Source organism: Monodelphis domestica, chromosome 5, assembly GCF_027887165.1.
Source record: "Monodelphis domestica isolate mMonDom1 chromosome 5, mMonDom1.pri, whole genome shotgun sequence".
Classification (NCBI taxonomy): Eukaryota; Metazoa; Chordata; class Mammalia; order Didelphimorphia; family Didelphidae; genus Monodelphis; species Monodelphis domestica.
Window position 1 is genome coordinate 322,168,551 of NC_077231.1, and position 72,089 is coordinate 322,240,639.

Below are 72,089 nucleotides of genomic sequence, written 5' to 3' on the forward strand. Positions count from 1 at the left end.
AGACAATGCTGCTTCTCCCTTTTGTTCAAAAGAACATAGTAGAGTACAGAAGGGCCATAGGGCATGCATATCCCTTTGATGTGCCAAATGGCATGTCCTCCTGACTCCTGAGCCATTTTCTGCCACCAGATTTTTCCACTATTTTCCATATTTTAAGTTCCGCACGGTCCTTTAATATTTTGTTGGTGCATCCTTCCCCAACACATTCAGAAGTTGTGCTCACTTATCAGTCAGTTGGAGGAGATGGGCTATTTAAATAATGTGTCTGTGATTGTACTCTGAGGAGGTAATCAGGAGCTATTAACCTTACCCATCGCAGCACATTATCACTATTTGGTTTCATGTCAACTCATTTGCAAAACAATATTTAAGAGCCTCCCAAGCAAGTTGGAATTCATTCCCAAGTTACTGGCACTGAATAAATACAGTGACCCTCACTGGGAGTGTGGGGACCCAGGGAGAAGTTGTCGTACTCCTCCTAGGAAGGATAAGCAGAGACAAGAATGTGAGGCAGGTGCAGTTAAACACTAAGCATAGCAAAGTTTGAGAAATGCGAAGGGTCAGAGAAAAGGATGGGATGCAGAACCTCCAGGTAAACCTTCCCCCTTTAAGCCTGAGGCTTTGCTTTCCTCAGATTCACTCATTAGAACATGAGCTCCTTGAGGGCAGGGGCTTGTTTGCTTTCTTGACCTCCCCAGAATTTAGCATAGCACCAGGCAAATAGCAAACTTTTAAAAAATGCTTCTTGTTGTGATTTATAGGAATTAATCAATACTTATAGTCAGAAATTAGCTTTATTACTTAGATATTCCCCTTGACTCTTAACAGGGAAACTTGCCAGAAAAACAAGAGAAATACTTCAGAGATCAATTTATTCAAACAAATAGATGGCCAGATTCTTTTAAGAGCAAGAAGAGATTCTTGGAACATGACTTTACTAAAAGTAAAAATCAGGTATTTTAGCCCATTATTGACATAAGCAAATATAGTTATCAGAACTAAGTCTGCATCAAATGAGATGAAAATCTTTAGGGATAAATGTAAAGGATTAAACTTGGGCTCAAGAAATCAATTTCATGAGTCAGGGATGGAACAGTCGTGGTAGGCAGGGGTTCTATTGAAACAAAAATGAACTTTAATATCTACCAAGTCAGGCCAGAAAACTAACCTAATGGTAACAATGCCCAGGAATAAGAAGATGATCATATGAATGTATTTTCCTTGCTTAGATGACATCTATATTGATCTGGGCAGTCTGTGGGATCACAATGGTGAATAAACACTGGCAAAGTGGAAAGCTTCCATGAGATGCCAACTGGAATAGCAAAGGGCCTTGTGTTCACATTACAAGAGAACCAGTTGAAAGAATTATGTCAGTTTAGTTTCAAAAGCAGAGAATGCAGAGAGGATGGACATTGTCTCAAGTGCTTGGAAGACTGTCCTTTGCAATAGAGATTAGATTTATTTTACTTTATACAGTCAGAAATAAGAGAAATATTTGGGGGATACAAATAGGCCAATTAAGGCTTGAAGTGGAGACAAGCTACTGAAGCACTGGAGTTGTCTGAAAATGGGATCCATCCTTATCAGAAGTAGGAGCACATTCCAGACTTATCATGGTCAAGCAGAGGCTGAAGAAGAGCTTGTCAGATAGATTGTCGTAACTGTCCTTTTTTTTGGGGGGGGGGTGATATGAGCAGAGCTGAATTGCCTCTAAGATCCCCTCAAATTCTGAAATTCTGTGATTTATTCCCAGCACTCCTTCTACAGGTGTCTATTACCAGCTCCCACCTGAGTGCCTCCATCCTGGGTGGTTGATGCATGTGCCAAAATCCATGGCACACTTATTAAGTGCTGCTGTGTGTCAGGCCACTGAAGATGCAAAAACAGTCTTTACTTTATGGAGTTCTCAACTAATGAGGAGACAAGAATTACGTTTGAACAAAGCATCGACACTGGCAATGGACTGTGTCCCCAAGCCCTCCATTGGGGGCACGTAAAGGATCAGAGATCTCGGTGGCCTATCTGAGACTCACTGGGCAGGACTGTGGATGGAAGAACCTTCGTTCCTGGGTTCTCCTGGGTTCTCCTGGGCTTTTGGACCAATGAAGGCTTGGCATGGAGGGCCAGCAGAGACGGATTTCTGGTAAGGCGACAGGGGAGGGAAGATGGCAATGGAGAGCTAACAAAGCAGGGCCTTCCCTTTCAGAATCAGACCCAGGCAGGAATTATCTGCTCATGATTTGTGAACTCCCCGCAGGATGGACCCTGGTGGCAGCCCAACTGTGGGCTTCTGGGACACAGCTTAGAATGACTGTTCCTCTAACATGCCACTTAAATCGGGTTTGAATGATCGGTCTCCTTGCCAAGGTCCTCCTCTCCTCACTTACCTCATGGCCACTGACATGTCTGGACACGCGACGTCCGTACCGAGGCTCCTGAGCTTCTGGAGGGAAGAGCCATTGCGCCTCCACCTTTGGGTCCCTGGAGTTCAGATCAAGAGCCCTGGCCTGCGAGGCATCTCAGTGATTCACGGAAGGTTCTTTCCAGCTTCTTTCTATTCAAATGATCTCTCCTCATGGAAATCATGCCAGCATAGGCGTCCTACCTCCTACATAGGGCAGACCTACATGTGCCCTAGAACAGTGGGCATCTCGGCCTTGATTTCCTCATCTGGCAAAGGAGGGGATGGGAGGGGATGACCTCCTGGGTCCCTTCTCACCCTACATGTATGTCTAAAAGGCCTCCCAGTGCCTTTCCTAAGAGCAAACACTAAAATTAAAAATAAGAAGTCTGGAAAGAGTTTTGGTGTATTTGCAGTAAATTCAGAAGGAGAATTTATTGCTATAACCACCGTAAGATCCTCTGATGTCCTCTCTTGGTCCATAGACTGGTCAGTCCTTTGAGGTCCAAGTGAGACTGAAAGAGCCCATCCAAGGCAAATCTATTTTGAGGGCCCTTTTCTTCTTCCTGAGATCAAAGCATCGCCCAGAGGGCATCCTGTCTATGCAGAGCAGCCAGAAGGGATAAGAAGGCTCTCTCTTGAATGAGGGTTGAAGGAAGGATGGAAGAAGGCTTGTTGAGTCCTGAGGACGGGATGTTCTGGGAACAGCAGGTTATTCCAGGAGTAGCAGCTCCCCAAAAGGCAAGCAGAAGAGCTTTCTCTGTGGAGGTCAGCCACCACTTCTTTAAACCTTTAGATATTCAAGCTGTTGTGAGGACTGGCAATAGGAGCGTCCATTCATTTTGCAGTTGGGTTTTTATCCACTGGGTACTGGACTAATTCAATTCATGCAGAAGACAAGACAATCAGGAGATAGGATTTTCTGTTTGCAGCTTCAAGACTGAACAGTATCACAGATGACCAGGAGTCACGTGCCAGCAGGAACTGCTGAAGCTTTCTCATTTTCAAAGAGTATTAACCAAGGGCTCCGGCATTCTCCACCAGCCACCAGGATATGTGCACACTGGTTTGGGGGGTGTCAGAGTGATTGGGACATCTACCTGTACGTGTCTGCCTTGAATCTGTGATCTCTCTGTCTCTGTGTCTCTGTCTCTGTCTCTGTGTCTCTCTCTCTGTGTCTCTGTCTCTCTCTCCCTCTCTATGTCTCTCTGTCTCTCTCTGTCTCTGTGTGTGTGTGTCTCTCTCTGTCTCTCTCTTTCCCTTCTTCCTTCCGTTTCTCACTCCCTCTTTCCCTCCATCTCTCTGTCTCTGTCTTTTTCTTGGTCTCTTTCTCTCTCCTTCCCTCTGTTTCTCACTCCCTCTTTCCCTCCATCTCTCTGTCTCTGTCTTTTTCTTGGTCTCTTTCTCTCTCCTTCCCTCTGTTTCTCCCTTCTTCTTTCCCTCCATCTCTGTCTCTCTGTCTCTGTCTCTTTCTCTCTCCTTCCCTCCTTCTCTCCATCTCACTTTCCCTCAATCTCTCTGTCTCTGTCTCTTTCTCTGTCTCTTTCTCTCTCCTTCCCTCCCTCTCTCCCTCCCTCTTTCCCTCAATCTCTGTCTCTTTCTCTCTCCTTCCCTGCCTCTCTCCCTCCCTCTTTCCCTCAATCTCTCTGTCTCTGTCTCTTTCTCTCTCCTTCCCTGCCTCTCTCCCTCCCTCTTTCCCTCCATCTCTCTGTCTCTCTGTTTCTCTGTCTCTGATTTCCTATAGCTGACCCATTACCACAGCTTAATCAGGAAGCTAGGAAATGTCTTAAGGGGAATCCAATCTGAGCTCTTCCTGACTCCATGTCTATCGAGGTCCCACCCTGCTGTGCCTGTGGACCAAGAGTGAGGTGTGAAGTTCGAGGAGCTCCTGTGACTTTGTCCGGAGGGATGGACTTGTGAAGGCTCTGTGGGGCATTTGTACAGACATTTCAGCATCAACAGAGAAGACTTGGGCAATGAGGAGCCTGGAGCAGGTGAGCAGGCTCAGGACTTTGGAAGTCGGAGGTGCTCATTCTGCAGTTGAGTCTCCCACACAGCAATGAGGCAAAGGAGGGATTCTAAACCTGGTCCCTTGACGACAGTCACAGCTGTCCTGCCCCCAGAGCCTGATCTGGGTGTCTTTGCCCCAGGCTCCACTCTCTTTGACCAAAAGGCGGCATTGCCATGGGTCACCAGCACATAAAGGACTGGCCGTGGCTTTACCAAGGCTGGCATTACCCACCTTGCATCCCTTGCTCTGGAGTGAGGAGCTGGAGCCTCAGTTTACCCACTGAGAAGGTAAAGACTGAATCACTAGCCTGGCAATGCGTGGGGCCCACGCATTTTTGTGGTCTGCCCTCCGCCAGGAGAGCAGAGCCTGGGGTTCGACAGAGACCATCTCCTCTCTTCAGCCGTGCCTGAGAGCATGCCTTCTCCAGGCTGCCCATGATGGCCTTCCCTGCTTCAGCAGCTTTCAAGTTCAATAAGAACCCCAAGCCTCCTCCTGGAAATCCTGCAGGGTTTGTTCCAATAAACACATCTCCTGCTTGTCATGAAGGAGCCCAAGACAAAGGAGGAAGAGGGTGATGTGAAAGAGGGTCCTCCCAGAAGCCTTGTGCCCAGAGACCCTGAGCCCTCAGAACCCCCCGAGCCCCCAAATTCCCCCGGAGCCCCCAGATTCCCCCAGAGCCCCCAGATTCCCCCGGAGCCCCCAAATTCCCCCGGAGCCCCCATATTCCCCCGGAGCCCCCAGATTCCCCCGGAGCCCCCAGATTCCCCCGGAGCCCCCAGATTCCCCCGGAGCCCCCAAATTCCCCCGGAGCCCCCAGATTCCCCCGGAGCCCCCACAGCCCCCACAGCCCCCACAGCCGCCCAGGGCTGAGCAGCGCCAGAGGCCCTTTGCTGGGTCTCCTGGAAGCCGGCTGTTGGAATTCCTGGCGGAGCGGGCCGCTTCCGGGCCGAAGGGGTCGCCACTACAACAAGGTTAACCGTCCCGGAGCTCCCTAAAGGCCCGGAATTAGATGAGGAGTGCAAGTTTCTGTTGCAGAAAAGACAACTGGTGCGAGACAACAGAACGCAGATGCCGATCGCGTGCCAGCGGCTGCGGGGAAACAAAACACTTCATGACATTTACTTTGCCTTAGCAGAGCCGCCAGCGATGCCAGACAAATACAAACGGGCCAAATTGCCAGACGGCCGGCTTGGAGGCTCAGCATGTGAGGCCCGGAGGGAGCTGGAGGAGGCGGCGCGCCTGTCTGGCCCACGTGGCCACCCCTGACCGGCTCGTCCCCTGCGCGAGCTGCGTGCTGGCGTCTGAGCACCTGTGCGTGCGCGTGAGCGCTCCTCACCCCAAGTTCACTTCCGGTGAGGTCTCCGCCCCAGCCCTGCCCCCACACAGCGCCGAGGAAGCTGGAGCCGCGGGTGCGGCTCCTCTCAATCCCCGGGTCAGACACAGAACCGGACACGGAACAGGGCTGCAGAGAGGGGGCTGGGCTGCCAAGACCATCTTGAACGGCCCTGGGCGTGTTGGACCCGAAGGCGGGCCACAGGTTGGGAAGAGCTTGGAATACCAATGACAGGAGCTCGGACCCGAGCCCAGGGCCGGTTGGGAGCCTCCGCAGCTTGTGAGCCTGTCGCCCCTTAGGAAGGTCTCTCTGACAGCGGTTGGAGAGTGGATGGGAGGCGGGGAAGCCCGCCCAAGAGCCAGGCGAGGAATGGCCAGAGGAGGATGGAGGAGGCAGAGGAGAGGCGCGCCAGGCAGGGGTGTGCAGGGCTAAGGTGGTCCATGAGACCATCCTCAGGAGGCCAGACCTTCCCCTTCAAAGTGCCCTCTCGTGAAGGATTCCAAGACAGTCTTTTAAAAATGGCGAAGCCCAGAGCTCTTCATGGCCTTCTTATCAGAGCATGGCCCCTCTCCTTCTGGCAACGAAAGGCAGTCTCTGGATAGAGCTCTGCCTCAATTGTGATGCTGGAGTACCACGTCTGGAGTCAGGAAGACCTGAGTTCAAATCCTGCCTCAAACACTTACTAGCTAGGTGACCCTGGTCAAGTCACTTCACCCTATTACCTCTGTTTTCTCATCTATAAAATGATCCGGAGAAGGAAATGGCAAACCACTCCAGCGGCTTGGCCAATAAAACTCCATTGTGGTCATGACCAACAGTAATGGCACTTGAAGGCTCTACATTTTATCCAGAAGAACCAACGGTGGGATGGAGGGAGGGTGTCCAAGGTCTGAGAAGGCCAATGACTGGAGCAAGAAGCAGGGGATTGAAGACCTGAGAGGGTCCCACAGATCCCCTCTTCTCCCCGAAGTGGGAACTGGAAAATGGAGCCTCAGGGTGAAGCCCAGGTCACCCGGCTGGAAGCGAAGGCTTCTTTCAGACAAGCTCGAGCTCCCATGAGCTCCGGAAGTTCATCCCGCCGTCGGCGCCTGCGTTCCCCCTTTAAAGGGTACATTCTGGAAAAGCTGGAGAGACGCTATTATGATAATCTACTCTGGCAAGCGTTGGAGTTTTCAGAACGATCTTTTCCCACATCTGTGACTCTTGGAAGATGGAGTGCTAATAGGAGGACTTGTGAGGAAATCTGTGTGGGGGTAGAATTCATCTTTGCAGCATCCATATTGCATGAGGCTCTTTGGAACCTCCACATTCTTCTCTGGAGAGCTGGCGAAGTTCACCAGAGAGAGCCATCGTCATGGCAGACATCACGGCACCGTCCCCATGTGTCTCCGGAACCCCGAGCCCATGAGAAGCGGGGCAGATAAGCCCAGAGACCTTACATTACCGTTGGACACCCAGAGCCCTTGGTTCCTGGAGGCTGCGATAAGATTCCACATTGACAGCTTTGAGCCCATTTCTCTGCTTTGGCACTCTGCTGACCTTCTCTGGATGGGCTGAACTGACTTCGTGGAGGCTATAGTGGGAGATTTTAGTATTGGCGGGAAAGAGCAATTTCTCTTGGGGAAAAATATGCTTGTTTTTCTTTCTTCCTTGCCAGGGGTGATGAAGCCAAAGTCTCCAGCAGACAATGAACCCCTTGATGCATCAAGAATAATGTTCAAGCCCTTCCTGGTTGTGTGACCCTGGGCAAGTCACTTCACCCCCATTGCCTCGCCCTGACCACTCTCCTGCCTTAGAACCAATACACAGTATTGACTCCAAGATGGAAGGTGAGGGTTTAAAAAAAAAAAAGATAAAGCTTGGTTCAGTGGAGGTCAGGATTAGGGTTACAGCAGTCTTAGAAGGTTACTCAAGCATTAAGCTCTGAAACATTGAAAACTGGGTGTCTCAGATTTCCAAAAGGACGCAAAGCGGAGGCCAATAGAGGCCCAAAGTCCTCTTTCTCCATGCATACATTTTGCTAAAAACTCAGTGGAAAAAGGGTGACTCGGAAGCATCTCCCAGGGCAGTGGCAGTGGGCGCCTCATTTGTTCTGATCACACACTCCTTGCAAGAAAAACGAAGTGTTGAGCTCGCAGTCCCAGCACACGCATATTTGCTTATTTATACAGGGTATGTGTGTGCACTACAACAGTCTTTTAGCCCTTAAAAATTGCATTAGAGAATCTTGACTTTAAAGGATGAGATGATGGAATAGAGTGGATGGAAGGTCACCTTAGAGAGGATGTCGCCTGATGGAGGGAAAACCTTGAATGGCCTCCTGGAAGAGGTGGCTCTAGAGCAGAGTCTTAAAGCAAAGCAGAATTGGGGAAGGGCAGCTAGAGGCAGAGAAGAGCAAGCATGGGGAACAGCTAGTGCAAAGACCTGGAGAAGGACCATGGAATGTCCTGCGTTAGGAATGGTAAGCAGGGCAGCAGGCCATGATCACCCCCTGCCTAGAGCAAGGAGACTCTCATTGGGGTGGGAGGAAGAGGAGCTTGTGAAGAGCTATGAACAACTGCCGAGCTTGACAGGCAATCCTGGAAGTGATTCGCAGTTACTGACGTGCATTGATTGAGTAGAGTTTTGTTTTACACAAACCATGGTGGAAACCATGTAGAATATGGATTGAAGAGTTAGTCCATCAATAAACCTTTATTCAGTCCCTACTGTGCGCTAGGAACAGCACTCATTGCTCCAGGTGGAAAAAGAGACAAAAGACAGTCCAGGCCCTCAAAGAATTTATGATCCAGTGGGAAAGGCAAGAAGCCAACAAATCTGTACCAACATGCAGAAACATAGGAACAAATAACCGAGAGAAGGCCCGAGCATGAGGAAAGACTTCCTGGAGAAGGTGGGAGAGGGCAGTGGGGAGAAAGAGAAACCGGCCAGGAGGGCATTACAATAGGTCAGTAGAAAGGTGATGCGTGATGATTGGAGGATGCATGTGAGATTCGAGAAAGAAGGAAGATCCAAGAGATGTGGCAGAAGGAGGATAGACCCTTGTTGGATAAAAGGAGAGAGCTGAGTCTGGAGATGATGATGGCATCCAGTTTGGGAACCTCAGTGCATGGAAGGATGGTAAGAGCTAACAGAAAAGAGGAATCTGGAAGAGGGCTGAGTTTACGGAAATGAGGAGGTAAAGACGGCAGCTTTGGGAACATAAGCCAGGCAGGCCTTTCTCTCCTGTCTGACTTTCCTTTTCAAAATGCCATGGTCCCCCTCTCCCATTCTCTTAACTGAGATCCTCCCCTCACGGTTAACAGAAAAAGTAAAATCTGTCCTTGGGGCTCTCTTCTTCCTCTCCCATCATCCAAACCATTTCTGCCTGTCCTCGTGGAAGGATTCATCAGCAGATAGCTGCCTTCTTCCATTTAGCCTGAAAGCCATCTGCGCCTTTTCCACCCCTCGAGGAGCGGCTGCTCTTACTAGAAGTCATCATTACTCTGGAGGACACCAAGCCCAGGTCTGGAGTTGTGCCAGCTCATCTCTTGTTTTGTAAAGAAAGAATCTGGGCCACAAGGCTCTGCCTGGTTGACCGAGGGCGGGGGTGATGCACAAGTCCCAGAGCCAGAATCGCCCCTAAGTCCTCCCATGATGAATCCAGTGGCTTCTTAGAAAACCCAGAAGGTAGCTGAAGAGACAGAGATGGGTTGCATAGTGAGCCAAAATGTTTACCAGCCTAATGGGCAGGAGAAGAGCTCTGCTCTGCCAGCTCCAAGATTTCCCTGCAAACCATAAAGAGCAGAGAGAAGCCCCCTTAACGCAGGGGCGATCGTTCTCCACTAGGTTTTCAATTTGGAATTGCTCTTTCAATGTTATTTCTGAGATGAAGTTGTCCGGGGGGCCCGCTTGAAAACGGTGCCTTTTATTGAAGAAAAATCCAGGCCCGTTTGTGAAAATCCATAGAACAAAATCAATGTGCGATGAATTCAAGGCAAACAATCTTGCTTAAAGCTCCGCTAAATGGGGCAAAAACAGTAATTATGCTCATTTAGCTTTGAACGGTATCCTTTTTCTGCTGAAATAGTTCATTCTTTGCTCACTAGACATTTTCAGAAAGAATGGAGGAGCTTTAGATCCAGGAGGACCAGGAAGGGCCCAGGAAACAAGGATCTCCTTTGAGTTACCTGGATCAACCGCTTTTGTTTCCCTTGCCATAGGGTGGAGGATGGAAGAGTGGAGCATCCGTCCATCTCTCCTTTAGAAGGACATGCATAAATGGTGGTTGGCCTAGGAGAGACCTTGCAGATGAACCCACTAAAATTGTTTTCTTTCTTCCCTCTCTCTCTCCAATTCTAAGCAAGTACTTAAGCCCCAGAGTCTATTTATGAGCCTTCTAGAAGGCTCTTCAGAGGCCATCTACTCCAATCCCTTCAACTCACAGGTAAGGAAACTGAGGAACAGGAAGGTGAAGTGACCTCCCCAAGGTCACCTAGAGCATGAGTCAAAGTATGGTTGGAACCCAAGGGCCAGTACTCTCTCCCCTGTCCCAGGCAGCTTGCCTTACGGTTGTTCGATGGTCTACTAGCCTTCCACAGGAGCTTCTGTGGCCTGGACCTCCTCTGGAGCTGTCCACTATTCTTGGGAGGGCCTCCATCCATCCAGAGCAGGAGCATGGCCGTAGCCTTGACCAGGTGCCCAGGGCTCTCAGGGGGCACCCCTCAAGGGGAGAGCTCAGATGCAGGAGCATCCATGACATGTGGCTGGAGCCCAGTGAGATTTCTGTGCCCTGACACTCGTGAAGGAGAAGGTCTGAGAAGGGATGCTGACAAGCTCCCCAGTTAAGTCCAATAAGGGTCGCTCCTGTGCTAGACCATCAGTGTTTGCATCTCCTCCTCCCAGACTGATCGGAGGCCACCTCGGACACCTCCCTGTTTCCTCATCCCAGCTTAGCCCCCTGCAGATTAGGAAGAGATGCAGGAATATTTGTCAATACATTCATTGAGTCACCATCAGGCCTGGGTGGTGGCTGCAGCTCCCTTCCCAGAGGGCTGGGCTGGCAAGGTGGGGGCAGCTCTTCAGGCAGTTCAGAGAAGCAGGGCTGAGCTGTGTTTCCTCTGAGGGTTTGACTAACTAGGACAATCAGGCTGCCACTCGTCAGGACACTAAGAGCACTTTATTATGACATGGCTGACAGGAAGAGCTGAGGAAGATGTGAGCCGGCACTCGTCCTCTCCAGCTCCAAGGTCAGTCCCACCCTCAAGCCCCCGAAACGTGTCCTTCCCCGGCTCCATCGTCTGCCCCCTTCAGGTCCTCCCCCACAATGTGTCCTTCCCCAGCTCAATCATCTGCCCTCTAAGGTGCTCCCCCACAACGTACCCTTCCCTGGCTCCACCGTCTGCCCCCCCTCCAGGTGCTCCCCCACAATGTGTCCTTCCCCACCTCCATTGTCTGCCCCCCTCCAGATGCTCCTGTTCTCCGCGTCTCCATCCTCACAGCCCCGGGTGCCGAGATCCAGCTTGGCCCAGTGGCTCTCTCCAGTTCCCTGAAGTTGGCCAGACGCGTCTGCTCCAGGAGAGCTGCTGTGGATACCAAAACAAACAGGAAATGTTCCTGACTCTCTACAAAGGCTGGGACATGAGAACCCGGCCCACAAGGGAGGAGGCTTTCAAGAGACTGAAAGAAGTTGAGGAAATGTCATGAGGGAAAGAGAGAGCGGACAACGGGGGGACGAGAAGGGGTCGATGAGCCGTCATGCTTTTACTAGAGTCAGACTCGGCCGGGCCTAGAGATGCTCCCGAGGAGCCTAATGTTCTGTGGGAGCCCGTCATGATCCCATTCAGTAAACCCAAGGCAGAAAGGACCTACGAGGGGATTGGAGCTGGGCATCTTGAAGGGGAGGAAAGGTCGCATGCAGGAGGGGCACTTAGAGGCTCTGGGAAGGAAACTTGGCAAGTCACGAGTCAGAGACTTGAGGAGAGAGTCTTCCTGATGTGGTCAGCCACTTGAGCAAAGGCCCAGAGATGGGAGATCCATCTGGCACATGTAGAAGGGAATGGTAGGGAAAAATGTGGAAGCACATGGGAGACATTCTGCAGGGCTCAACATGGCAGCCATCACCTTCATGCCATGCCCCACTGGATTTTCTAAGCTCCAGAAGACTTGGGAATCTCCTAGACCAGCCCTTTGAATTTACAAAGAAGATAACCAAGGCCCAAAGGGGGCGAGGCTGTTGTCAAACACATCGGGAGCCCCAGTGGGTTCAGGGACTCCCTCAGACCCTCTTGTCCCTGGAGCTTTGAGCTTCCCCGTTCTTCTTGCTGCCGTTGCTGCTTTGGCTTTCTCCTGCAGTGGCTGGAGGCCTCGGTGTGCCAGGCACCGGAGCGGAGGCCAGTGGTCCTTTTGAGTGTCAGTGGGCAGGGCAGACACTTTGTTGTTTCCCTTTCGGGCTTTTTAAGCTCCCTACTGGCGGCTGGAAGTGCTTTGGAGTCGTTAAACAGTACATTTAGGCCACAAGTTAGTATATAACCCTTGTAAATAATGCACACACTTCAGCTATCTCTTAGCTGCGCCTGACTTTTCGTACAGAACCCAATTTATTAACGCTTTTTTTATTGGCAGTGGAAGTAAATCAATACCCGACATTCTCTGGAAAGCAGTCAGCTCCTCCTAGTGGCTGTTGGCTGAGCCTCGGTAAACAGAAATCAGGAAGAGGCTTCCATGTTGAAGCTCGTCCTTCCTGTTCACAAGGTCCTTAGAATGGACGAACAGTGAGCAGATCCTTGGAAGCCTGGCCTGAAGGGCTTTTCAAAAATGGTGAACGCGTGGCCAAAAGCGCCCAGAAGCAGCTTGTCGGGTAGCTGGTTGGTTCAGTCGGCTGGGCTGGGAGGCCGGCACCCCGCGATTTCAGCATGCTGCCAGGCCCCCAAGAGCGGACTCCAGACGCCCTCCAGAGCTTGTGGCCTTTTGCCTGCATTGGAGGCCTTTCCACCAAAGTTCAGAGGGGGGAACAACCACAGAGCAGGGCCACCGAACAAAAGCCTCCACGTTCTCCACTCAGAAGCCATCATAATAAGCCAAAGGTTACAGCAACATGGCGCCTCTTTCCTGAATGGGGCAGTGATGAGCTTGCAGGCCACGAAGGACAAACCACATGGGACCTGTGGGGATGCAGCGCTCTCTCCCTGGAGGAGGCATGCACCAGGCAAGGGGAGAGCTGGGTCTGCATGTGCGCCAATGGGCGAGGGGGGGCATCTGCTGTGCTCGGGGCATGCCAAGATCTGCAGGTGTCTGGATGCTAGTTGGGCACTTAGCATGATGAGGCCTGATCGAGACAAATTATCTTTGGAAAGTACAAATGCTCTCCAACCTCCTCCATCGGAGGTCCCTTCCAGCTCCGACATCCTCTGGAGCCGATGGCCCTTTCGCTCCCCCGCCCCTGGGCCTCTTGGCTCTGGTTCTTGGAGGGACTGAATGGATGAGAAGGAAAGAGAAACAAGACACGAAAACTGCCTTGGCTGAACCCACAGGCCACGGAAGTCCAGCCCAGCAGAGATGCCATCTTTGCTTGCCACAGGGGCTACCGACTCTGAAACTCCAGCGAGGAGTACCACCATGTTCATTCTCCTCCCTCGCAGACTGGGAAAAGAACTCAGCCTGCGTATGGGGAGATGGGCTTTCACTACGGAGATGGACCTCACTCAAAAGAGGCTTCTCCCAAAGGTGAGAGAGAACCAAAGCCGGACTGCCTCGTCTGGGCAGCACTCTGCAGCTTGTCAGCCCAGAGAAAGGCCTCGTGGAGACCCCATTTGGCCATCTCCAGCTACCCGGGGGTTCTAGGAGCCTGGCCATTCCCTTCCACTCTCCACCACAGCCACAATATTCTAAGAAAATGCTAAGACGAGGTGCGAGCAGAGAAATGGGAGTCGGCCCAAAGAATCTGGACTTTTGGCTCACCGGTGTGCCTGCTGTCTAAGATTCAGACCAGGTCTGTGAGGGTGACTTTCTACTCCCTCTTTAAACCTTCATACCTCAATGAGGTCAGTGCTGTGAAATCGTATCTCTCTTCCCACGATCCTTCTTTCTGCTGCCCACGGCTCCATAGTGGAGAAAACACAAGGAACCAGACAAGTACACACTTCGATGGAAATCCTTTTCAGGGCAGAGTAATTCGGGAGGGCCCCTCTTACCCCAGAAGCTGAAATCTAAATTGTCATTCCTTATCCTTTAGAACAGAAAAAAGGAATTCAACAGCCCACCAAGCTGTCCGGCAGCCAGCTAGCCCTTCTTCTCCACTGGCCTGACCACTGCCCTCTTTGAGATTTCTAGGACATCCCGCTTCTTGAATGCTGTCCTGACCTGCAGACTCCTTGTCCCCTCATTCAGCCTTTAAAGTCTTGTCAAGAGGATCTTGCCAGGGTACAAGGCTGATTATGTTCCCTTTTCAAAATAAGTCACTGGCTTCCTGTGGCCTTTAGGAGAAAATCCAATTTCCTTAGATTTCATTTTAAGTCCTGGAAACTCTTGCTCCTACCCAGCATTCACTTTTTATTCCAGCTACCAATTACTTTACCTGTTCTGGGTAGTAGATACATCGGATCCAGAGTGCTCTCTAAATTAAAACATTTCCCACCTCCCAACATTTGTCCAGCCATACTCTCATGTAAGAGGCTCCTCCTTCCTTATCTCCACCTTCAAGAATTGGGTCAGGTGCCACTTCCTTTCTTGTAGAGCACCTCTGTAATCTCTTCTCACTCTTGATATCTGAGGATGTTGCATTATTCCTCAAGTTTTCTCACTATCCTTTTTCTAGACTCTTGTCTTGCTCCACCTCAGTCTACCCTATATCAGATTGATTTGGGTAGATTTCCTACCCTAATCCTGTACCTATTGGATTTTGAGCAGCTAAACTGAGGAGATTGGGTCAGTTTTCATCTTTTTATCCCCTACACAGCAACCAACCGTATAATGCCAAATTATGGAATGGAGGTGGGCATGGGCTCTTAAAGATACTGTGTACAGAACCCAAGGGCTTATATGTTCCTCCATGATGGGAAGGTGTTTGCTACCATCCCAGAAAGAGATGGATGGTCTCTGCTTTCCGAGGACCAGCCTTGCTATATATGAGAGGTCCATCCTGAGACTCTGATCTGGTGACAAATTCTTCAGGCATAAAGCCAAGAAAAATGCCCAGCAGTACTAAATGCTGTGCAGACTACTCTGGTTTTTGCAATGTCTTAGAGTGCATAGGGGAAAGGGTGGCTTTAATCTTGTCAAAGCCTTTAGGTTCTGCAAGATGCACAAATAGGATAAAACACTAGGGGGTGGGCCCTGTGTTCTATTTTAGCACTGAAATCAAAAGGAGAGATACAGACAGACATACAGACAGAGAGAGAGGGAGAGATAGAGGGAGGGAGAGACAGACAGACAGAGACACAGAGACAGAGAGATTGAGTTACAGGCTGATAGAGTCATGGTAAGGGAGAAGGCAGAAGTCATTGTTGGACAGTTTCCAGTTGAAGAAGATGGTATGAGCCACCTTCTTAGTGATCACCTGTTACCTAGACATGGGACCTGAGGTGAGCAACCCCATGGGAGACCTCTTGCCTGCTTCACTGGGATCAACCAGTCCAGAAGGAAATTTCCTTCTGAAGCAGCTCATTCTACTCTGAAAGAATGGTCACTGTAGGAAGCCTTTCTTTCCATCCTTCCTCTGTCCCTCCCTCCCTTCACCTCTTTCCTTCTATCTCTCCCTCTTTCCACTTATCCCACTATCTATCCAGCCACTCAAGTGTTTATCTATCCATTCATTCCTTCATTCTTTTTGGACTGAACATGTGATTCTTTGACATAAAGAATTGAGGAATGGGGATGGGGGAGCAACCCCTCTAGCAATGCAAATCAACCTTTACTGTTCCATTTATAGTCCTAGAGAGTTTCCTGGGAGCCCTAAGATGGACATAAAGCATCTTGCCTAGTGTCATATGGCCAGTATGTGTCATAGATGAAGCTGAACACCAGGCTTCCTGGGTCTAAGGTCAGCTCTCCACCTACTCTGCCCACGTACCTTTCTTCTCTTTGAATAGAGCCTAAATCTGACTCTCAGAAACTTCCTTGGACTGCTCCTAGCATTGCCCTTTGTGACCAATCGGACCAGGGGAGATCCTTCTTCCATATGTTAGTTCTTCAAGTAATAATCATTGCAGCTCCTATTTCCAAATGGCCACCATGGTCACAGCCATCACTGACCTTCTCTCCCCATCCTTATCTTCTCAAGATGAGCCATCCCCAGCTCCTTGAGTTTTTCCTCCTATCTTTTGAACTTGAAGCCCTGCGCCAAACTGGTTGCTCTCCCTTGGGCAGTCTTCAGCTAATGAGTTTCCTCCCTCCAATGTGAATGTTCCCAAGAGATGAGAGAGCCCCCTGCTACGAGCCAGACTAGATCACACTTCCATACATCCTCTGGGATGTTCCTTTCCCCCAACAGTTTCTGTACAACTTGAACTTCATAAATCTTCAGGGATTTTTACAAGGAACGCACTTGCAGCCTCCACTCTGAATTTTTTTTATCTGATTATTCACAGCTTGCTAATTTGTAATTGGACTTTTACAACTTGAAACCCTCCAGATTTCAGGAAAAAAACTAATTTATTTTTTTCTTGGGTTAATTGTGGTATTCACACCCAAAACAGTGGAGGGAGATGGCTTCTAGTGGGCTTGGTTCAGTGCTCTGGAACTAATAAAAACATATTATTGATTGCCTAATGAAAAGCACCAGGACCCCATGTATCCACCAGGTCTGGGCAAGGAGACAAAGCCCCTTCACCTCCTGTGGGCAAGATCACCTGCCACTCGGCTTGGAGCTGGGCTGCTTCCTACCAAGTGGGCTTCTAAATTGGTTAAGGTTACCCACTGGGCTCAGGGCTAGGTGTCCTCATGCTTTTCCCTTCCTGCGGTGCTCTCCATTGCTTCTAATTTAGCTTAAGATCATCAGAAAATTAATTATGATTGAGTGGTATTAAAGTGGAAACAAAGTCCAAGGCGCACACTGCCTCCATCACTGCCACCACTTTGGACTCTGTTTGAAACCAGGGAAGACAGTACCTGGAGCTCCTCTCATCTCATGCAGAAGCTAAAGCATGCAGCCAAAGACTTCCTGGTCTCACGATTGGGAGATGAGGACCGAACTTTAGCTTGACAGAGCCGAGTTGTTCTGTTTGGGTTGTCATTTGTTTGTTTGTTTTGGGGTTTTTGTTGTTTTTCCATGAATGATCTACGAACCCCACACCACCACCACCACCAAAATCAGAGTTTCTGCATGTGGCCTGGCTGGCTTTTGGACTACACTACAGGCCAAGGCTTCTTCTGGCCAGTAGAAGATGTTTAAATAACTACTAGGTCTTTGTAGCCATAGGATTGACTCCACATTGGTGGGGTGAACTAGATGCTCTCTGAGGGGCCTTGCAACTCTGATTCTTGGAGTCTGAGCTAGCTGGCCCCTGGTCAGCAAACTATGGCTTGCTTATGGCACAAATCTAGCCCACTGTCCATTTTGGATGCTAAGAAGAGTTTTGTCATTTTGGTTTTTAATAACATTTTCCATTGTTCTAAGCTGTACGTAAAAATAATTTTTAACCTTAGGGTTGTTTTATTCTTTAGTTTGAGCCAAATCCTTCCTCTTTCTCTTCCTCCCTCCATGAGACAGCAAGCAATGGGATATACATTTAAATGCACAATAATGTAAAATGTTTTTCCATATAATGAATTTTGGCTTTTTAAAATGAAACTTTACTTCAAAAAATGTAAAAATCATCAGCTCAAGAGCTGTCCAAAAATACACCATGACCCTTGGACCAAAATCAAACCCAAGTCATTGACTATCACTGAGGAGGTAGATTAAGAAGAAGTAAAGTAATTAATATCCCCATTAATCAGGTAAGCTCTTTGTTTGATTTTTAAATTGAATATGTCTTAGAGCATCTCAGAGAGGTGCAGAGAAGGGGAAGTAGGGCTCATGGTGGCATCTTTGGGCAAATTCCAGTGTTTGTTTGTTATGGCAGTGCTTTCCCGAATATCCCCAGGCCAGCGTTGTTGTTTATTTTAACAAAATGGCAATCTTTCTGGTTGCTAGACACGAATATGTTTCACTTAATGAACATCAGTTGAAAAATACAGTTGTGAGGTGTGTGATTCCCATTGTTTGTCAATGTTTCAGCTCTTCACCAGAGGCTACAGGCTCACACACAAACACACACACCCCCAACACATGTGTGTCTTAAAGAGTGTGATGAGAACAGATGAAAGAAACCTTCATTACCTAGTCTGGATGGAGAAAGCCAATTCCAGTCAACTCTGCATTATTCATTCTCTCTTCAGGGATAACAGGCTCTGGCTTTTCTTCCATTTCCTCTCTTGTTTCTCTCCTAGAAGCTGAACAAGTCAAGAAACAGTAAAATGTTGGAATTCACCAATGATGAGAGTTATATGGAAATGAAAAAGCCTTCCAGTTCCATATGAAAGCACATGGAATCTCAGAGTTGGAAGAGGTATCAGTGGCCATCTGGTCAACTCATAGCCAAAAGGAGCCATCACTTAAGTGCATCTGAGAAAGATCATCCATAATTTGCTGAAAGGCCACCTATGGGTGGAGTTCATGATCTTTTGAGATATAATGAAGTAGCTCAAATTATGAAGACATTTTCCTTCATCTTCAAGTCCAAATTATTACTGTTTCTTCCTAGTTCTGTCTCACAGGCGTAAAGGGACTAAACTAATCCTTCTTCTTCCTCATCATCATACCCCTTCACAGGTTTAATGATGGTGACTACATCTTCCCGTAACAACTGGCGTCCCATGCCCCATGTGCCACAAACTTTGTGCCTCAGTCTTTGGACTTCAAAGCCACATGAGGGTGCATCAATAGATGATAATGCACAAAGACAATTGTCATTCTCGGTCACCGAGAGACTACCACTATACTATACATCTCCCTCACCCCCAATATTATCATCTCTGGTCAAAGCAGTTATAATGATTCTCCATGTGGTAGGAATGTGATTCTGCATATTCTCCCCACTTCTGTTTTGTAGATGAGACAAGAAGAAACCCAAAAGCTTCAAAGACTTTAACAAGGTCATACCAGAAGAAGCAGTTTGTATTTACTGTAGGGTTCTTGATTCACTCAACAAAAGGACTCAAGATCGGTGGTAAAAATTAGGGTGTTGGATTCCTACGTGTCTTGTAAAATCTAATCTCTCCCTCTTGGCACACCAATGGGGGTCCCTTTATTGGCCCAATCCTCCTAAAAGGTGCCTAGGGACTCTAAGAATCCATGCCATCACTCTTGATTGTTCTCTGGCCTCTTTCCCAGAAGAGACTTTTTGCTTCCTGATAGATATAGATAACATGGGCCAGAAGGGTTTCCAGCAGAGGAACATCACTAGGGATGGAGAATAACAGGGGCAGGCTTCTCTGACTCTGGATGGGAACTCTCTTTTTCAGCTGAGGAATGATAAATGGGATGTGAACAGGAGCACTTTGCAACAGCCTAAACTTAAGTGACATCATGGTGAGAAAGAGAAGAACTCAACTTCTGGCACAATTTGCTTTCCTCAACAGAGATGAGAAAAGGGGAATTTGGAAGATTTTGATGAAGGATGGAGCAAAATCGGAAGAGGGGGGATATATTGCCAGTGGGGTTCAAGGAGCATGTGGGTGGGCATCGATTATTCAAAAGGGGTGTTGTAATAATGGGCTGCACCCAGGGAACAGTGTCTTTGTGGAACAGACATTAAACTTGAACAACAAAGCTCTGTTTTCAAATCCTGGCTCTGAATCTTACAAAAGTTGTAGCTTCATTAAGGCTTTTCAACCTTCATTTGTGAAATGAAGACTTTTCAGACTGCAAAGGAAATGTTCCTTTTGATTCGACATTTGTTACTTAATTGTTTCAGTTGTGTCTGACTCTTCACAACCCTATTTGGAATTTTCTTAGCAAAGATACTGGAGTGATTTTCTATTTCATTCCCCAGTTCATTTTACAGATGAGGAAATTGAGGCAGACAAAATGAAGTGACTTACCCAGGGTTATCTAGATAGTAAATGCCTGTAACCAGATTTGAATTCAAGATGGATCTTCTTGACTCCAGGTCCTACACTCTAGACATTGCACCACCTAGCTGATATTATTATATTCTCCCTCTTTTCTAACTATCTTCTTCTTGCTTATTTGTATCAAGGTTGCATCTCCCAAAGAAGACTGAAATTTCTGTACTGTGTTAACTTCCTTTGGAGTTTATACATCCAGGAGGTGGAATATTACCTTCCTGTGCAGGCTCATTTTCAAAAAAAAAAAAGAACTTTGTAGACTTGCGCACCATAGACGAGTTGGTGACTCAACAGAAAGAAAGGAACAATTTCTAGAGGAAATGAGTCACTCATCAGTGGGGGGAGGGAATAAAAGTCAATGACAGTCTATCAGCCAGGTTGTGTTAAACCCTCACAAGGTGCCAGGCACTAAGCTAAGCTGTGAGAATGTGAAGAAAGGCAGACTGGAGGCCCCTGCCTTCCATGAGCTCATGTCAGAGCAGAGGAGATGACATGTGGAAAACCAGGTATATACATGATGGCTGTAGAGTACGTGGAAGGCCATCTTAGAGGGGAGAACACTAGAAGCCAGGGGGAATAGGAAAGGCTCCTATGGGAGGTGGGAGATTGAGCTGAGACTCCATGAAAGCCAGGCAAACAGTTAATTGAAGATTTTATTTTTCTTCTTCTGCATAACCGAAGAGATCAGATCAAGATGGCCTGTACACTCTGGGTCGTGATACTCAGGAATGTCGTTGTTTAATTTTTGCAGAGTGATTCTCTCTCTAGAATCTCTCTTCTTGCTCACAATCAGCTAATTACCAAGTGATTTTGTGATTATGTCCAGCCACCTTGAGAAGGAGGCACTATGATTGAACCCATTTTATAGATTGGCAAACTAGAAAACTGAGGAAGTGAAAGCTCTAGCAGCAGATGTAGTGATCATCAAATGTGTTGGGGAAATTGGGCATATAGGTACATAATACACAGAAACACACTGAAAGCCATTTTGTAGCCTAGAAAGGTTGCTTCACTTTTCTGAGTCTGGTCGGCGAGTATCAGGATTGTGAGAAAAGCACATTTTAAGTCTTAAATGCACCTAGAAGGGGTGTCATTATCCTTGTCACAATGCTTATTATATTCCTTTTTAATTATGGGTTGAATTATATGGTGGGCTCATCCCAAAGGTAACAGAGCAAGGCATGAAGAGGCTGCATCATATTATCAATGAGGCAGCAGATCAGATCTATCTGGGTCATCAAAGAAGGGGAGGAGACAAGTTCCATGCAAGGATGAGCTTTGTCGATTCCCACATAATGCCAAGACAACTAGGAAGAAAAATGAAGCAGCACCCAGTGTGGCCCCCTGGAAGGAAAAGATGGGAGACCGTGGAAAAATGTTACCCAGGTCAAGAAGGGGTAGGTGGATTGGGATCTGGCCCCTCAGGCAGTGGAGACCACGTGGAAGTGATGGCCAGATCCATCAAAGTATTCATAAGACATCACGAGATAGTTAGGACCATAGTCTAGAAAATGATATTGAAGGGATCATGTGATAGCCTGAAACTTTTCAAGGAAATTCAGAAAAGAAACAAAAACTTATCCTGGTTTTGTACCTGCATCCTAGACTGTGGCTAAAAGGGAAAGCTTCCCTGGAGCCCCAGGCTACACTCTTTTTTTTGGGAAAAACAAGATTCATACGTGCTAAATACAACCTGCAGTTTGGATGTCACACCCCAGATGCCACTTTGGCCCTCCAAACAGGCACTGTGTATTCTGGTCAAATATTTAGGCAAATGATAGCCATTCCCAAAGAATTTTGCATAAAAAAATAAATAAATGTGGAGTTTGGTAAGCAAATCACCCACATGGCTCTTTGGAGTAAACATGTTCAAGTTTGGTTACTACATATTGAATTGGTCCATCATTTTGTCAAGCTGTGTTAAGGGAAAGATCAAAATACTGTCTGTGTGCCTTTAAGCTTCTCAAAGACTCCTGATCTCAGCATGACCTCATTCCCCTCATCCCCCTCATCCTAGATCTCTGTCTGTCTGTCTGTCTGTCTCTCCCTTTCTCTGTCTCTGTCTTTCTCCCTTTCTCTGTCTGTCTGTCTCTCTCCCTTTCTCCGTCTCTGTCTGTCTGTCTCTCTCTCTCTCTCTCTCTCTCTATATATATATATATATACATATATATGTATATATATATATATGTGTGTGTGTGTGTGTGTGTGTGTGTGTGTGTGTGTATGTGTGTGTGTGTGTATAAATATATAAAGGATAAATCCATTTCTAGATAACTGATACTTCCCCTGGCTAGTGGCAACCACCTCAATACCAACATCAATTGGTAAGCTGGTTCTAATCCTCAGGCTCCCAAAGGATCTTCCCAAGTCAGTTTAGGTACAGCCCCCATATCTTGTTGGGTTGCATGGCAGCACAACCCACAATTCTGGTGGTCAGAAATGGCAGGTTTTGTGACACGCGGCCATTTGGATGAAGAGAAGAACGTTGGAGTTTCCAAAGACATACGTGGGTTTTTCAAGGTAGCGGCCATCAGGGCAGAAGCTGCAGACACCAGGCAAACTTGATGAGGACTGTGGGAAGGGCCGTCCACTTCATCAGGAGCTGTGAGCCACCCCCCACCCCCAGCCACAGGTGCTCTCCCACCTGGAGTTTGCTTCGTCCACAAGTCCTCATATTTAGCATCACGGACCAGAGGGGAGTGTTTTGCACCAAATCTTCTCCTACATGTTTAGTAAATGACTTTGAGCTAAGAGCTAATTAACTCCGACTGCCTGATGGATGTCAAATGGATGATCAGTAGGGAGCCGACCATTGGGGACCTTGGGTAATAGTACTAGGGGGGACTATCCAGGTTACCCCCAACAGTTATCCTCTGGGTATCCATCTCACCAGCGCTAGTGTCTACAAAGAGGAGTGCAGAGGGAGATATCTAGCCATTGCAGAGATGCTTTGTGTTACAGAAAAGGTGTTCTCCAAGGTGCTGTCCTTTGCACATTTTCATTAGAGATGGCCTTGGTAGCGCCAAATATGGGTCTAATAAGTTGGGGTTTTAGACATAAAAAAAACTTGTGAGTGTCCTCTTTTTAAATTGGAATAGCCTTTGTTTGGGTCACTTTTCCCAATTGTCCAGACCTTCCAGAATTTCAGATTGGTGGAAATTGATCTCATTGTTTCCCAAATCCCCTGATCAGTGGCCTCTGGGTACCTGGTCTGCTCCAGCTCTTGAGTACATTTAGCTGTGAGCCCAGTGAGCCCTGTGAGCCCGGCTCTTCCTTTCTCTTTCTTAGTACTTTAAGGCTGAAAATGGATGAACAGAATAAATCCTCCAAAGACATCATTAATGGTGTTTCTGGCTCTTTTGCACCAGTTAAGTGAATAGATCCCGGGTCAGCCCTTTGAGGGGTCAGACCAGGTGTGAGAGAAGGGGGGAGGAAGAGACTTTGTTTTTTGTTTTCTTGGTCAAAATCCCTTTCATGATAGAGAGAAAGAGTGTGTCGTGTCCACTCTCTGCCCTGCACAGGCATCCCGGGGCAGCTGCTGGGCTAAGAGTCCACACCGCATCTTGTCTGTTATGGAGGAAGGAGAAAGGCCCCGGCCTCCAGGAGCCCTGAAAGAGCCAGATGGGGTCGAAGACATCAGCTCTGGCCATGGGCAGGGAGAGGGAGGATAAGGAAGAGCTTAGAGACAAGAGGGACAGCAGGGGAAAGCAGAGTCCAGGAGAAGATCCTCCGATAAACTGGAGCCACCCCAGCTGGGAGGGCCTCTGACTCTGGCCCCTTCGGGCCAGCCTGGCCTGTTATTGGAGCCATTCCATCAGGCTTGGGACTCCCCTTCCTTCAGACTCAGAATGGCAAAGCACATGCCAGCCCTGAACGCTCCCTTATCAGGCTCCTCGAGCTCCTTTCTGCCATGCGTGAGCCACCCATCATCCTCAGCGAAGCTGCTCCTTCCAGAAATGCATCAGGGCTGCCCTCCCCAGACATCATTAGCCATTAGCCTCCAGCCAGACCCCGGCCCTGCTGCTGGCTCCCTGCCTTCTCTAGGCACCCTCCCTCATCTAGGAAAAGAAGGAATCGGCTGGAGAGGTCCCTGTCCCTTCTCCCCCTAAAGCCCTAAGCCTCAGGCACCCAAAGTGAACAGAGGAATGATGAGTAGGGCTAGTTGTGGTAGCAGTTGGGGTAATGGTGGTGGTAGTAGTAGTGGGGATAGTAGTAGTAGCAGTAGCAGTAGCAGTACTGGGAGGAGGAGGAAGAAGAGGAGGATCCCCCCTCCCACAGTCGGAGGGCCTCAGTCCCCATCCCGGCTCTGGGGAGCAGCGGCTGACAGCGGTAGTGACGGGCGCCCATCCTCGGCCTGCCCGGGCCTCTGTCTCCTCGTCCAGAAAATGGGCGCTTTGCTGCCTGACCGTCCCTCCTAGCTCTGAATCTCTCCAGAGAGGCCATTACCCCCATCTGCTCTTCAGCCTGGCGGCAGTCTGGCCCGTGGAGACAAAACCCCGGGCAAAGGCGGAAGCTTGACCCAGAGGAACACCTGCTCCCCTTCCCCGGTGTCGGAGCCACTTGGAGTCGGAGCCTCGGCCGGCTCTCTGTGCCTCCTGCAGGGGAGGTGGCCCCCAGGCCTCTGGAAACCGAAACGAGCTTCTACAGAGAGCGGCGAGATTTGGGGGCGGCGATGTCAGGCCAGTCCATCACGCCAGCCCACAGCGGAGCAGACACTCGATAGAAAGGAGGATACGGAAAGCCACTGCCTGAGCCTAGCCCGGGAGGGGGAGGAGCCTATGGAGAGGCCCTGCACTGCCGCTGTCACGGAGATCTGGCGGAAAGGCAAATGGCAGCCCCTGGAATGGTGAGGAGCCCCCGGCCTCCTGGAGTCCAGCTACTGGCACTGGCTGACAGGAAGTGCCTCTGAAGCCCCATCAGACCAGCGCCTACGAAAGGGTCAGCTGACTCGCCACTTTGCTCATTGGTCTTCCCTTTGGTCCCTCAGTTTAGGGGTGTCCCTCCGCCATAGGAACACCGCAGGGTAAGTAAGACAAGGAAACGGGCGGCTGAAGCACAGATCAGAAGAAAGAGCTGATTCTCGGATGGGAAAACCTCTTGAAAGCTCTTCTAGGAGGGGCAGCCAGGTGGATCAGTGGCTGGAGACGGGAGGTCCTGAGTTCCAATCTGACGTCACATTTTCCTCTCTGTGTGATTTCAGGCACGTCCCTTGCCCCTCCTTGCCCAGCCCTTGTGGCTCTTCCGCCTCGGTACCGGTACTTCGTGTTACTTCTTAAAGAGAAGGTGAGGTTCAAAAGTAATAAAAAGAAAGAAACCTCTGAGGCTTTGACTTCCCAGCAGGGCTTCAGCTCAGCCAGGGAAGGGGAGAAGAGAGAGGGACGGAGAGAGAAATGAGCCCCATTCTTCCATGGACAGGGAGCACATTTTCCAACATCAGATCCTGCCCCCTTGAGGGGGAATTAAGAGCCTTTACCTGAGTGGCCTCCAGACAAGCTGCCATGTTCCAGTGGATCCGTCATGGAGGAGCGTTTCTTGTCCACCCCCCTGCATGCTGGGGGGCTCCATAAACAGGCAGCCTTTGCCCTCAAGGAGCCACCATTGTTAGAAGAGAAGCAGCATGTCCTGAGGTGAGCTTGGACCCATGGGTGCGCCTCTGTGGGAGCTCCAATCTCCTCTGGAAATGCCTTTTGTTTGGTTGTTCCTACGCAGAGGCAGACTGGTGGAAGCTGTTCAGGAGCAACCAGAACAGGGAGGGATGCCCTTGGCCAGGGCCTTTGATGGAGGGGACGCCAACATGGGGTTCTCAGGAAGTGGAGGGAGAGCATCACTGCTCTTCTGTCCGTCTCCTGAGCTCCCTCGCACCTTGTGAGGATGCAGCCGAACATCCTGAGGGCTAACGTGCCAAATGGACTCAGCTTTGAAGGAAAGACGAATTAGAGGATGTCTCCTACATTTGGACAAGTGTAAATAGATGTGTTTTCCTGTAATTCTTGTTCTTGACATGACATATGGAGCCCAACATGATGGCATGTTTCATTTTCACAGTTCTAATCCTCGATGCTTTCTAGTGTGAAGGAGCAGCCTTTCGGAGCACGGGGTCCTGGGAAGCCAGGTGTCCTGAGCTCCCATCCTCTTCTAGAATCTAGGGCATCACTGCCATTCTGCACCTCTCCCTTTGCGTGGGAAGAGGGCAACATGTGGCAAGAGGCTTCAGGGGCATCCAGTCCAACCTCTGCCTTTCATCCATGAAGAAACGGAGCCACGGACATGCAGTGCTCAGGTATCCAATGGCCAAGATTCAAATTCAACTCCACGACTCCCAAAGCCAACAGGATTTCTCATTTGACTGGGCTACAAAAGGGACTTGTTGATTCTTTATGGATAAAGCCATAAAATGGTTGCAAGAAGGCCGTCTGGCTAACCACTGAGTCACCCAGCCACCAAAAAGGAAAGCTAATGCAGGAGGAGCTAATGCAGACGTAGGTGAGCAGAGGAAGACTAGGAAGAATGAGCAGAGGAAGCTTTCCTCCGAAAAGCCAGTCTCCTCGGGAACACAGAAATTGGAATGGGGTCCTAATGGTGCTTTGAACTAGCTCCACAGATCTTGGTTCACTTCCACTCCTTTCAGTCCAACCCGGTGAAATAACCATTCCTTACATGCTTATTGTGGAAGGGAAATGAACCAACCAACCAGCATTTATTGAGTGCTGACTGCATGTTCGACACCGAGGAAAGGGGAAGCAAAACCACAGATGCTGCCCACAGGAAGCTCCCAGTCTAACAGGGGAGCCAAGTGCTAAATAGCCAGGTAGATGCAGGGCACAGAGCAGCTAGAGGAGGGCCATCTGGGTGGGGTGGGGGGCACGAGCGACTGATAGAGTAAATGGGGGGCCCTGGAGTCAGGGAGACCTGGTTTCAAATCTAGCCTCAGATTCTTACTAGCTCTATGACTCTGGGCACGTTACTTCACCTTGCTTGCCTCCGTCTCCTCTTTAAAATGAACTGGAGAAGGAAATGGCAAACCATTCCAGTATCTTTGCCAAGAAAACCCCAAATGAGGCCTGGAAGAATTCCGATGGGACTAATCGACTACACAACAACTATCACCTAAGGGGAGAACGGCCCTAGGAACTCAGGGTGGGACCAGAAAAGACCTCCTCCAGGGGTGGCTAACTTGAGTGGAGCCTTGAATGAGGTCCGAGATTCTAGGAGCCACAGCCACAAAGCAGGGCATTCCAGGTATGTGGGCAGCCGTGGAAGGGCAAGATGGAGCTCCATCTCAAGGGAAGAGAAGTCAGCTACCAGGGATGGACCACAGCAAGCGTGGAGGAGAGTAACGGGTGAGAGCCCTGGAGTGTCAGGGAAATGCCCAGCTGGGAAGGTCTGTCCGACAGAGTGGTTTGTATACAGGCACTCAGGAGCCAATGGAGTCGGGAATTAAGTGGTCAGAGCCATATTTTGGAAACTCATGTTGGCAGTTGACTGAAGGTTGATGGAGAAGGGAAAGACATGAGACAGGGAGAGTGGTAAAAAGCTAGTGCAATAGTCGATGTCCGAAGCAATAAGGGCCTGAACTAGGGAGTCCGCTGTGTGAGTGGAGAGAGGACATCCAAGGGATTCTGTGGAAAAAGAAATGGCCAGATTTGGTCATGGATGTGGGATAAAAGAAGGAGGATTCAAGAAGGGCTCGAGGCTGAGAATTGGAAGGATGGGGGTGTCTTTGGCAGTGCCGGGGAGATTTGGAAGAAGAATGGCTTTGGGGGGAATGATCAGTTGAATTCAAGATGCCTAGGAGACCTCCAATGTGAAATTCCCAGCAGCGTTCATGGGAGGCTGGAGCTCTGGACAGATTAGAAGAATTGCAGTTATGTGTTGTCTTCCCTATTCGAATGGAAGTTCTCAGAGAGCAGGGATTCTTGTCTTTTTGCATTTATAGACCCAACCCTTAGCACAGAGCCTGACACATCGTGAGCTCTTAACAGCTTTTTTCCCTCCTTTCTTCCCTTCCTTCTTCCCTTCTTCCTCTCTCTTTCTGGGCATGAGAAATGGATTCCCTTCTTTTTTTTCTTCCTTCCTCCCTTCCTTTTGTATCTATTATCCACAGATGATACAGAGTTTTTCCTGGAGTTTCCACAAGGAAGCCTTCCATAGCCTATTGCCTCAGTCGAGCTCCATCCTAATGAAGCGGAGGTTGGTACGACTCCTCTGCTCTAGCATTTCTTATGCCACGCACTGTCAGTAAATGACAGGTAAAAGGGGCAGCACCTATTCGGAAGATGCCACAACAGTCCCTCAACAAGAATGCATTAAGATAGTCATGATCTTCTAAGCACTGGGCTAAGTTGTGAGGACACAGAGGAAGGGGAACAAAAAAGGCACAGGAGGAGGACCCCGAAGCCAGGTCAACCCCCCCTTCTTCCCGTGAGCTCTCCTCTCACCACATATAAGGCACCTTCCCAACAAAGGAGATGCTCCTGGGGGCCTTGGCAGCTATGGCTGGGTTTGGGGAGAGGAAGGGATCCCTCTTCCAGGCTGGCTCGAGGAGAGAAGCTAAGAACGCACAGATGCTGTTTTTCCTTCTACTCGGGGGTAAGGAATGCGGATCACTCACTGCAGTGGGTGGAACTGAGTGGAACCTTTTGACCTGTCATGCAGTATGAGAACGTGGGTGTTATCTTCAAGCCAGCTGAAGGCGTGCCAAGCAGGAGCCACAAATAGCCTGTGTGCGGTTGAACCTGTCGGCTTGAGCCCCAGTGACTCATCGAGCGACTCCTGGGGGACTCTAAACCAGACTTGCAGTGTGGACCTGCCAGGTGTGGCTTCCTAGAAAAGAGCACTAAGATCTGCTTGAGGCCAGGCATGAGAAATTGATGGGGTTCTGGGTCCAAATCACTTGTCATCCTTGTGGCTGCTTCTGTGGCGGCGTCCAATCCAAATTCCTTTCTTTAACAGCCATGGGCTAGAATGCAAGAAACAGTCAGCTATGAGACCTCAATATGCCGGAGCTGGACATATGAGGAAGAGAATGAGAATCCTCTTGGCAACTCTGAAAAGCAGATTCTCCCATTATCTCCCTCGTGCAGATAAGAAACGTGAAGCATCCGTTAAGTAACTTGCCCAAGGTGAGAGTCAAAGGCAAGATTTTAATTCAGATTTTCTTGACTATAAGTCTAGAGCTTTATCCACTAGAAAAGATGGTAGACCTGGACCTAAACAAGAATCCTCTTTGCATGAGTGACAGCTAGTTTGCTGGGCTTTTTCTTGAAGACAGCCAGTGAGCAGAAACCATTTTATGTTGAGGCAGCCCCTTCTCTCTTGGGAAAGCTCTGATTATTCAGGAAGGTCTTCTGACAACAAGCCTAAACTGACCTCTTTCCTGATGGACCCCCACCCTGCCCTTGGTCGAGCCCCTGGTGCTGCCCTCTTGGGAAGAGCAGAATAAGTTGAATCACCCTCCCAAGCACCAGACCTTGAAATACTTGAAGATAATTCACATGACCCACTCTAATAAACTTTCTCTTCTCTAGACTAATTACTATAGATCCAGTCATCCCAATTACCCTCCCTTGGGTGCTCTCCAGTTTATAAATCTCCCTTCTATAACGTGAAGCTGAGAAATTAATATGAAACCCCGCAAAGTGGATTACCCAGGGCAGATGGCACAAGAATTATTGAACTCTCTCTTTTGGGACATTGTGCCCTTCCTAATACAGATTAAAATGGAATTCTTTTTGTGGCTCCTACATTGGTGGCCTCAGACTGAGCATGTGGTACACTAAGACCCCCAGATCTCTTCAATGAGAATGCAGTCTCTCTCTCAACTTCTACTTGTGAATCAGATTCTTTGAATTCAACAATACCAAATCAATGAACCAACAAGCACTATTATGAACGTATGCTCCAGGCACTGTGCTAGGTATGCTAGCGATAGAAAGAAAGGTGAATGTCCTCAGGGAGCCTACATCCTGATGGAGGAGACAATATAAATAGCTACACACAGGGAAAGAAATATTATCAATGGAATAGAAGGGGAGCAGGGTGAGCTCCTAAGTTTAAGACTCTATTTCTTCTCCTTGTTGAATTAGATGAAGTCCAGCCATCTCAACAACCCAAAGGTTTGGGGATCTTGAATGTGATCGAGCATGTCCCTTCCAGCTTGGGTCATCCAAATATGTCACTTCATTGATGAAGTCTGTTAAAACAGTACAAGACCAAACCCAGAAGCCTGGAGTGCTCCACTGTAGGCCTCCTGTCAAGTTTATACTTAATTAGTAGTCAACAGTATTGTTTGGAGTCCTCTGGAGATATTTGCACTAGACAAAACCATTGAGGAAGTCACATTCAAATAGCCGGGGAGAATTGGCTTGTTCTTAAAGCCCAGGGGTTAGAGAAATAAAAAAATGAATAACTAGTTAGGAGGACTAGCCCAACTCTAGGGACTGGTGACAGATTTGAAATTGGTTGAAGTCAGGTCCTCCTCTGGACCAAGAAAAACCTCCCCAGACATTCAATAATACTACTACTAATAATACATGTTAAAAGTTTACAAAGCATTTGAGATATGTTATTTCTTTAGAGTCGTACTGCCTGGAGAGGGTTGGCCATCTATCTCTCCCCCATCATCTAGCTGAAGAAACGAAGGAACAGAGAAGTAAAGCAACATTGCTGTCACCAACAGGATACCAAGAGTGGAGCTTGGGTCTCTTGAATTTTAATTCAGAGCTCCTACTAACCTGATTTCCCATGACATGTAACTTCAATGATGTGGTGACAAGAATCTCTGACTTCTGTGGCCTCGGGATAGCCCAAAGACATGGTGGATGGTGAGCTGATCGAGGGAGTGGGGAAGAGTTAGTCAGTGCTTGCTATGTGCTAGGCATGAGGCTGAGAGATTATTATCTCAAGAATAAGGCAGCAACAACAGATTAGAATGTTTGGTCTCATGTTTCTCATGCAGCCTGAGACTCACAATCGGTCAAAGTTGGACTGGATCCCAAGTGGATGGTATGTGATTATGATGGGATTTTATTGTGCTGTGAGAAATGATGACGGCATCAGAAAATCTGGGAAGACATGTATGAACTGATGAAGAGTGAAATGAGCAGAACATTGAGATTTTTGTATGAAGTGACAACAAGAACATCGTAATGATAACCAGCTCTTGAAAACTTGGCTTCTTTGGCCAGTGCAATGATCCAAGACAATTCCAAAGGACTCGTTATAAACAATGCTGTCCCCCACCCAGTGAGAGGACTGAAGTATATTTTTCCCTTATTTATTTTTCTTAATGCGGCTAATATGGAAATATGTTTTATATAACTATAACAACTATGCCTATAACAATATATAATGGATGTTTTATTTATTGCTTTCTCAATGGTTGTGGAAGAAAATAGAAGCAGGGAGAGAATTTGGAACTGAAAACAATATACAAATTTTAAATAGCCCTAGGCACTACTAGGTCAAGAAAATATTCCAAGAAGTCAGACTAGGAGACACTTTGTTTTGTTTCTTTTTTTTTTCTCAATTCGAACTCATTTCCATGTTATTGGTTTTTGTATTAGGGTGCTCATTTAGCGTCTCTCCTCAATCATATCCCCTCCCCTTTAGTCAAACAGTTGCTTTTCCTCGGTGTTTTTACTCCCACAGTTTGTCCTCTGCTTGAGGATAGTTTCTATTTCTCCTAGATCCCTGCAGATTGTTCAGGATCACTGCATTGACACTAATGGAGAAGTCCATTATGTTCTCTTGTACCACAGTGAATCAGTCTCTGTGTTTAATGTTTTCCTGGTTCTGCTCCTTTCGCTCTGCATCACTTCCTGGAGGTTGTTCCAGTCTCCATGGAATTCCTCCACTTTATTATTCTTTTTAGCACAATAGTATTCCAACACCAACATATACCACAATGTGTTCAGCCATTCCCCAATTGAAAGGCATCCCCTCATTTTCCAATTTTTGGCCACCACAAAGAGCGCAGCTATGAATATTCCTGTACAGGACTTTTCCCTTATTATCTCTTTGGGGTACAAACCCAGCAGTGCTATGGCTCGATCAAATGGTAGACATTCTTTTGTCGCCCTTTGGGCATAGTTCCAAATTGTCCTCCAGAATGGTTGGATCAGTTCACAACTCCACCAGCAATGAATTAATGTCCCAACTTTGCCACATCCCCTCCAGCATTCATTACTTTCCTTTGGTGTCATATTGGCCAATCTGCTAGGTGTGAGGTGATACCTCAGAGTTGTTTTGATTTGCATCTCTCTGATTATAAGAGATGTGGAGCACTTTTTCATGTGCTTATTAATAGTTTTGATTCTTTAACTGAAAACTGCCTATTCATGTCCCTTGTCCATTTTTCAATTGGAGAATGGCTTAATTTTTTGTACAATTGGTTTAACTCTTTATAAATTTGAATAATTAAACCTTTGTCAGAGGTTTCTATGAAGATTTTTTCCCAATTTGCTGCTTCCCTTCTGATTTTAGTTACATTGGTTTTGTTTATACAAAAAGTTTTTAATTTGATGTAGTCAAAATTATTTATTTTACATTTTGTGACTCTTTCTAAGTCTTGTTTGGTTTTGAAATCTTTCCCTTCCCAAAAGTCTGACATGTATACTATTCTGTGTTCACCTAATTTACTTATAGTTTCCTTCTTTATATTCAAGTCATTCACCCATTCTGAGTTTATCTTGCTGTAGGGTGTGAGGTGTTGATCCAAACCTAATCTTTCCCACACTGTCTTCCAATTTTCCCAGCAGTTTTTATCAAATAGTGGATTTTTGTCCCAAAAGCTGGGGCCTTTGGGTTTGTCATAGACTGTCTTGCTGAGGTCATTTAACCCAAGTCTATTCCACTGATCCTCCTTTCTGTCTCTTAGCCAGTACCAAATTGTTTTGATGACCACTACTTTATAGTATAGTTTGATATCTGAGACTGCAAGGTCACCTTCCTTTGTATTTTTTTTTCATTATTTCCCTGGATATCCTTGATCCTTTGTTCTTCCAAATGAACTTTGTTATGGTTTTCTCTAATTCAGTAAAAAAGTTTTTTGGAAGTTCAATGGGTATGGCACTAAATAAGTAAATTAGTTTGGGTAGGATTGTCATTTTTATTATGTTAGCTCGTCCTACCCATGAGTAATAAATGTTTTTTCCAATTGTTTAGATGTAGTTTTAATTGTGTGGAGAGTGTTTTGTAGTTGTGTTCATATAGTTCCTTTGCTTGTCTTGGCAGATAGATTCCTAAGTATTTTATATTGTCTTGGGTGACTTTAAATGGAATTTCTCTTTCTATTTCTTGCTGCTTAAATGAGTTGGAGATATATAGAAATGCTGATGACTTATGCGGGTTTATTTTGTATCCTGCAACTTTGCTAAAGTTGTTGATTATTTCAACTAGCTTTTTGGTTGATTCTCTAGGATTCTTTAAGTAGACCATCGTATCATCCACAAAGAGTGATAGCTTGGTCTCCTCATTGCCTATTTTAATATCTTCAATTTCTTTGTCTTCTCTAATTGCTACTGCTAGTGTTTCTAGTACAATATTAAATAATAAACATCATAATGGACATCCTTGTTTTACTCCTGATGTTATTGGGAAGGCTTCGAGTTTATCCCCATTGCAGATGATGTTTGCTGATGGTTTTAGATATATACTGTTTATTATTTTTAGGAATCTATACTTTTATACTTAGGAATCCTATACTTTCTAGTGTTTTCAATAGGAATTAGTGTTGTATTTTGTCAAAGGCTTTTTCTGCATCTATTGAGACAATCATGTGATTTTTGTCAGTTTGTTTGTTAATATGGTCAATTATGTGGATGGTTTTCCTAATATTGAACCAGCCCTGCATTTCTGGTATGAATCCTACCTGATCATAGTGGATAACCCTTGTGATGACTTGCTGGAGTCTTTTTGCTAGTATCCTATTTAAGATTTTTGCATCTATATTCATTAGGGAGATTGGCCTATAGTTTTCTTTCTCTGTTTTTAACCTGCCTGGCTTTGGGATCAGTACCATGTTTGTGTCGTAAAATGAATTTGGTAGAATTCCTTTGCTCATTCTGTTAAATGGTTTGTATAATGTTGGGATTAGTTGTTCTTTGAATTTTGATAGAATTAATTTGTGAATACATCTGGACCTGGAGATTTTTTCTTAGTGAGTTCTTTGATAGCTTGTTCAATTTCTTTTTCTGGTATGTGGTTGTTTAGGTAGTTTATTTCTTCTTCTTTTGGACTAGGCAATTTATATTTTTGTAAGTATTCATCCATATCACCTAGATTGCCATATTGGTTGCCATATAATTGGGCACAGTAGTTTTTAATGATTGCCTTAATTTCCTCTTCATTAGAGGTGAGGTCTCCCTTTTCATCTTGGATACTGTCAATTTGGTTTTTTCTTTCCTTTTTTAAATTAGACTGACTAGTACTTTGTCTATTTTGTTTGTTTTTTCAAAGTACCAGCCTCTAGTCTTATTTATTAAATCAATAGTTCTTTGACTATCAATTTTATTGATTTCTCCTTTGACTTTTTTGGATCTCTAATTTAGTCTTCATCTGAGGATTTTTTAATTTATTCACTTTCTAGTTTTTTTAAATTTGCATGCCCAATTCATTGACCTCTGCCCTTCTTAATTTGTTTATGTATGAACTCAAGGATATAAATTTCCCTCTGAATACTTCTTTGGCTACATCCCATAGGTTTTGAAAGGATGGCTCACCATGGTCATTTTCTTCAATGAAGTTATTGTTTCTACAATTTGTTCTTTAAGTAACCGGTTTTGGAGAATCATAATGGTTAATTTCCAATTAATTTTTGATTTATCTATCCATGTACCCTTACTAATTATTATTTTCATTGCATTATGGTCTGAGAAGGTTGCATTTATTATTTCTGCCCTTTTTCACTTGTTTGCAATGTTTTGGTGCCCTAATACATGGTCAATTTTTGTGAATGTACCATGTGCTGCTGAAAAGAAGGTGTATTTCTTTTTTCCCTATTTATTTTTCTCCACATGTCTACTAACTCTAATTTTTCTAAGATTTCATTTGCTTCTCTTACCTCTTTCTTATTTATTTTTTGGTTTGATTTATCTAGTTCAGATAGAGGAAGGTTCAGATCTCCCACTAGTATAGTTTTTTCTATCTATTTCATCCTTGAGCTCCTCTAGTTTCTCCTTTAGAAATTTGGATGCTATGCCATTTGGTGCTTACATATTGAGTACAGATATTTCCTCATTGTCTATACTGCCTTTTATCGGGATGTAATTACCTTCCCTATCTCTTTTAACTAGATTTATTTTTACTTTGGCTTTTTCAGATATCATGATTTCAACTCCTGCCTTCTTTTTATCAGCTGATGCCCAATAGATTTGGCTCCATCCTCTTACTTTCACCCTATGCGTATCTACCTTCCTCATGTGTGTTTCTTGCAGAAAGCATATGGTAGGGTTTTGGATTCTAATCCACTCTGCTATTCATTTGGGTTTAATGGGTGAGTTCATTCCATTCACATTCAGAGTTATGACTATTAGCTGTGTATTTCCCAGCATTTTGATTTCTACTCCTGGTCCTACCTTTTCTTCTTTCACTATTTCCTTCTACACCAGTGTTTGTTTTTAATCAGTCCCCCTAGTTCCCACCCTTATTTTACTTCCCTTTCTACCCCCACTCCCTTCTTATCCCCCCCTTATTTTCCCCTGTAGGCTTTTTAAAAATTACTCCCCACCTTCTCCCTCCCTTGTACTGCTTCCCTCCCCACCAGTCTGTTTTTTACCCTTCTACTCTCCTATAGGGCACAAATCTATTCTCTGCCCCCAATGGATTGGATTGTTCTTCCCTCTTTGGATCAGTTTCAAAGCATGTAAGAGTTGAATATTTCCTATCTCCAACCTCTTTACCCTTCCAGTGTATTGATGTTCTCCCACCTCCCACCATGAGCTTCTTTGTGACATATAAATTTACCCCCATTTGTTTCTTTTCCCATTTCTTTTAGTATTAGCCTCTTTTTTTAGCTCTGATTGTATACACACACATATATATGCATTTATAGATGCATATATCTATATATCTATTTATGTCTTGTCCTTTCATCCTATACAGTTTGTCACTGTTCCCTCTAAGTGTAATTCTTCTAGCTGCCCAGGTGATAGCAACAGTTTTTAAGAGTTACCAGTGACCTCTTTTCTTATAGGGATACATAACATTTTAACTTACTGAATCTCTTAAAAATTTTTTTGTTGTTTTTTTGTTTTATTTTTCTTTTCCCCCTATTTTTAAATTTCCTTTTAATGATTCTCTTGAGTTCTGTGCTTGGGCATTAAATTTTCTGTTCAGGTCTGGTCTTTTCTTTACGAATGCTTGGAATTCTTCTATTGTGTTGAATGACCATACTTTCCCCTGTAAAAATATAGTCACTTTTGCTTGGTATTTGATTCTTGGTTTTAGACCTAGTTCCCTTGCTTTCCAGAATAAAATACTCCATGCCTTTCGGTCCTTCAGTGTGGATGCTGCCAGATCCTGCATTATGCTCACTATGTTTCTATGGTATCTGAATGGCTTCTTCTTGGCAGCTTGTAATATCTTTTCTTTGGTCTGATAGTTTTTGAATTTGGCTATAACATTCCTGGGTGTTGTCACTTGGGGATTAAATACAGGAGTTGATCTGTGGATTCTTTCAATATCCACTTCCCCCTCTTGTTCTAGGATATCAGGGCAGTTTTCCTGAATAATTTCCTGTAGTATAATGTCCAGGCTTTTTCTTTTGTCATGGTCTTCTGGTAGACCAATGATTTTTAAATTGTCTCTTCTCAAACAATTTTCTAAATCTTTTGTTTTGTAAATGAGATGCTTCATATTTTCCTCAATTTTTTCATTCTATTAGTTTTGTTTCATAGTGTCCTGCTGCCTTGTGAGGTCACTTAATTCCAGTTGTTGTATTCTGGTTCTTAAAGACTGGATTTCATCCCTGGCTTTTTGGTCATCCTTTTCCTTCTGGTCTGATTTTCTTTGAAGGTTGTCTTTCATCCTCTTTACCTCATCTTTCATCTCCTTTGCCTCATCTTCCATCTCCTTTGCCTCATTTTCCAGCTGGTTGATTTTGGTTTTCAAGACACTATTTTCTTGTTTTAGTTCCTCTGTTTCCAGATGACTTATCTTAATTTTTAAGTTCTTTTCCCAATTGTCTTCAGCCTCTCTTAATTGTGTTTTGAGTTCTTCTACAGCCTGTATCCAATTCGCTGGGATTTCTGATTTATCTTTTGCTGATCTCTCCCCCTCTGTTCAGTTTGCTGAGTAGAAGCTGTCTATTGTAGTTTCTTTCTTCTTTTTCTGTTGTTTGTTCAAATTCACCCCTTCTTTACTCCCTGTATTTTTCTGTGCTCTTGCTCTTTTCATTTTTTTGGTTTTAGGGGCTTCTGTCAGTTTTCCCTCTTGGAGCTTTAACAAGAGATCTCTTGGTATAGTCTCTGTTAGAGGTTTGCTGGGGTTTGAGCTTACCTGTCCTCTGGAGGCTTTTGATTGGATTAAAGTCCAGCAGTCAATGAGGATGGGTGTGGAGCCTAGGCTTCCCTGAGTTCTGGAGACTTTTGATGGGATTAAGTTCAGCTTACTTGGGCTGGGTGTGCTCTGAGTCCAAAACTTCCTGGAAGGCTGGAGCAAATATGGAAGATCTCCACAGCTCTGGCCAGGCTGCCAGGTCTATGCTCCCTCTCTAGCTCCTTCCCCACCATCTGTGCTGGATGCGCTGAACTTGGCACAGCCCTGCTCGCAAGGTACACCCTCCAGACCATCACCTTTGCCTGCCCAGAAGTTCCTGCTGCTGCTGGAATCTCAGAGCTCTGGGACCTTCCTTCTGTCTTCCCCTTAAACCCGAGTGTTCTCAGATTCTGGCTTTGGGGGGGGGCATACCTTTTGAATTAGTTCCAGCAGGAGGGTTCCTTGTCTCTTTCTTGTTGTTAAGTTTGTTTTTCAGTCCCCTGGGAGCATTCAGTTTGTGATCAATTAGGAAGGGTATTTAGAGGTCTGAACTTCTGCTCCTTCTAGGCCTCGATCTTGCCTCCACCTTCCCTCAGTTAGGAGGCACTTTGGAAATTCCAAATTTTCCACTTTTAAAAGACAATGTGTGGGAGACAATCAAATGTAATCAACTTTGCTACTACTAACAATGCAATGATCCAGGACAATCCTGAGGGACTTATGAAAAACAATGCTGTCCATATCTAGAGAAAGAAGTGTGGGAGCAGAAACACAAAAGAAAACATTTTTTTATCACTTGTTTATATGAGTATAGGATTTGGGGTTTGGATTTTATAAGATTATTATAAAAATGAATATTATAGACCTAGGATTTATTTATTTTTATTTTAAAGTGTTTTTATATGGCTACATGATTCAGGTTTTTTCCGTATCCCCTCCCAGAGCCAATAAGCAATTCCACTGGGTTATAATATTTTCACATTATTCATTTTTGTAATAAAGCAATCTTTTAAAAACTAAAACCCCACATCCTATATTCATATAAAATGTGATGAATCACATGTTTTTCTTCTGTGTTTCTGCTCCCACAGTTCTTTCTCAGGATGTGGATACATTCTTTCTCATACGTCCCTCAGAATTGTCCTGGGTAATTACATTGATGCTAGTAGCAAAGTCAGTTACATTTTATTGTCCCACAAAGTTTCAGTTATTGTGTACAATTGTGTACAAGTTTCCCTGGTTCTTCTCCTTTCACTCTGCATCAATTCCTGGAGGTCTTTCCAGTTCGTATAGAAACCCTCCAGTTCACCATTCCTCACAGTAGCACAATAGTATTTCATCACCAACATATGCCACAATTTGTTCAGTCATTCCCCAATTGAAGGGCATCCCCTCATTTGGAAACACTTATTGACTGATAATGCATGTATAACCCAGTGGAATTGCTTGTCAGCTCAAGGGGGAGGACGAAGAGGGGAAGGAGACAACAAAAATCATAGAACCATGGAAAATTTTTTGGGAAAAAAAGAGACAATGTGGACTTTAATTCAAAATTCTCTTAAAATGATGTCAACAAAACTACCAAAGAAAGTACTGATCTATTCATAGGTGGGTTTTAATTGGACAAGATCACTTAGAGAATTTCACTTTGAGAAAGTTTCAGAGGGAGAATAAAGGACTAGTTGGCATCTAAGGTCCCTTCCAGCTCTTAATATATGGTGCTAAATTGTTTCTTCAAAATAGAATCTATAGTGACTCAGGATTTCAGAGACATCAAGTCCTCGCCTAATTGATGTCCACAGTTGGATCTAAGGTAAGTCAGGAGAAGGACTTCCTGAAAATGAGTTCTAGCAGGACTTTCTTTTCTCAAGTCAGTATCACTCAATTTTTGTGGGAATCTGTGATTGAATTCCAATAGCTTCTGTGAGAAGGTGTCCATGTTCTCTTTCTCCACACTCTGGCTCTCAGTGAATCAAAAGCCAACTCTTAAGTGCATACCATATGCCAGGTATTGTCTTTATTCCTGGGGTCACAAAGACATTCGGTAAATAGGCCCGGCCCTCAGTCAGCTTGCATGTTCAAACCTTTTCAAAAGAAATCTGAAAATGCTGCATAAATATCAGCTATCTTAAGTGCCATCATCATCCTAATTCGTATCCTCATCATTATTCCTTCCATGGATCTTAGAGCTATGGGCACTCCTTCCAATGGAATAGATTGTGACCCATAAGTGCCTACCCACCTTGTGCCATTCTCTTTCACAGCTCACAAATTCTCCCCAGACGATCTCTCTCATCGTCCTAGAAGAGGAAAGAAGGAAATCTATCACTATCCTCCTCTTTGTCTTCACCACTGTTAATATTTCTCCAGTGATTCCCAATCATCTTTCTTTTTTAACCCTTAACTTCTGTCTTGGAATCAATACTTAGTTTTGGTTGTACCACAGAAGAGCAGTAAAGGGCTAGGCAATTGGGGTTAAGTGACTTCCCCATGGTCACAGAGTTAGGAAGTATCTGGGGGCAAATTTGAACCCAGGACATCCCATCTCTAGTTTGGGCTCTCTCTGCCTCTGAGGGATTCACAGGCATATTGAAGGAAGTCCAAGCCTGATTTCATCTGATGTGGCTAAGGTTAGAAATATATAGAACAAAGGAGGACTTAAGAGGAATATACTGGCGTAGAAAGAACAAGATGACATGTGAGGTTGTAAATCCAACAGGAACAAATCTAACCAAATGTGAATTGAGGAATCCCTATGTAAAGAGAAGAAATCCCCCCTGTAGCAATAGAAGTCCTTCCTCACCAGATCTGAAGTCCCATATTTCATCATGCCTGTTATAGAGGCAGCTCTGTATCACCTCCATCCCTCAGCACCTATATAATTATCTCAGACTTTCAGTGGCAGCTTTGGCATGTGAGGTTTCAGAGATGATCTGGAAAATCTTGCCTTGTATGTGCATTATAGAAAGGGAATCAGAACATGAAAACATTTGTTTTATGCTTCCAAATTCCCCTGAGGCTTAGCAGCATTTGGTGTATTTATCGTTCTCATTACAAGCAGATTCTCTAACTCCTTAGAGCAGGTGGAGGAAAGATGGAGCCAGGGTCATTCCTCTAAGGCCTATAAATCTATGTGTCAGGAGAATGAGCAGAAGAAACTTAGACTCAGAAAGGGAAAATGCTTTCCCCAAGGTCACTCAGGTCCTAAAAAAAAGCACAACCAGGGTTCAAATTCAACCCCTTTCCCACTCTATAATTAGCTTGAGCTCAATGTTTGTCTAATGTTCAACACAATGAAAACCATAAAAGAGGGGTTCTTGAGAAGAGAGGAGAGCCCTGAGCAACAAAGACTCAAACATATTCAAGAGGAGAAAAGAAACTGAGACAGACAGTATCACGCCTCAGAGACTCTCCCCCTTGAGTTTTCTTCTTCCTTGTTTTCATGGTATTTTCTCAGATTAACTGCTAACCCACTTCCTGTATTTCTATTACTTGTCCTAGAAAAAGTGATGATGGTGAGTGCTAGAAAATTGACTTCTTACCCTGAAATCCAGTGATGTGATTTGAAACTCATTGGCTCAAATGGGGTGGAAGCCCAGTTATTGAGTCAGAAGCCATGGCTGGACTCACGTTCCAGCCCTTCTTCTATTGTATGATTTTAGGTCATTTCTTCTCTGAAGTGATTGCAAAGGTCCCTGGAAGTGCTTCCATTCCCTGAATCTAAAGTTTACACGTGGGTCCTCTGAAGCTTTCTGATTGCTTCGGTTCATATCTTCATAAAAGCTTTTCTCCCATCATTATCTTTTATCCTTCCATCTTTTCTTCTGCCACTAGAATGCCTAACCCTGTTATTTGTCTTCACTGCAATCTCCAAACCCTCCACCCCTCAATTCTTTCTCAGAATGTTATCCATTCATTGCCAAGCTCGATCCTTAGATTATTCCCACTATCTACCTCCTTCACTCCTACATCATGCTATCGAATGGAGCCGAAGAAAATCGTGAAACCGATGATAGATAGATTCTGCTGTAAACACGTTCTACAACCTCTCTTGAGCCCTTATTGAAACAAGACTTCCTTTTCTACCTTGCTAAGTAATTTTCTAGCCCGCTCTTCACAGCAGCTACTCCAAATCTTTTACACTCTCTCCTACGGCACTGCTCTCACGAGCATCCCAGCTAAGGACTTTGATTCATATTTCACCCAGAAAAAAGGAGGCTCTTCACCAAAAGCTCCTCTTCCTCCTCCAGTCCCATCAGCCAGGCATCTTATCCCACTGAGTTCTCTTTTCCCTTTATCTCACTTGAGAAGGGATCCACTTTCATTGCTGAGGCAAACATTCTGCATGACCTTCTCATCCATCTCATCTTCTCTAACATATGAGGGCCACTATCATCCCTGACTTGTTGTTGTGATTCAGTCATGTCTGAATCTTCCTGACTCTGAATGGAGTTTTCTTGGCAAAGAAACTGGGATGGTTTGAATTTTTCTTCTCCCATGGATTAAGGTAAACAGAGGTTTGGTGATTTGCCCAGAGTCACAACGCTGGTGAATGTCTGAGGGAAGATTTCAACTCAGGCCTTCCTGACTCCAAGCCCAGTGCTCTATCCTCTGAGCCATCTACCTGTCTTCATCCTCCCCAGGCTTGTTCCTATATTCAGTCTCTCCCTATCTGTTGGTACCTTCTCCACTGACTACAAACATATTCAAGGCTGTCTAATCCTTAAAATATCATATGCTATCATCCTTGCTAACTATTGTCCCAGATCTCTCCTCCCGCTCATGGCTGACGAAGGCTTATTGGCTAATTGGCTGTTATTTACAAAGTCCTTACAATGTGCTGGGTACTGTAAAGGCTTCCCAAGCTTCCTCCAATATAGTCATCACTGGCCCCTTCTCTAATGTCCTCCATGCTCCTTTCTGCTTGGCAAGGGGATCAGATTACTCTAATTTCTAAGAATCAATCAGCCAAATATCCCAAACTATTTCATCCAAAAGTAAGTCTTTTATCACTAATGATCCTAAATGTCAGCAAGTCATTGTTGTTGGGATTGTTTTGAACCTTCTTTTTTGAAAAGGAACAAAAGGAATCATAAGAATGACGGCTTGACTTTTGAGTGAGTTGAATGTAAGCCATCAGCTTTACCCTCTCTTCCATTCATTGAAGTCCATGGGCAAGATGGAAGTCAGTATGACTGGCAATGGCCTGAGACTGTGGTGGAGGACTTTGGTGTCATTGATGTCTGACCAAGCTCTAAGCTCTCCCCAGTGCCTGTTTCAGCTTCTTCTTGGCCTTTGGAACAAATTGTTTGCATTGACCCATTCCACATTGGTGTGGGGGGAGGCCTGGAATTTAAAAGTAACCTAGATTTGAGCTTTTCCCTTTCCATGTTTGAAGCATCAAAACAAATAGACCCTTCAATCTAAGGTAACACAAGATGTGTTTGAAAGAAAGTCGCAATACTCCATCTTGCTTTCTCTAAATAATGGAACCATTTGTCCATCTTTTTGTTTAGGATAGAGAGCCAGCCTGGATGTTGGAAAGACCTGGGATTAAGGCTCATCAATTAGATGTTCTGGCTTGGGTGATCCTGGGTAAGTCCCTTAACTTCCCTGGGCTATGTTCTCATAGACTACAGTACAAGCCCCTGATGTGTGTTAGTAGGATTATTCCTCACTAGGCATCTCCTATGCTCGGGAAGTCACATGTCTAGACCAAAATAACACTGTCTAAACTATATCCACCAATGAGGAGTTGAAGCATTTGTGGAAAATAAAAAGAATTAAGTTATGTAAAAGCAACTCAGATTCAAGGACTTGGCACTGGGGGGAAGTTTACAGGACATCAAGTCCAGTCCTTTCATTTCCTATGAATGACTAAGCCTATAGAGGTTAAATGACCTTGTCCCAGGTCACACAGGAAATAAGTGGCCACGGTGCAAATTGAGCCCAGCTCCTGAAATTCCCAAGGTAGCACTCAGTTCACAACACTCTGGTCTTTTCTGTCCAAATTTTTAACAACTGTTTTGACTTTCTCCTAAGGAATATATCGAACCACCATGTTCATGTAGCTCTGTTCAAGGGAAGGAGTGAAGAGCCCTTTGGAGGTGGAGAATGCATCTCCCAGAGTATGTCACAGCTGACAAATGATGCTAGTTCCTCGCCCAACTGTGGCTCATCACAGCAGTCCTAAAGAAATGTTGAAAGAATTAATGTCAATCAATCAATCCATCAGTCAATCAATCAGCATTATTAAGAGCATCTAGATATGGCTCCACTTTCTCTGGAAAGAGAACGGAGCCCATAGTCACAATTCCGAGTTTTTTGTACTGACTAAAGACTTCTTTGCCATCACAGAGGCCCAGGGAAATGCTGCAGAAGGGCCCTCACAGGCTGGCACATTCACATGCCCCTCTTGCAATTCTGGAAACACAAACCATTCTCCTCTTTTACCCTTGGATGACCAGTGTGCTGACTCACAGGGCTCATCATGTCTCTTAAGAATAAGAACAATTTGACTGCGAAGTTAAATGTGGAGTTTGTTATGGGCATTTCCATTAGTTTTGGCCCCAAGTACTGAGCTCTCCTCCAATATTCCAAGATTCCCCCAATGATGCAGTCCTCAGATGACCTTCTTATGTTATGTATGATCACTAGAAGTCCAGAAAGGTCAAGAGAAGACCAAGACAAGCCCTGGCTCCCCACATGCAGACAATGGAAATCCATGTGGGGCATGACCTTTACTCCATCATCTACCTATAGTGCCATGTTCTTCTATTATCCTCACCAGATAGCTTCCTATGGCACCATGCTTTTAACACGGTGCCTGATACATGGTAGGGGCTTAAAAATGTTTGCTGATTGATTGCTTTTAGTTGTCTTAATGTGAGACATAATTCACATCTGAGACAACTGCCAATACAAAACAAGGGACTCCATAAACAGAGATCCAGAGCTTAAAGGAATCTCGGAGGTCACCTAGCCCAACCTCTTCCAAATAACTGGCCCAATGTTACAGCTGTGTAAGTGGCAGAGCTAGGAGTATCACCCAAGGACTCCAACTCTAAAGCCAACATAGTCTACAGAAGCAAGGGATGAACTGGGTTCCTTCTTCACTTGACACCAGGAACCATGATTGGTCCACCATCACTCCTGCAATTGCAACATGCTTTGCTGGACTTTTTATGGTTAGGACTTTCAATTATTAGCCAGATGGTCACATGGAAGTTTGGGATCAACAAAGGGATTGGGAGGGCCAGGGTTTGAAAGTATGGGCTTTTTCATGCATGTATGTCTATATTGGAAGTCCTCCAATAAATGTCACTTGATCATTTGTCAAATATGTTGGATAGGTTTCTCCCCACTTTACCCCAGCTCACTGAGGTCCTTTCAACATCTTAGATTCTCTGTTTATGAGAAATTAGATGGCATCCCTTCAGTTTTTCAAGGTCAAGAAAATTAAAGATGGAGGATCAAAGTCACCGCCCACAGAGATCATAACTGGTGTTGGCTAAGGTGCCAGTCGAAAAAGGTTGAATTATGCGCAATGAGAGTTATGCTGAAAACAAAGTGACCTCACTGGCATTTCATCCCATCTTTCAGTTCCTGCATGCTAGATCAATTTTTTTTTCACCAGTTCAGCTATTCCAATATAACAAATTGGCCTCATCTCCATTGGTCAGCTCCTTCCTCTAATGCAGACAACTTAATGGATTTTATTTCTAAATACAGTATGGTTTGTTTCGGAGTAATTTCAACTTTAGGTTATTGTACAAATTATGCCCTCCCTGGAAATGGAAGCCTGTTGACCACTGAAACAGAGAAGTCTAATGGATGACCTAAATCAGCCAATTGTGCCTCGCCAGCAAAGGTCAGTTGGCTTGAGTTTTTTATCCTTTTAGAGATATGATACTAATTCACAAATCAAGTTCTCCCCCTAATGGCCAGATGGCTTACAGAGAGGCTGGGCTCCATGCTTAATAGGCCATTATAACTAGGCTGGCAATGCTTCCCTCTGGCTGACTGTATTGGAATGGAGGGAGGAAAAAGACAGATATTTCAACACATTAAAATGGTGTTAATCGGAGTGTGTTCAAGCAATGAAAGACTGACACAAAACTGCCCCAGTTAAATAAACATTATCTGTCAAGATCCCATCCAAGCAACTCCACGAAAGATGTTGGTGTCATGGAGGGGCATTCATTCCCACTCCAATGATCCCTCACAGAAGTCGCGGGCTCCCTGGGCCTCTATCCTTGGACAGCAAGGAAGCAGCTATTAGGAAAGCGTGCAAAAGAAGGGGTACTCATGTGGGATAGTTACTGGCTCGAAACAATTATTGCATTTCAAATGTTTCTAATCAAAATTAATCTGCCTCATCTCTGAGAGATGGCCAAGCCTTTGTCACAAGTCAAATTATCCTGAGAGACTGATTTGGGGGCAAAAAAGTGTTCGTTATTATTTTATCATGTGTATTAATCACACCTACATTGTTATTATTATATATGTTTATTATTGTGACACCAGGTTTATTAGGTAGGTCAGCAATACAAACTGATGACGTGATATAGGTCTCCACAGTCATCTCTTGAAAACCAGGAAACCGGGCTGTGCTAGCCAGCCTAATAAACAGATTGGGGGATCTCATTATTCAACCTCTCCCTTGACCATTCCAAGACATCCTGCACTGGCGATAGCTAATTAGGAAGTGGTCCATCAGCCTCTCCTCCCTTCCCCACACCTGTGTCATGGGAAAGACATAGCCAGCCAAAGAACCCTTGTCCCCTTCAATTATTACACCAACTCTGTTAAGAAGGTAGATGTTCCTTTGATTCCCAAGGACAAAGAAAATGTGAAAAGGAGCAGACTAGATGGCATCTCTGACCCAGATCCCAGACACGGGAATATTTAGCAATTCCCTCTAATATAGAGAAACAAACACAGCATATGAAAAACAAGTCTCACCCTGTGACAAAATTCACTGTTGCCAGGGCAGAGTCTCGGGGCTCTCTTCCTTGATCTCGGGCTGACTTTAGATGTGACCTTGGGCATGTGGTGTCCCCTTGCCCTTGTAAGGAGAAGTGGCATTCCTCAGCTGACAGGGGATGGGAATTAGACGTGACATCGAGGAAGCACTTTCAAGTCTGCACAATACTTTCCACACATGGGTCCTTGGATCTGATGCTCTGAGTCACTCACTGAGAGAGGGAGGCACTGTCCTGGCATGAGGGCTCCCACTTTGTAGGTGACTAAGCTCAGATCTGACAGCTAAGAAATGACAGAGGAGGAGTTGGAACTCTGGTGCTCCTGAATCCAAGTCTGCTCATGCTGCCTCTGAAGTAAGAACAAGAAGCTTCTTTCTTTATCACATTTGTTTTTGTGAAGCTCATGTTACTTTAATGACAAATCAAGCATCAGGAGGATTCAGGGAGAGATAATGTGGTTCAGTGGATAGAGCACTGGATTTGAATTCACAGAAGTCGGGTATAAATTCTGACTATCACTGTCTGTATGACTTTGGGTAAATTTAGGGTTCTCTACATCTCCATCTCTCTAACAATGCCCTTCTCTGTCTCTCTCTCTCTCTCTTCTTTCACTCTTTTCCATGGTTTCTTATTTTAACAAGAAACATTTTGAGATGAAAGATTCTAACTCTAGGGGGCAGCTAGTGTGATTCAATGGATTGAGAGGCGGGAAGTCCTGGGTTCAAATTTGACCTCAGACACTTCCTAGCTAGGTGACCCTGAGCAAGTCATTCAACCCCCATTGCCTAGCCTTTATTATTCTCTCTTGGAACCAAGACACAGGATTGATTCCAAAATGGAAGGAAAGTTGTTGGTTTGTTTGTTTGTTTTTTTAGTGATTCTATTACTAATGAAAAATGGCATTACTTCTTTCCTAGTTTATTGCTAATATTGGTATAGACATGTTAAATATTTTATGACCATCTTCCCTTCTATCTCTTTCCTCCCAAGTGATTCCTTCCCTGATTCTCACAAACATACCCAGAGGTTTAAGAAAAAGCTGGTTTGGCAGTCCCTAAAGTTCTCATCCCATATCTTTCTTCATTTTTAAAGCCAACCACCTGGAGGTTTCTGTTTTTCTCTATTTCCTCTTCTCTCACTCATTGCTGTCTGATCTCTAGGTTTAGAGGGCTATTCCTTCATACCATAGGTGCTTAATGGATGCTTCTTTATGGATTGTGATGAATTTGGAGTAGATGATAAGGCTTTGAGGAAAAGAAATCCCTTAGCCCAGACATTTATCTCCCAGTTCTCTGGTCTTGGTATTTTATCACATATATATATATGTATAATTTTAAAAAGACCAAGTGGGCTGGCAAATGTCATAGCTTCATCTTTCTAACATATCTGTCTTTGTGCTTCCCGTGGAGCTTCTAAAACCTGAGCCTGCAGACCAGCTCTAACTTAGAATAAAAAAACAAAATGATAACAACAAAATTTCTAATCTAATGGATGTCCTGCAAACATGAGATCAAGATGAATTTACTTTTTTTTAATTTTACATACACACTATGGAAAGCAGAAATAATTTTCTCTGCATCTCTCCAATGCTTCTGAGGGGCATTAAGTAATAAGCATGCTTTGTAAACATGCTTAGATATTGTCACCTGGGTCGTTTGGACAGTCAACACAGTCCAATGGAAAATGAGCACCATAAGTGACAATTCTTCAGTTAATCTGGACAATGTATTGGGCTTTTTATCAATACTCTGAGCACCTAATATCTTCACCTACTTTGATCTATCCTCATTCCTATAGAATCCACTGTCATATTTTTCATCCTCTAAAAATCTTGTCTGTGTTCACTTGAAAAATCCTCCCTCAATCAGTGGAGTAGACTTGGGATAAGTGACCTCAGCAAGACAGTCTATGATAAAGCCCAAAATCCACTATTTGACAAAAACTGCTGGGAAAATTAGAAGATAGGATGGGAGAGATTAGGTTTAGATCCACATCTCACACCCTACATCAAGGTAAATTCAGAATGGGTGAATGACATGAATATAAAGAATGAAACTATAAGAAAATTAGATGAAAGCAGAAGAGTATATTTGTGAGATCTTTGGGAAAGGGAAATTCTTAAAACCAAGCAAGAGTTAGAAAAAAAAATACAAAATGTAAAATAAATAATTTTGATTACATTAAATTAAAAAGCTTTTTTTACAAACAAAACTAATGCAACCAAAATTAGAAGGGAAGCAACATATTGGGGGGAGGGGAATCTTTATAAAAAATTCTCTGACAAAGGCCTGATTTCAAATTTATAAGAAGCTAAATCAACTGTACAAAAAATCAAGCCATTCCCCAACTGATAAATGGACAAGGGACATGAATAGGCAATTTTCAGATAAAGAAATAAAAAAACTATCAATAAGCACATGAAAAAGTATTTTAAATCTCTTCGAAGTAGAGAGATGCAAATCAAAACAACTCTGAAGTACCACCTTACCTCTAGCAGATTGGCCAATATGGCAGCAAAGGAAAGTGATAAATGTTGGAAGGGATATGGCAAAATTGGGGCACTGATGCATTGCTGGTGGAGTGGTGAATTGATCCAACCATTTTGGAAGGCAATCTGGAACTATGCCCAAAGGGTACTAAAAGACTGTCTGCCCTTTGATCCAGCCATAGCATTGTTAGGTTTGTACCCCAAAGAGATAATAAGGAAAAAGACTTGTATAAGAATATTTATAGCCTTGCTCTTTGTGGTGGCAAAAAATTGGAAAATGAAGTGATGCCCTTTGATTGGGGAGTGACTGAACAAACTGTGGCATCTTTTGGTGATGGAATACTACAGAGATCTGTCCAGTGGTCTCCTTGAAGGTCCAAGGCTATCTCTGTCTAGGTGTGGCAATCCAGTCAAATAATGGAGATGAGAAACCCTATGTGTTCAGACCCACGTATGTAGGCATCACACACAGTGCTCTGCCATAGCACCATGGTTCATTTATTATGCAGGTTTTCAGTTACATACTTCAATTTTCTATATATGTGGCATTCTACATTCTGACTGGATATTTCCAAACCACCTAAACAACACTCTTGGGATGTTACTACAACAAAGAATTCTGTGATCATTTACTACATTCCTACAACACTCTGTGATGTATATGAATAATTTGAATAAAGTTGTTTGTAGGTTAGTACCCCTTGACCTGCTGAGAGGATCATTGTGCTTTTGATCAACTTTCATTATCAATCACAATTGCTTGGGAGATGAGTAACAAAACTTCTTCATATCTGGGTGCAAATTTAAAAGGTGACTTAAAGCAGACCAGTTTAGGGGTTTTCCTTAATTTACAAGTTCTGGTTTTCTTGTGTTACTTTGAAGTGCCTAGCAATGCTGCCTGGTTTCTGTTCATCAAAAAATTCATTGGAGTATGATAACTGTAAGGAAAGATTTATTATGGTGCTTAAGCATTTGACTAGTGTTTATTGTAGTACCTTGGAGCATATCTTGTGCTTAAGAAAGGAGGGGTGATGGGCAATAATCTTTGGACTTTAATTCGATAATTGCAATCTTTGGGGGGTAATAATCTATGGAGATTAAAGTGGGGTATATATATTTGTATATATATATATATATTGATCCTATAAGTATTTGCTCTCATATTGTTTCTCCTGTATTGGGGAGAAATTAACAAGTCCATTAGTGGGGAAAATTGGAGAGAGAAGTCACAGCAGGGGTTGGCAGGGGCTTTTGTCCTTGGGGGGCTGCCTTGAAGCTTATGGCTTCCCACTGTGACCATGTCAGCCAGTGGGGGTCTGTTGGCTCCCCACAGAATACTATCGTGGTGAAAGGAATGATGAACTGGAGGAATTCCATGTGAACTCGAATGCATGGATGCAGAGTGAAAGGAGCAGAACCAGGAGAACATTGTACACAGAGACTGATACACTGTGGTACAATCAAATGTAATGAACTTCTCTATTAGTAGCAATGAAATGATCCAGAACAATTCAGAGGGACTTATGAGATAGAACACTATCCACATCCAGAGAAATAACTGTGGGAGTAGAAACACAGAAGAAAAACAACTGCTGGATCACATGGGTTGATGGGGATATGATTAGGGATATAAACCCTAAATGATCACCCTGGTGCCAATATCAATAATATAGAAATAGGTCTTAACCAATGATGCATGTAAAACAGTGGAATTATGTGAAAGCTATGGGAAGGGGTGGGAGGAAGAGAAGGAAATAACATGATTCTTGTAAGTATGGAAAAAATATTCTAAATTAACTAATTAAATAAAAATTTCAAAAATTAATCAAAAGAAAAATCCTCCCTCACATTCCCCCAATTGGCCATGGGTTTTTCATTGGTTCTTTTAACATACAATGAATGCCAGTGAAATGAGCTTTCCCTGGATGACCTTTGACTGTCAGGGTAAGAGTCACCTTATGGTTTAGTTCATAAAGATGCTTAACGAAGTCAGCTTGCCATGTCTCTGATAGAAATGATCAAAAACAAAATCCCTCAACCAACTCATACATGCTATGAATATTTCCATTTGCTTTGGATTATTCACCTATACTTCTGATTCTTTTGATATAACAGTATTCCATGACCTGTAGCTTCATAACACACCAGGAGAATATGGGTATCGCAAATGAGCTTTTGGGTCACAGAACAGCTTGAGATCCTTGAAAACAATTGATAAAAATTTCCAAAGACAATCCAGTCAACTATCTTTCTCTAGTCTAATTCTAGGACCAGAAAATTGATAGTTTTTAACAAATAAATCAAATGATCTGTCTAACTACATACTTTATTGTAGGGGGAGGGAGAGGAAAAGGATGCTTCATCCACTATATTTTTCCTATGAAGATTGTTAGGGCAAGATTTTTTGAATGCTCCTTGTTCTCACTGAGATGGTTTTACAGATTTCAGTGGTTCAATTCAAGAAGCATTATATCACCTACAATTAGACCGTGTCTGCTGAAGACTATATCTAGAGGGAATTCTATCTAGATTGTGAAATGCCTTTGGTGAATGACCATCTTGGAAAATTAGGCATGAACCTATTTAGGTAAATTGAGGAAATGGCCTTCATTTTTAGCAAGATTGATTTTCCTTGGTTAAAAATTGACTTGTTCCTTGAATTCAATATGATAAGGATTAACTATTTCCCAAGTATGAGTCTCTGCATTATGCCCCAGGGATGAAAAGACAAAAAATAATAATAATAATAACAATAGTTCCTGGCCAAAAATTGGGACTCCAAATGCTCATGGTCCTCTGAACTCTCCTAAAACTTGAAATGTAGGAAGTGTGATACTACCTCTAATGCTCACGTAGACCCAATAAACAGACAAAGAGATCACGACAAGAAAAAAAATTCGCTATCCCCAACGTGTATGAAAATTAGTGAGCAGGGATTAAAAACATGCAGGTGTTGTGATTTCATAGGAATACAGACTTAGACCTGTTAGCAGGTCTCTCAAACAAGGAGTTGGGGGTCCAGAGAAATGTAGTAATTTAGTGGCAGTCACATTCCTGCAAGGGACCAGACCAAGACTGACCTAAGGCCACTGGACCACAAATCCAATCCTCCCCTTCCCTTTCTGTTTTCTCTTCCATCCTTCATCTTCCTTGAGGTCCTTTTTGTATTCATTATCACACGTGCTTTCTTGGGTTTCTGTTTATCTCTGTGTGTGTGTGTGTGCTACTTTTTCCTTCTGTTTTTCTCTCTCTACCTTGTCTCTTTTTATCTCTATCTCTGTAGCAGTCAGATAGCTTTTGTCAAGACACAACAGACCTAACTGTGTGAGAGTGCTAACTTCCCTCTGCCCTGCTGAAAGGACTTCTTGGGCATGTTGTGCCTTTGAAATTGCCTTTAAAACATCGAGTTAATGGCACGGATCATTTTTACTGGATTTTTTTTGAATGGTGACCTTTGCAATAGCCAATCAATGATCTGATTAAGTACAAAGAACGAACGCTGAAAAAATCCCCAAATGGTGGTGCATCCTTTCCTCTATGGTCATGATGTAGTCGGTGTCACGTTTCTGACATTCAATGCAAGGTCCATCCGGCGCCTTCTGACTTTTTTCAGGAAAAAAAAAATACTCCAGTCTAATTCAATCTAGGTGTTTAGACTGTGTTTCCACACCCCCGACTACATCTTTCCATGCTTCCTCCTTTACATGCAAGAATCAAGGCCTGTGTCAATGGTCACTAGACTGGGAGGTTCACAGAAAGTTCTCTGACATGTTTCTACTTTTCCTTCATGCTCTGCACCCCACATGGCAGGCCTTCTCCCTGGTGTGGCCCGAGTGCACGTGGTCACTCTGAGCCCTGCAAAGGAATATGCCAGGATCCCTAGAAGAGGCGTCATTCTGTGGCCTGGGAGTGTGAGATCAATCCAAGCTCCCTGAGGAGTATCTGTGAGCCTTTTCTTTCACTGTGACTTCTTTGTTTCCTGCTTTCATTTATAGCACCAACATCCATATAGAAGTGAATCAGGTCCTCAAGTGTCCTCTTGAGTTGTTGGACCAAAATCTCACCTCTAGAGTTACCAAGAGTTCAAACAATCTTGGAAGGCCATAGACATGCCCAGGCCTCCCATGCCCTGCTCTCTGCCACCATGTCTTGCAGGAGGTCATGACAATTTAATGGAACCCAGAGCCATTCTGCAGTCTTGTTCCCATTGTTGTCCTGGCCAAAGGGCTCATTCTCCCGGTAGCATCCCCCGTGTTGCTATCGGCCTCTATCCCTTCCAGACTAGGCCTTGGCTGCCAAGGAAAGTCTGCTGCTGGGGATACATCAAAGACTTGGTAGACTCTACCCGAGTTCAGACTTTCTAGCAAAGCTTTAAAGAGCTGGAGTCCCTTCCATGTCCCTCCGGGGAGGTCAGGAGAGAGGGGAGAATTCTGTTTGGAGAGCTTTACTTTCACAAGATTTCTCATTGTAAGTAAGTAGGCAAATGAGAACAGTTTGTTCCATGTTAGACTATGAAGGTGGCAGAAACAGGCAAGGAGGACGGTGTGGAGCTTGGTTAGACATTGAGGAAGCCAACGTCTTCCACTGCCTCCCAAGCCATTTCTTGACTTTTGTCTTGCCACTGTGCTTTAATGACTCTGGAAGAGAGTGAGGTTGACAACTTTGCATAACTTGGCTTTAATTAATCCAATTTTTGTGGGTGTCAAAAGGCATCACCAGAGATGCCATCTTAATCTTCTTTGAGTATGAAGGACAACGGCCAGCCAGCCAACCAACCAACCATTACAAGGCCTCTAGTCCAAAAAGATAAAAAATGAGAAAGAGAAAAAGGACTTGTATGTAGAAAATGATTTATAACAATCAATTTTGTGCTGGCAAAGAACCAGAAAACAAGAGGATGCCCATCAATTGGAGAATGACCAGACACATGGCGGAATGCGATTGAGATGGATCAGTGGCGTGGCATAAGAAAGCACAAAGGAGACTGTTTCAGAAAAATCTTGGAAGACTTAAATGACTGAGGCAAAGTGAAGTAAGCACAACTAAGAGAACATTATTAGCATGAACAGCAACATCATAGCAATAATAAATTGTGAAAGCCTTGGCTACTCTGGTCAATAAATACAATTAAAAGGACTCAGGATGAATAATGCTATTTACATTCAGAAGGAGAACTGATGGAATCCAATGGGCAAATACAGACTTCATATGTTTCATGGGCACCAGATTTCTCCTGCTCTCATTGACTATGGGAAGGAGTAGAAGAGGGGAGGAAAAATCGGGCATCATGGAGGGAAGCCATATGAAAAATCCAGACCAACAACAAAAGATGGATCCCGCCCAACGTCAGCTAAGCACGATCGGGAATAATTCCCAAACACCTCTTTCATCTACATCATGCCCAGAGGTTGCTAGGAAGCCTTCCCAGCACATTGAGTGGACAGGGAGTTCGGAGAGCTCCTTTCTAGACAAGACTGTAACCCTAACCCTAACCCAGGTGCAGCTCTGGAGCAAGACAGAAATGGGGCAGGAGTGAGAGAAGAGCAGGGAAGGGGAGCATCTATGAAGCCAGGTGAAGCCGGGAAGGCTTCCCAGGGGAAGAGGTTTGGAATTTAAGCCTTGAAAAAGGAGAAGCGATCTGAAAGACAGAGATGAGGAGAGATGAAATCGTGAACAGCCAATGAAGGGGAAGTTAACACACTGAGTTTGGGAGACTGTCAAAAAGGGGGTGCATGAAAGAGTCCTAAGTACAGGGGTGCTCAGCCAGGTCATTGAACCTAGAGGTCCAAGAGCCTGGAATGCCAAGATAGAGGGAATTGTATTCCTTTAACTGGCACATTGGTATTCCTAAGGCATTGATCTGACCATATGTGTCCCCTCTTCAAAAGCTTCAATGCCTCCTTCTCTGTAGGATGAAGCCGCCCGTGCGAGCACACACACACACTCACACTCCTACTGTTGCCTTGTGACATCCCATCTCCCATCTCTGTGCCTTTGTCCAGTCTGCCGTCAGGCCTGAGATGCCCTTCTCATCTCTGACCCTCAGACTCGGCAGATGTGCTTACGAGGTAGCCTCCATGTGCAGATCTCCCCTAGGAAGGTTTGGTCTGGTAAGCAGGGCAGGGATGGGGCTGGGATCACCGGTCTGGCATCTGGTACCTTGGAGACCATCGAGCCCAGCCCCTTTCATTTGGAAGGAAGATCAGGCGGGGCTCCATCAAGGAAAAGCCGTTTGCTCAGGTCACACGTACTTTGCACTGGCTGGAAGAGTCAGCGTTTGACCCCTGGTCATCTGCCCGCCCCTCCTCAGGGATGCTCCAGGGTTCCGTCCCAGCCTCCTCCGCCTCTTTCCTCCCTTCCCCAGCAGAGTAGCGGATGCTGGGGAAGCTCTGGGTACCATAAACCCTCAAATAGAGGGGGCTCGAGGATGCTGCCTGGGGAACTTCCTCCCTCTTCCCCCAAAGGGTCCCTCCCTCCCTCCCTCCTCATCTCCCCCCACATACACAGAAAAGAATGCGGGGCTGCAAAGCTGTTTAGCCCAGAGAAGCGATGGAAGGGAAGGGCGGCACAGCCCCCATTCATGAGCCGAGCTCGCCCCCTCGTGCCCTGATCTAGAGGTGCAGAAGCTCTGGCTGGCCCACCGTGAACAATTCATGTCACGAGGATGTATTTGCTTGGCAGGCAGGCGCTTGTCTTGGATCTCAGGTAGAGCAAAAGCCTTTCCGTCTAAGATATTTTAAAGCACGTTTGACACCATGAACACCCTGATGCTTCTTCCTTGAGCCCTTCGAAGTGATAACAACCCCGGAGGTGGAGTCCGAGGATCTGAGTTCAGATCCCTGGCGAGCCACAACTTGGGCCAGTTACTGAACCCTCTGGACCTCAGTGTTCTCTTTTGTTAAATGGACCAGGTGACCTGCCAAGGCCCGGCTGGTTTTAGCCTGATGACCGTCTTGCCCCATCTGTAAGTGGAGAGAAGGCTCCTGGCACCTTAGGCAAGTTCTGGAGGAGTCATACCCTCTGCTCTACCATTGACCAGTGAGCACGTGGGCTTTATTAGGAGACCTTCAGTGACTGGACCCCTGACCTGCCCAGGCAGCCCACAATCCTCTGGAGAACACTCTGATCAGCAGGAGATTTTCCTCATATCCAGAATAAATCATTAACTCAGTGGATGGAGAGTCAGGTCTAGAGACGGGAGGTCCTGGGTTCAAATCTGGCCTCAGACACTTCTAGCTGGGTGACCCAGGGCAAGTCATGTCACCCCCATGGCCTAGCCCTGACCACTCTTCTGCCTTGGAGCCACTACACAGTATGCACTCCAAGGTGGAAGGTCAGGGTTTAATTTAAAAAAAAAGAAATTGTTAACTTTTCACTGCTTTGGGTCTTGCCCTCTGAAGTCCAGCAGTACAAGGGAAGCCTTCTGGTCAACCAGAGTCAATTTGACAAGACTCTTGCCAAGGTCCATTTCTGCTACAAGTCCAAAGTCCTATCATTGGTTTCGAGATCATGGAATATGAGAGCCGGAAGTGACTTTAGACCTCATCTGGCCACCTCTTTGTTGGAGTGGAGTGTCCAGCATCTCCGTTTGACTCTTCAAGATCCATATCAATGACTTGAATGAAGGCATATTTGACAAACTGACCCCCCGAAGGGAAAACCAGTAGCAATAGAATGAATAAATTGGAATAATGAGGATGAGAATAACGAATAATAATCATTCCAAAGTATTTTATACTTGTTATCTCACAGGATCCTCATAACAACCCTATACAATTCCCATTTTACAGATGAAGAAATTGAGTCCAGGGTTCAACAGCTAGTCCGTGTCCGCTATCAGACTAAAACTCGGTTCTTCATCTCTCTAACATCACTCTAACCGCTGTGGAGCCTTGCTGCCGCCCATTCTTTCCCGGCAAAAATAAATCAGTTTAGACCTGGCATTGGAAGAAATAACAGGAATGCTCCCTTCCAATGGGAGCTGCCCCAGACCACAAGGGGGTCCGCTTCCTTATCAGCCTTTGAGCTGAGAAGGGATGACCACTAATGGGAGAAGCTGTACACAAGATTTCTTTTTTTCATCCCAAATTGGACTAGGTGGCCACTGAAATGCCTTTCAGCTCTCTGCTTCTGTGATTCAGTGAGGGGCATGGGAACTAAAGTCCTTCCAGCCCTCTCCCAATAGGTAAGGTGAGTCCAGAGAGCACCCTTTCTTGGGTCCACATTTATCTTCTATTCAGATCCAGCTCTGGGGGGTGGCAAAGACAAAAATCCTGACAGCTTCACTTCATGAAACCCTCAGGCATCCCTGAATCACCCCCCAGAGGTTGTCCTAGACCGAACAATAAACCTTCAATCACCCATACATCTCACCCTAGACATGAGGAGGAAATAGAATCTAATCTCAAAAAGCCTAAAGCCTTAGAAGTGTCTCCTCTCCTATCTAGACCTCTCCCAGGTAGTTCAGTTCCAGGCTGAACTCTTTCTTTTGTCTCCATATAATCAGTCAGTTGTCTTTCCTTTCCTTTATTCCCCAAAGTGTATTGTAAGACCCCAAGTTCTTGGGAATCTATTTGCCAAGTCAAACACTGGAATTATAAGAACACAACTATAAAATACTTTTCATACACATGAAGTTAGAGCTAAACTAATGAAAAAAAAAAACATTAAATGCTCATGGGTAGGCTGAGCTAATATAATAAAAATGACTATCCTAACTAAATTAATTTACTTATTCAGTGCCAATCAAACTACCAAAACAATTTTATGTGAAATTAGAAAAAATAATAACAAAATTTATCTTGAAAAACAAAAGATCAAGAATATCAAGGGAATTAATTTTTTAAAAAATGTGAAATATGGTGTCCTGGTAGTGCCAGACCTTAAACTGGGCTATAAAGCAGTGGTCATCAAAATAGTCTGGTACTGGCTTAGAAACAGAAGGGAGGATTGATGGAATAGACTTGGAGTAAATGACCTAAGCAAGCCGATGTTCAATAAACCCAAATATCCCAACTTTTGGGACAAGAACTCATTATTTGACAAATACTGAGAGAATTGGAGAACAATATAGCAAAAAATTAGGGTTAGATCAATATCTCACACCCCAAGCCAAAATACATTCAAAAGTGCATGTGATTTAAACATAAAGAGTGATATTATAAGTAAATTAGGGGAATATAGATTTACCTATCAGATCTATGGAGAATGAAAGGATTTATGGCCAAGCAAGAGATAGAGAACTTTACAAGATGTAAAATGAATAATTTTGATTAAATTAAAAAGGGTTTATAGAAACAAAACGAATGCCACCAAGATTAGAAATAAAACAACAAACTGGGGGGATTATAATAAATTTCTCAGATAAAGGTGTCATTTCTCATATAAAGAACTAAGTCAAATTCATAAGAATCCAAGTCATTCCCCAATTGATAAATGGTCAAAGGATATGAACAAGAAATCAAAGCTATCAATAATCATATGAAGAAATGTTCTCATTCTCTCTTGATTAGAGAAATGCAAATAAAAATAACTCTGAGGGGTCACCTCACACCTAGCAGATTGGCCAATATTGTGGCAAAGGAAAATCATAAATGTTGGAGGGCATGTGGCAAAATTTGCACACTAATACATTGCTGGTGGAGTTGTGAACTGATCCAACCACTTTAGGGGGAAGTTTTGGATTTATGCCAAAGGACTTTAAAAGAGTACATATAGGGGGCAGCTGGGTATATCAGTGTATAGAGAGCCAGGCCTAGAGATGGGAGGTCCTTAGGTTCAAATCTAACCTCAAACACTTCCTAGCTGTGTGACCCTGGGCAAGTCACTTAACCTCCATTGCCTAGCCCTTAGGGCTCTTCTACTTTGAAACCAATACATAGAACTAATTCTAAAATGGAAGGTAAGGGCTTAAAAAAATGCATGTCTTTTGATCCAGCAATACCACTACTAGCTTTGTATCCCAAAGAGATTTTTAAAAAAAACTTGAAAAGGACCTGCTTGTACAAAAATATTCATAGCTGCACTTTTTGTGGTGGCAAAAAATTTGGATACTGAAGTGCTGTCCTCAATTGGGGGATGGCTGAACAAATTGAGGTATATTATAGTGGTGGAAAATGCTTGTGATTTAAGGAATGATGAATAAAATGATTTCAAAAAGATCAGGAAAGATCTATGTGAACTGATGCAGAGTGAGAAATCAGTGTGTTATTCTCAAGGTAATAGTTATTAATATCTCTAAGATCAATACTGCTAGGACCCCAGTAGAAGTTAGTAAAACTGGTCTCTCCAAGACATTCTTCTCCCTGCAGGACATTATCTTACCCCATTTGAAATACAAAGAGCACTTAATCCTTTGGTCTCAAGTTCTGTAAACCTTACTCCATTCATTCAAAAGGAAAACCTGGGTCTCCAGCCTTTGTAAAAAAGTTATAATCCGTTCAGGGAGGCTTGACTATATCTGGATTCTCCTAAAAAAATGAAGGATTTTTCTGTAAATGTGGGCATTTATCTCAGGCCAATGACTTGAGGCATTGCCCCACATTTCTCTCTGTGTCTCTCACCTCTCTTTCTCTGACACTCTCTGTCTCTGTCTGTCTCTCTCTGTGTCTCTCTCTGTCTCTCTCCTCTCTGTCTCTGTCTGTCTCTCTCCTCTCTCTGTCTCTCTCCTCTCTCTATCTCTGTCTCTGTCTCTGTCTGTCTCTCTCTCTGTCTGTCTGTCTCTCTCTGTGTCTCTCTCTGTCTCTCTCTCTCCTCTCTGTCTCTGTCTGTCTCTCTCCTCTCTCTGTCTCTCTCCTCTCTCTATCTCTGTCTCTGTCTCTGTCTGTCTGTCTCTCTCTCTGTCTGTCTGTCTCTCTCTGTGTCTCTCTCTGTCTGTCTCTCTCTCCTCTCTGTCTGTCTCTGTCTGTCTCTCTCCTCTCTCTGTCTCTCTCCTCTCTCTATCTCTGTCTCTGTCTGTCTCTCTCTCTGTCTCTGTCTGTCTGTCTGTCTCTCTCTCCTCCTCCTCCTCCTCACCCCCAATAAAGCCTTGCATTTTAATTGATGGCTTTCCAAGGTGTCATTTAAAAAAGTGCCTAAAAGGGTCCATCTTGTTACTTCAAGGTCCCTTTAAACTTGCACTTCCCACAAGAGTGAAATAAGCAGAACCAGGTAAACATTGCACACAGTAACTGCAAGATTGTAGAACAATTAAATGTGATGGACCCTGAGGTAAATGACAATCCCCATCAGGGGGGCCAAGTCCAAGTCAAGCGACTCTTTAAGCTGAAGGTCCTGAGTTCCATCCTAGAAAGGAGGGTGTGACACAGTGCGAGAGGCTTCTGGAGACAAGGAGAGTGACCCTATTTTAGGGTCCATTATTCAACCTGAAACTGCTGGCCTGAGATTCCCTTCAGGGTGGATTCTCACAGGAACAAGCATAAGCTTTGGGGTCTCCAACCTACAAGCTAGTCCTAAAACTTGGGGCTCATCAGATCTTACTAGGCTACAAGTTTGGGGTTTCTAGATTCCATGTTGACAGCTTAGAAACATGAATAAGTGGACATGTGATAATACATGTAGAACCCCGATTGAATTGCTTGTGGAGCCCCAGGAGAGGGGAGGGAAAAGCGAGGGAGACAATTCGTATGATGAAACTTCAGAGAATGAGTGTGATAATTGATTAAGAGATTTTCAAGTAATTAAATTTAAATGTTAAAAAAAAAAGTCCCCAAGTGCTACAGTCAGTTGGAAATTCCAGCGGTGGAGATCCATTCCCACATGTGATTCGCTGTCCTGGAACCATTGTTCCCGGAGTCTCCGAGCTTAGCTCCAAGTGTTCTTGGTGCTGTGGGTGCCCGTGATGCTGTGGAGAGGCACAAGAACTCTCTCCCTTGGCCTGCTTCAAGATTTGCCTTTTGAACCACGTTAGTGGTTCTGGGTTTTTCAAAGCCCGGTTCTGGAGGATTCCAGCTTCCTGGCTCCCAACATTCTCTTCCTTCTTTCTCTCTCGGGTTTCCTCTTTTGAATTCACAGGGGGGACGGCCACGGCCAGGAGAGGCTGCAGCCCGTCTTCCTTGAAAGAAAGAGGGACGTTTTCTAAGCAATAAGAGGAAGAAGGAGAAGCTCACACGGCAAGAGCAGCACAGCATCTCCCAATAGCTTTCCCTTTACCAAGAAGGAAACCGAGACCCGGGGCATCATGGGATTTGGCCATCACGGCACACGAGCGGGGACCAGAGCGAGAACTGGAAATCACGTTTGCCAACGGCCATCCCTGGCTCTTTGCATGAGGCTGCACACACCAGCAAAGACTAAGCTTCTCACTGGGCTACCCAGTCTGGCTGCATAACGGCTCTCATCTCTGCCTCTGCCTTAACTCCCTTTCCAAGGTCCACAGGCTGCCTCCTCGAGGAGGCTGGGCCCGGGATCCCCAGACACTAGGGGGCGCTGCTCCGACCCTTCAATGATCTCGGCGACTGTATTCCGGCAGGGCTAAAACGACCTGGGGGGAATCATTTAGCCCCCAATCCGAAGCCTTTTGGCGGAGCGCTTTCCCGAGATCGGGAGACGGTCCCTGGCAGATCCACGGTTCGGAGAGCAGAAGAGGGAGAACAGCAGGAAGAGAACTTTGCTGCTTATTAGCGGCCGAGCCTGATGTAGCGCGCCTGCGCGGTGCCTGGACTTGGGCGCTCAGACTCTGAACGGTATCCCATACTGCCTTTCATCGAAGCTGGATAAAAGATAAAAGTAAATACTATCGGAGGGGCTGTGAGAAATGGCGTCTTTTCCTCTCTTTCCCCACTAGGTGGCAGGAGAGTTCCACTGGAGGCTCCCTACACCCTCTGGGGGCTGCCTTTGAATCCCCCGAGCCTGCCACCCCCAGCCCATCCAGGGGCGCCGTCTGCAGCTTCTCCAGTATGCCCAGGGCGGCGATGCTTGACTGATTGTTTGGGTGGAGTCCATGAGTCAATAAGCACCTGCTGGGGGCTCCCCGGAGGCCCGGCTCTGGGCTGGGCGCTGGGGACCCAGAGGCAAAACCTGGAAGAGCTGTCCTCCAGGAGATCAGGCCGAACGTTCACTGCCAAACTGGAGAGAAAAAGCCGGGCTGTGTGGCGTGGGGGGGGGGCGGCCTTAATGATTGTCCGGAGCTCCGGCCTCACGGAAAAATCTTGCCAAAGATTTTTCTGACTCAAACCCATCTCTCACCTCCGGACCTTTGCACGGGCTGTCCCAGGTGGCCACAGCCATTCCTTCCTCCCCTAGATTGCGGAGAGTCCCGGCTTCCTCCAAGCCCCCAGCTGAAGGACTCCATTGGTTTCATGAGGGCTCTAGAGAAGAGGCACACGGGGAAACCCTCTTCTCTCTTCAGTTTTCTCCCAAGGAGCCTCCAGGTGCACCCCCATGCCCCCCATCCCCCCTTGATCTTGGATCTGTCCTCAGTCAGAAGTCTGGTGGCATCACAGGGTTGGATGTTTCTCTCAGTGTGTCCTGAAGCTCCTGGAAGGCCCCAGCCTAGAAATGATGGGCTTCCTGCTAATGGGGTTTCCTCCAAAAAAACTGGCGGATGACTCAAATTAGCCCTCGTGGAGGCACTGATTAGTGGAAAGTCAAGGCAGAGAGACCACGGTGAGTGGGCGGGGATTCTCCGGAATGCCTTTTTTCCTCACTCAGCTACTAAGAAAGCCGCCCTTGGTTTGGGCAGGTGTGGCCTGTGTCCCAGGGAACGAGGCCCCTTTGCCCATGGTTCACTCGGTTAGCCCCCGGCAAACTTCAATGCAGATGGCCGCAAGGATGTCCAATACGCTGGGGCAAATCTGGGCCGACTCCAAAGGAGGGCCGAGAGGGTGGAAACGGAGCATTGTCTGAAGCTAGTCCTGTGTGCTGGAGGAGCCCAGAGCCCACCCAGGCAGGGGGTCATGGCTGAAGACTGGAGCCAGGGGTTTCCTCCCCGTGATTCTAGGGACTCACCTGTCTTCTAGGGAAGGTGGCTCTTTTGGTGGTGTGCAGCTGCTTTCAGCCCCCATCGGGGCTGTGTAAGGGGGGGGGGGGTTCTAGGAGCTTCACTCCAGGTGCCCCAACCTTGGCCCACAGCAGCTCCTCTTGTGGCTGCTCTTCTTCAATAATCTCGTTACACACCTGCATATACATATTAGAGGCGCGCTTGTGCTCTCCATCCTGTCCCACATCATCCCCGGCCCATCCTAAGGGTGAAAATCCTCCGTTCTCTCCGCCAGACTCGGTGTGCTCTGCTTAGGTGTCCTCTCAGCCCTCCCCTCCCCCCCTCTCCACACTTCCCAGTGACCTCCCCAAACCCCGCCTTCTAGGACTAAAGACATGCCTTCGCTGGCCTCTGCCCAGCCCAAAAGGCGGGAGGCCTGGACAGATCCTTTCCGAGTCTGGGTGTTTAGTGTGGAAGGAGCAGAGATGGAAACTCCCACAGCACCGGCTAACGTTGGCTGAACCCGCATCTGGCCTGGGGAAAGGCGGGTAGAGAGGAAGACTGGGGAGAAGCGCGAGCTCTCCTTACACTGGGAGAACCGTAGAGCACGTAGGTCCAGATCTCGTGGCTAGACCTAGGTCCCCCACAGCCTGGGCTCCCAAGCCGGCAGCCTATCAGAGCTCCAGGCTCGAGGCGCCTTCCAGTCTCCAAGTCTCCATTCGGGAGCTGTTATGTGATCAGTGGTGGCCCGCACATCTCCCAATGGCATTGACTGACCTTTGGGAACTTCCATGGCACACTACTGACTCTTGATGAAGAGCTCTACCCTCTTTACTGACCTCGTTCTCATCGGCATCGGGAATGTCCTGGAGAAAACCCCCTCTAGGGATTCGTCAGAATCTTCTCTGTCATGTATAGAATCTTAGAGATTTGCCCAAAGCACTAGGGACTAAGGGATTGCCCAGGACCTCGGAGCCAGCGTGGACCAGAGGTAGGCCTTAGATCCAAGTCCTCCTCATGGAAGACCATTTCTCTACTCATTGTACCACCCTGCCTCTTTCTGAGTAGTGCATCCTACCATCGCTGCAGATGCTGCTCTCTCTGTAGCCCCAGTGATGCAGGGAAAGAACTGGACTGCTGTCCCGGGTACCCGGATTTCTTTACTCTGGTTAAGCAGTGGCTGGCAGGAAGACCTTGAGTCAACGACGAAGATCATGGGGCTGAGTCGCCTCCCTCTTCTCAGGGCAAGTTTCCACAGAGACCACAGACACGTTGGCCCAGAACCCAAAGATGAGCCAGGTGCTGCTTTTACATTCCAAGCCCCATTTCCCTTGTCACGGTGCGTTTTCCAAACATCCATCTTTGGATGAGCGACGAGTCTTTGGTATGCCAGGCTGGTTAGTTCAAGGCCCAGCTCTGGGAGTTGCACGACTTACACAGAATTGTGACAAGTGGCGATGCCCAGCCTTCCCCACCTCCTGGCTCATCGCCCTCCCCTGCCTGCCATAAGTACTCATTTTCATGCATGTTGGAGCTAAAAGCACTGACAGAAAGCTGACAGTTTGACAGATTAACAGGAATTAAATGGCATGGTGTCAGCTAAGCATTTCTGATTACAGGGGAAATTTCTTACCTTATTTCTAAGAAATTGGGCCATATTTCCCTGTCATACCTTGTCATCGCTGTAGTTTAGGGCTATTTATTTATTTATTCCTTTTTCCAGCAGGGCTCCCTGCTGTTTGACTCCCTCGGAGTATTCAGTTGCTGCATATTCCATCATAAGTAGGAAAGATCCTGGCCAATATAGCATGGTCAGACACAGAAAAGAATGGGTTCGATGACTGACGTTACTCCCCCAGGATCTTCATATCATAGATTTAGAACCAGGAGGGGCCTTAGAAGTCACAGCTTCATAGAATCGTAAGCTTATAGATGAAAGGCAGCTCTAAGGCCAGCTAGCCCAGACGTGCCATTTTACAGAGGAGGAAACTGAGACCCAAGGGAATTGATTTACTCAAGGTCAGACACACAGGGATCTTGAAAAGCTGGCTTTGAACTCATCTCTAATGAGGCCAGGGCTTCCTAGCAAAGAGTTAGTCCCTAGAATAAGTGTGGCAATGATGTAGCTAATGATGGAATGCTGCAAGCCAGGAGGAGAAGGGAAACATAATGACATGGTGAAACCCTTTAAAGAGGACTTTTCCAAAAAATTTGGAAAATACATCATAAAAGGATCTGTTATCAAATCTGCTATTAAGTCCAGTTCCTATTAGTATCCACGTCTTATCCAGGAACAAATATTGTTGTAGAAACTGGCTTGGTTTGGGGGAGAAGAGGCTGAGCTTTGTGGAACAAAGAGGCAGAAAAGTCTTTAGTATCAGGATGAATGAGAAGCTATTTCTTGCTCGGGGATGTTTCTGTGCTTCTTAAATCCTCAGCCTGAATAGTCAGGATTCATTTAGTAATTCTTCACTACCAAAAACTGATACATTTCCATCTAGGAAGAAACTGCCCTGGCAACCTCTTTTTCATTGGTGAGAAGCAACCTGGGACCTCCATTTTAGAAAGAAAAAAAAAACAGATATGCTTGATCTCACTTTCTTATAGAATCTCTCTGGCATAGTCCCCCTTCTCTTTTCTATGAGCTTATCTCATTATCCACCCCCCCCATGGGTACTATTCTCTCCCTGGCCACTTAAATGTTGTCTTGTTCAAGGTCAGATATGTGCAAGGAGTCCCCTGCCCTCTTAGTTATCGACAGGGGGCAAACTAATCTATAGTAGCTCCAGAGCACTGTGAGAACCTGTTAAAGGAAGAAGTGACCAAATAAAAGTCTAAATAAATAAATAGAAAGATAGATCTACCCATAGCTAGGATGGGAGGATCTTTAAGAATTGACTGGGAAGCAGAATGACTTTTCAGGAATTATTATTATGTGAAATGAAGGCATCTCCAAAGTTGGAGGTCAGTTTAGGGGGAAAAAAGATGCATTTCCATCTTCTATAGAAAGACAGACAGACACAGATAGATACATAGACAGACAGAAAGATAGATAGATAGATAGATAGATAGATAGATAGATAGATAGATAGATAGATAGATAGAATAAATTTAATTTATTTTGGGAAGGAGAGAGAGAAGGCATGAATAGTTGATGGATTAACAGATTCAGTGAAGAAGATGGTGCTTGATTTTTGTCAAAAAGTTTTAAGGTGAAAAGCCTAGGAGCAAAGGAAACTGATCAAATAGCCTCCATTTTCTAGGTGAAGAACTAGGTCTTTGAGTGAGAAGGTGAGGGAAAATGTACGAGTAGCTTGAGGAGGAAGGGGGCAGCTTAGAAATACTATCTATGGGGAACAAGCTAGGGAATCAATTAAAAGAGAATTAAAAGCCTAGCTTGCTGTAGTATAGGTACAATTGAGTTGGATAACATAGATTTATAATTCATCCAGGCACCATGCTTGTGAGTCTTCCTCCAGTTTTGTCCATCAGCTTGGGAGGAGGAGAACAAGAGATGGCAATCAATGGGAAGAGAGAACTGTGCAGAGGAGTAATGGCTAGCTACTAGGTGTGTGTCTGTGTTTGTCTCTGTGTGTGTGAGGGTGGGGAGAAGAGAGAAAAAAGAGACAGAGACAGACACAGAAGCAAAGTCAAAATAGGGAGTAATATGTTGAGAAAATATTGATTGGAGGTCTCAATGAAGCTTAAAAACAGGTTTCTGGGGGCTGAGGCACAGGGAGAGGTAAAATGATAGGAGGCTATGGTCAGAGGTAGGAATCTCAGAGATTCTACTAGAAATACTTTGAAATAATGAGTGACCTTCCTAGTATAAACACAGTCATCAAAGAGGAAAGTGTGGGTGATAAACTAGAGTTAGAGGCCAGTGGGCAATAGTCACCATGATCTGGTTGAGGTAGAAAGTTATGCCTGAGTGGTTATCAAAGGGAGAAGATTTTTGATTATTGGAGTTAAAAGGAGAATCTAGAATTGGCCATGGAACTACGCTCTAATCACTCCTCAAGGATTAGAGCACACAGGATATGAGGGAAAGGACAGCCAGCCCTAGAGAGAATAGCCAGGGATTCAGTAGTCAGAGGAGAGGCAGGTCCTAGTTAAAGCTAAGAGATGAAAAGAGTATGAGAGAAAATAGTTGAGGTCATTGGGAAGTCTATTAATTATTTACTGCTTCAGCCAACACCTCAATTTTCAGGGGTTTGGTATCCAGAGACCAAGAAAGCTTTGGTCAGAAAACATCTGAATTACTAGCCTGAAAAACATGGTTTTAAAGAGAAACCAAACTATAATGGAAAACCACTTTTCATATAATAAAAAGAAAGATGATGGACAAATAGCAAGATGGCATCATTTCATAAAACAGAAAGAAGCCCTGGAGGGTCAAACTTATCTAGAAAAGTATGGCAAAATATTCAAGTGGCCAAGTAATGTCTAGGGCTCTTGAGGTTGAAGATAAAGGACTACAAATCAAGAAGGATGGAAAATGAGGCAGCTAAGTGACTCAGTGGATTGAAAGCCAGGCCTAGTGATGGGAGGTCCTGAATTCAAATCTGGCACTAGACATTTCCTAGTTGCGTGGCCCTGGGAAAGTCACTTCAGCTCATTGCCTAGTCCACACCCCTCTTCTGTCTTAGAATCTTGATACTGATTCTAAGAAAGAAAGCAAAAGTTTAAAAATAAATAAATAAAAGAATGATGGAAAACAATCATCCTAACAAGCTATTTTCTCCATGATGGACAGAGGGGTTATCCACTTTGGGGCCTAATATTACAGTCTAGGAGGTGCTGTGAACATAGAATTAATAGTGGATCATCTTTACACCGATTTTACCATCTTCACAGGTAAATGAAAGACAGAGAATATATGACCCTTTTTTATTTATTTTGTTGATTATGGGGGGAAATATTTCGTTAGGTAGTCCATAATGCCAAGATGCAGACTCTTCCCAACAAAGTCTCTCTGAGCTACATCAAAATCACTGTAGACCACTTAGGAAATGGAGCAAAAAAAAAGCCAATTCACTTGCCTCCCCTTCTGTTCTCTCACATATTGCTTGATTATTGATTAACCTATCCAACCTCTTCATTTTACATATAAGGAAACTGAGACCCATAGAGGAGAAGTGACAGGTCACACAGGTAATGAGTAGCAGAGGCAAGATTTGAACCTAAGTCTCATGACTATTTTTCAATTGTTCTTTTAATTAATTATACCACATTGCCTTTCATGTTAACGTACAAATTATTTTTTTATCTTAGCTCCATTTCCCTGTGTATTGATAACACAACACAGCCTAATTAACAGCATCTTAGAAAGAGAAAATCCTCAGTTTACCTCCTTCCCTACCCCCACCCCTGCACGTTTTGCTTTTTTGTTATTACTTTGTTTTGCTTTGCATTCCAATGCCTAAAGTATTGGTTATTAAAATGCCAAGAATGTTTGAAAATTACGTTACCTCAACTTCTAGCTGCCTCTGGGAATTCCCTGCGGTTTCTCTCACAAACGAGTGTGATGGGGAAAAGGAGAAGGACATTTCTATTCCTGCACAGTCAGATTCCTCCCCCTAGTGCTCTGTTTCCTTGTGTTCAGAGGAGTAAACCAGTCCAAATCACAACTCTCGGCCCCGGAGGACTCGGCACTCTGTGGCATGCAGCTGGAATACAGGAAAGATGGTGCTTTCTTCCCCTAAAAGGAAACTTGGATGGGGAAAACCCCATCCCCAGTTAGGCAGTGGCAGCAGCCCAATAGGGAACTTTCTCCAAGAAGTTTGAGTGGAAAAGTGGTAGTTTTGGGGTGTCCAGTGATATGATGTGAGTGTATTAACAATGTGACCATATGGATGAGTATTGTGTATCCTAATGTAGGACATCATAGCATCTCTTTTATATTGTTTTGTGAAGCTCGAGTGAGATCATTGTGCATAGAGTGCTTTGCAAACATTAAAGAGCTCCATAAATGCCAGCTTCTGATGATGACGATTATAGAGCCGGATAGTAAAGCACATACTCAGAAAAGGAGAGAAGGCTGGAGGGAACCCTGGACTTTGCCGCCATTTTCATTTTCCCATTCTAGGAAAGCAAAGGGGTCAGGCAACATCTGTTTGAAGTACCGACTGTGAGCCAGACGCTGTGCTAAGCACTTCATAAATACGATCTCCTTCCATCCCCACAAGCACCCGAGAGGGATGCACACCCTCCTTTTCTGGCTCAGGAGACAGTCATTGAGCGTCTCTGTTTTCTAGGACTGTGCCCAGGGCTGGGGATGCCAAAAGGGGCACAAGACTGTCTGCCCCCAGGAGCTTACAATCCAATGGGGGAAAGAAGCAGCAAACATGTGTACGAAGTAAGCTGGGTAGCCGAGGTCAGTAGGAAGTGAGAGGGGAGTCTCTGGAGTGAACAGGGCTGGGGAGGCTTCGTGTGGAAGATGGAACATTCACTGGGTCTGAAGGGAGCCAGGGAGACCAACAATCTGAATGGAGGTGAGAAAGCATTCCGGCCAGCCACAGCCAGAGAAGGTCCAGAGCGGAGGGTCAGGGAAAGAGCGGAGAGGCCAGAGCAGTGCTACTGGATCAAAGAGCGCCTTGTGATAGAAGATCCAAGAAGTAGAAGAAAGCTGGAAAGGTAGAACTGGCTACGTTATGAAGGGGCTGCCAGGCGCTGAATTCATGCCTAGAGTGAGGAGGGGTCAACTTCATGGCTTCAGACTTGGCCTCAGACACTGACTAGCCTTGGGGCCCCAGACCAAGGGTCACTCTCCCCAGTTTGCCTCAGTTTCCTCATCTGGAAGATGATCTGGATTTGGACACTGTAGAGCCCTGCAGTGTCTTTGCCACGAAAACCACAAATGGGGTGAGATAGAGTCAAACATGGCTGGAAAAAGACCGAACAACAAAGTTCAGAGAGGACTTTGAATGTCCAAAGGAGATGAAGTGGTCAGACCTGGGCTTTAGGGAAATGCCTTCTGTGGCTCAATGGATGATGGAGCGGAGTGAGGAGAGGCTGGAGGCAGGTGACTGCCCACTTCCAGGTCCTGTGAGGCAGGTGAGGAGGGCTGTCAGCCTATTAGCCATCAAGGACCAGGAACAAAGACTGCAGAAACAATGGCAAGTTACCAGAAAGGACATAGAAAAGGCTCAAATAGCTAATGAAAAGAGAAATGAAAACCAAAACAGCTCTGAGGTTTCCAGGTACATCCACACGTTGGCAACAGAGATGGAAATCATTGGTGCTGGCAGCACTTTGGGCAGAAATAGAAACCTGTGCGTGTTTGGTGCAGCTGTGAATATGTTCAACCCTTCTGGGAGAAAAACCAAACCAACCCAGATGGGATTGTGTAAGAATTACAGAATCGATTGCAAAGCACTTAAAATATTGCCTGGCGCATAATAAGAGCGCTACATAAATGTTTTATTGTCATCATTGTTAATATTATTCAACTAGTTTGTCTCCAAGGAGATTAAAAAAGATCCCATGCATGTCAGTAGAGCAACATCATTTGCAGGAAATGAATGAATTAATGAATAAATAGAATAATAAACAAACGAATGAACGAATGAATAAGAAAAAAATTAAAAATTAAACCAAGAGCCAATACATGCTCATCAATTGGGGAATGGCTTGCCTATGTACATAATGGAATAGTATTGTATCCTAAAACATGGGGGATTTGAAGGATTCAGATAAATATTCAAAAACTTTTGAATTGATGCAAAGTTAAAGTAAATGAAAACATCTCAGATCTTTGTCTCTTCAAAGTAAAGAGCCTTCATTTCTCCCATGAGTGTCATCACTTTCCAGCCTGGGTCCCAGATAGGACCTTTTTCAATTGGTGTGAGAAAATAAGTACCCTGGAGAAGAGTATATCACTCCTGAAAGGGAGGAGACTGTTATTTATAATAATCAAAAACAAGTACTTATAAATACTTATTTTAGGGTAAAGAAAGAAGGGGTAGAGATGGGAAGATAAAGAATGTTGCATCTGGAGGTTCAGTGCATGGCCCCAAACTCTGGCTTTGATATTTATTACTCCCACTTGAGCTACTATTACCCACTTGCGTGAGTTAACCTCTATAGGACTCAGTTTCCTTATCCAGATGATGGGAGAGTTGGACCTATAACCCAAAAGGTCACTTCCAGCACTAAATCTCTGTTCTCATAAGCTTTACTCTGAGTGGATGTACTTGAGTACAAATAAATCTGAGTACTTGGAGAGGATTCCTGAGGGAAAGGGGATGCCAGTTAAGAATCAGATTATGGAGACTAGAATGCTCCTAGCTGTGAAAAATAAAGCAAGAAGGTCACTTTGGCTTCCCAGGTCTACCATACATCATAGACTGAACCTGTCCTGTGGGAGACACTTACTTTGCTCTCCAGGATCAGACCTGGATTTTCAGAACATGTCAGAGCTTTTGGGTATAGAAATATCTTCATATAAACCTGAATCCTCTTACAGAATGTGCAGAATAAATGAGTTTCTCTCATTCTCTAGCCCTGGAACTTATTTCCCTGCATGGTCTTTAAATACCATTCATGCCAATCGAGCACCTGCCACTTTGGGTTTTTTTAGAAGACAATCCTATTTTTTCCTCTTGGAGGATGTTAATTTGAATTTTCAGGGGACATGCATACAAGCATGCATGTGTGTGTAGAGAAAATGAATTTTAAAATAATATATATTCAATTCAAATTGATCTAAATTGGACAAACCTGATTTTCTGTCTCTATAATTTTTAGAAAAGGTATTGGTAAATATGAACGCCATAAGTATCTATTAGATGAGACAGGAAGACTTCTAGTACAACTTATTAAAAAAGGAACATGTCATCTAACCCATATTTAGAACTCTCAGAGCTTCTTTCCTTGTTTGGTGTTCACCTGCCACCCAGCTCTCCCCTGTGACTCCAAGAAGGCATAGTATGTGCAATGTGCATCCCAGTGAATCGTCTTGGCTGTCAGGCTAGAATAGATTGAGGGTAATCAATAGGCTTTGAACCTATCTATCAGGAAGTCAGAGAGGTATCTATCCCAGGCATGTGAAGACTTCCTGTAGCAAAAGGGGTAGATGAGAACAATTTATTCCAATGACCACGAAAGTGGCTGAAGGATGCTTTGTGGAATGTGGGCTATTCTTTGCTCTTACCACTTGACTAGCTCATAACTCTTTGAAGGTGTGGGACCCACTGATAACACTTGTTATCTTTCTCCTCTGCATAATTCTGCTTGGCTCTATCCTGAAGCGGACTCCCATCCACCATTCAATTCCTACTTCATCTTGGATAAGAAGGGAAATGGTGGTGGTGGTGGTGGTGGTGGTGGTGGTGGTGGTGATGGTGGTGATAGTGATGGTGATGGTGATGGTGGTCATTGTCATCAT

The 72,089-nt window shown here is 45.0% G+C and overlaps 1 long non-coding RNA gene across 2 annotated transcripts; it reads left to right on the forward strand.

Annotated features, from left to right (window-relative positions):
• Nucleotides 1-24,106: 24,106 nt before the first annotated feature.
• LOC103098219 (uncharacterized) lies at nt 24,107-47,563 on the forward strand. 2 transcript variants are annotated; one of them, XR_473812.3, is made up of 3 exons: nt 24,107-25,463; nt 42,828-42,906; nt 43,354-47,563. It is a non-coding gene; the product is annotated as an uncharacterized LOC103098219 (long non-coding RNA). The 2 variants fall into 2 exon arrangements; XR_473811.3 differs by lacking the exon at nt 24,107-25,463 and adding an exon at nt 38,549-39,124.
• Nucleotides 47,564-72,089: the final 24,526 nt, after the last annotated feature.